Source organism: Botrytis cinerea, chromosome 17 (assembly GCF_000143535.2).
Source record: "Botrytis cinerea B05.10 chromosome 17, complete sequence".
In the NCBI taxonomy this organism is placed as follows: domain Eukaryota; kingdom Fungi; phylum Ascomycota; class Leotiomycetes; order Helotiales; family Sclerotiniaceae; genus Botrytis; species Botrytis cinerea.
Window position 1 is genome coordinate 89,911 of NC_037326.1, and position 60,948 is coordinate 150,858.

Consider the following 60,948-nt stretch of genomic DNA (forward strand, 5'->3'; position numbering starts at 1 on the left):
ATGAAGAAAACAATAGGAATCTTATAATTTCATACCTAGGTATTCGAAAAGCTTCAAAAATTTTTTGATATGAATATTATCAAAATGGTAGAACATATATTATTAGTGTTATGTTTGATAGGTATTGATCTTTTTATCCACTAAATCTATCATCTAGGTATATTTTCTTTTATATTGCCGTTGTTTCTAACAGTTTCGATTCGATATAGGTGATTTGAAATTAATGTATTGAGGTATAAATTTTATCTAATATAGAATAGAGAACTATAAAAACACAAAAGAATTATTATCAGAATGGTGTCAATTTGAGTTATAGGCAAGTAGCTTATGTATGCAGTATAGATGTAATATTTCAAAAATGATTTAGCTGCTTATTAGGTAGTTTTATTAATTGCTTAATTTGATCAAATTATTGATTTTATTAATACTTTGAAGAACTTTAGATGTATAATATGTTGGAGAGTAATTATTGAATTAGGATAGAAGGGAATTGAAGAAACTATAGTTTGAACTGAGTTAAAAAGAATTGGTTATGAATGTTATATTGCTTTTTGTAAACCATTAATTTGATAAAATAACTAACAATTTCGTTTTCAATTTGTATTAGAGTATATCAATTGGATTAATAAACAATTGAACATTATTATATAATCAAATGAAATATAGGTGATTATAGGATTTCATTGAAAAATGTATGTTATATATTGAAAAGATAAAACTTTGATTTTATATGTATATTAGAAAGATAATGTAAGAAAGTTGGGTACCTAGGTAGACATTCTAGGACTGCTTTCTAAAAAACCAAATAAAAGGCCTAGTTTATTCCGAAAGAAGGATTGGGGCTCTGGTAGGTAATGTTGAATCATATCAAGCTTGTATTATATCTAATTGAATGTAATTATATCTAGGATATATATTTATATAAGATAGCGTTTCTAAGTTTATGATAAATGTTATTTTTGTAAATCTCATTGAGAACAATATAGTCAAGATTAATTAGTTGATATCTAGCTCAGATTTTAATTCTATTGAGAATATATAAAATGAAAATGAAAGACTGGATATGGAATTATTATTCATATAATAAGATAACTTATGATCAGTTTAGAAAAACTATCAATGAGGTATAGAAAATTATATGAGAGGAATATTTAATAGAATTATTTAAAAGTATGGAACATACCTACCTAGGTACTTAGGTAGGTATTAGACAATTATTGATATTAATGGCATGTATATTAGATAATAATAAAATTTATGTTTTTGTTTATTTTCAAGAAATTCATTACAATATTTTTACCCCCTAGATTTTATTATATAAATTTCAGAAAATGTAATGTTCCTATTGATTCAAGGCTTTGTATGTGGGGAAAGGGTTGGTCGCTTTTTGATGTGTTTTATAATACCTACGCTGTCAACCTTTATATTTTAAGCATTTTTGATATTTCAAATGTTAAATTCATTGATCGAAAGTTATTTGTTGTAGAGATTCTAAAAATCTATTGAAATATTGATAATTGTATCATTGTATAATTGCTTGATTAGACTAAAATATAGATGCTTTAAAAGAATGAACTTTAACTATTCATTCCAATATATAAATAACAAAATAATACAAGTCTGTTGTATTATTAATAGTAAAAACGGAAAACAATACTTTCAATATTATTGGTTATTCAATATCACAAAAATGTTTTTTTTTTTAATATTTAAAGTAGATTTAAAGATTGTATTTGACTGGAGTTTTAAATTAACATACCTAGGTAAGTAAATTAAAATTGAAATTAAAAACGCTTCATGAAAATTGACGTTTGTAATAAATGATTATTCGATATATTATCTCAACGATCTTATAAATCTCAAATTAATTAAATTATAGAAATTAAATGGTTAATTTGAATTTATTTTATAAAGAATGTTATTTTATCAGTGTTTAATATTAATATATAGAACTTTTTGTGAAGTATGATTGAAATGAATATAATCTCTTTAATTTTAATATAAGAAATATTATCAGAAGAAGATTATATATTGTTCAATACGTTGGGAATGTCTTTGAATACAACATTATGAATTTATTAATACATCATATCAAACCCTTCCATGATTCTGTAGGTATCTTGATTGATTATTGTATTTGAATAATTGTTGGTAATCAACATTCTTATGATTTTATAAATTTACTATGTACTTTTTAAATACTGGCCATCAGGGAAAAAGAATTTTTCAGGTTGCACATTTGCAAAAGCTTTTTTTCTTATTTTTAAAATAACTATTCATTTCCATCGATAAATTAATGTTCACTGTACTAAAAATAATCTGAAAGGTGTTATTGAAACTTTGTAACTTTAAGATTTTATAGAATTATGAAAGTATTATAAGATTCATAATTGATTTGAAAAGCTTACCTACAAAACAAGTGAAAACATCAGGGGTTTTATTTGACAGCTGTTCATATAGATCTCAATATTTTCATTGATCAATTTTACATATTCTATAGATTTTATAGATTTTATAAATTCTATAGATTTTAATGATTTTAATGATTCTATAGATTTTAATGATTTTAATGATTCTCATGATTTTAGTCATTGAACTCCTCGAGGGAAATCACATAAATATAAAACAGTGCCCTCATTATACCCTTCTTCTGTACAATATTTAATAAGGATGTAATACTTGAGCTAAAGTTTTTTTGAATGTTATATATATTACTGAAATGACGAAAGTATTATTAAGATGTTATTTTTAATTCTTATAGTTATAAGAGTTTTAGTCTAAAACTTGATTAAAAGAAAAAGTTCATAAATTCAGAACATGTAAAGTTTGATAGTGATCAAGAAAATATTGCGATATTATGAACTTCAGAAGATATCTATATAATATCCTGAATATAATACTATAGTATAAAATCAGAGATTCAAATTTTCATTCTGAATATCGATATAAATCTAATAACCTTTGAAAATTAAAAAAGAATATTATTTTTGAATATCTAATCGATATATGTTCGAAAGGTTTCTTATTTCAGTTCAGGAAATATAAAATATATAACGAATTAGGTATACTCTGGGATTGAAAAGTAGAAAACAAATCAGAAAGCTTTAAACGTATCGAGTCGTAAAATAACAAATCGAATTATAAACACTTTTCAATTATCTTTATACCGAGGTAACTTTCAAAAAGCTTTTTATAAAGATTCTAAATTTTCAACGTTATTGAAAAATAGTTCCGATTAATCACAATTATACAAATGAAATATAGTATTGTGAATAATAATTTCTTTAATTTTGATAAAATAGATTGTATAATAGAAATTTTTAATATAATAATTGATAACTATTATTAATATTGAATAATAGAACAATGTTGAGTTAATATGATTGAATAATCACGAATAAATTATAATAATAATATATGAAAATAAAAAGAATAAAACTATTCTTCTATCTTTGATTATTTAGGTATTAGAAATAAACACTAAGTTATGTATATTATATAATATGTTAAATATGTATATAAGTATATATATTTGTATCTAGGTAATGTTTGAGAAATTAATCTTTGTAGTAGTATGTATGTGTTATATATATCATTTACAATATCCGCTTTATTATAGGATTCTATTATTAAGTTATTCAAACTTTATATATATATTTTTTTAAAAGCTTTATTAATTTCTGTGATAATACTAACATTTAAGATTCTTTATGGTATTTATGTTTTTAATAGAGTTGTGGCCATAGCTCATTACCTACACTCTTTATCAATTCGTAACAAAACCGCTGCAAAAATGATATTATATTATACAAAATTAAATATTAAATCATTTTTCCGATTATTATATTATAAATTCAAAATTTCGATAAATTATGATTTGACAGAAGATAGTTCAGGAAAAATGAATAAAATATTTTTAATTCTTTTTGTAATTGAAATATAAAATCTTAAAATTGAGATTTTCATAAAATTTTAATATGTAATGTTTTTATTATATAAAATACCTAGGTAATCAATATACTTAAAGTTTTGAAATGTTCAATTGAAATTTTTTTGCATTTCAATTAAAGAAATTCCAAAAAAGATTCATTCGTTTTTTCAAGTAAATTCAATAATTTTTGATTATTTTAAAAGGAAATTATGAAATCTATTTAATATCATATTAAGTTTTTAGAAGGTTCAAAAGTTGAATAAATAATAGGTTTTCGTACATTTTTGTAAAGGGTATAATGAGCTATGCGCCCAACTCTTATATGAGTACTTTTTTCTTTAATTCGATTTCCTTTCTTCATAATAAGTGGAATGATATATAGGATTTATCTTTGTAATTTTGTTGAAATATGGTGAAAATTATTCCAATTTATTTTTGTTTTTTTAATTTGATTTGTAAAATGCTTTTCATATGTTCTATTTCACATATTAACAAATCAATTTCGAATTCAATATTTTCAGATTGTAGTTTTATTATTCATTTACATTAAATTATTTAAATTTGATTGTATGAGAATAGAGTTTTAGTCCATATGTTATTTTATATGCTTTATTTGAAGTAGTCAATTTGGTCAATTGATATGGTCAATTTATATAATCTTTGATGAATTGGATGAATTGGATAAATTGAATGAATCTGATGAAATTGATAAAACTGGTGAAATAAATGAATTTGATGCTTTTTATTAATTCTATTGTTGTGGCTATTTGATGTAATTGATTGGTTGATTTGGTCGATTAAATTTAATACATTAAATTAATCTATCAAATTGATTACATGAATGAGTTGGATCAAATCAGTTGAATTTGTAACTAATTTCAATTTATTCTCTTTTGTTCTCTTTTTTTGTTATCTCAAACTTAAATCTAGGTTTTTTATGCATTATACAGTCTGAGCATGTTCATTATTTTGTGAGGGTGTTTGTTTTTTATCTAGATTTTAACTCTGAATGATATATATTCTTTTGAATTAATTATATCCTTTCGAATATAATGTTAGTGTATATCGATACCTAGGTATGTTTTATTTTCTTGTAAAATTTATTATTCTGAATCTCATTAATTCTATTTGTGATGGTGCAATATAAGTTGGGAATAAAGGGTTTGTTTTTAGAGTTTTATTTTTAGGGTTTTGATTAGCTTTTTTATTCAGGCGATTTCTTTTATTTTTCTGTTTGTTATTATGATTTTAGTTTCTATTGTATCTTAAGAGGCTGGTTTCTGTTTTGTTGATGATTATATTTTATAAGTGTTATATTTGAAATATATTTTTTACTGGTCGTAAATCTTCAAATTGAATTTGTATAGATTTAACATTTGTATGAAAGTATGTTTAGTTGACTTGGATAGATCATATTACCTAATTACAATATATACTAACTACTATCAGTAAAAATACTTTTTCATATTAAAAAACATTATTTCTGTATACAGTTTCGATTATAATTATTAATATAATATAATATCTTCCTTTTATCAATCGATTGATTTTTAATAATATATTGTTGAAAATAAGATTGATCATTTTTCAAATTTTTATCATTCAAGTTATATAGATAGACAATTGAAGTATCTCCAAAAGCATCAGTTTTATTAATGAAATGAACAAAGTTCAAATCATCTTTTTGATACTTCAATTCAATCATATAATTTCTATGATATAGATTTTCAAGGATTTTGAAATATAAAAACAAAATTTAAAATGATTTAAAGTATAAATTATGAAGAATTTTAGATTTGAAAAGATAATAAAATATTACCTTTTGATATGAAAATTCTTTTCGACTGATTATAATTAATTTGTACTTTAGTCGTTGAAATAAGTGTTTTATAAATATTAAGCGATTTTCTTTAAGTTGTTTTATATAATATTAGTAAGTTGGTTTATAGTATATGTGATATTTGGTTGTATACAATTTGAGAGATAGATGATGTTATTGATAATTCGAAGTTATAATGTTTTATTATTTTTATTGAGAAGTCTTTTTGGGGGGATTTTGAGTAGTTGTGTTTGGAGGTAAGGGTAAATCTTTTATATTGGTACGATTGATTTTAAATTTGTATAGAAGTGTTTTTCTGTAATATGATTGATGTATTTTGAATGATTGATTTCACTGATTCTGTTTCATTTGAATGTTTAGAAATATATTTCTTTTACTTAAATCTTTGAACGTTTATGCATTTCTGATTCTATATTTTATTAAGTTGATATTTGTGTGACCTTTTAATATTAACAGCTTATTTGTAATTAATTAAATTAAAATTCTTCTTTTTATAGAGAGGTTTGGATTTGTTATTGATTTTCTAATTTAATATTCGTAAAAAACTTTTTTATTATTGTCTACTAAATATAGAATATTTATTTGAATTTATAAAGTGACTTTTTCAGTTTGAGATATGGTTCATTTTTGAGTTTGATTTAAAAGAAGATTTCACTGAAATATATTAGTATTTCTATAAAGACTTTTGTACTTATTCGTTTATTATTTAAAAATACAATTCCGATATTCATATTATCAGTTTTTGGATCTTTTATAATAGTTTTGATTGGTAAAGTATATAATATTGAGTATTTTTCTATATTGATAAAGCTCTTTTGAAAATCAATTTTTATTCTTAAAATTACTTTTTGACAATTAATCTTGCTGTTTTTTGGCTAATCCATTGAATCGACTTTATTTGTTATATACGGCAAAGGACTCTCATGCCTCTCAAGTATCATTTAATTACTCTCATACCCTAAAATTCAGAAATATTTTACTCTCATGCCGCTTAGATTCTATACTTATCAAAATCATATTATAGAATCTACCTTATTATCGCTTATTACAAAATCTATACTTTTAACTATAGAATCTATTCTTCTATAATTCTAATTCTAAGATAGATTCTATAATAAAGTAATTTGTAATTTTTATATCTTTTTTAAATATAAAATCTAATCTCAAAAGGCTAGAATTCATTTTATTTAATTATAGAATCTATAATAGATTCTATTATAAAATCTAAAAATCATAAGAGTAATTTATTTTCCAATTTTAAAGCATAAGAGTAATTAAATGACATTTGAGGGGTATGGGAGTAATTTGCCGTTTTTTAGAATACCTATATTTGTTATTCAATAGCTTTCTATTTACAAGCATACCCCCCTTCATGATTTTAAAGCACTATCATTTCTCAGATTTTGTATTACATTTTCATTATTTTATTTATATTTGCAAATCTTTTTGTGTACTATCTTTGAATCTTAATAATTCTTGAAGTATCGAATGAGGATTATCAATTCAAAAGTTCTTAGAATGTGTGGAGGTAGTGTGTAATGTAAATTATATATTGAACAATCTAATTATTGAAGATCTTTTTTAGTTGTTTTTTTGCAACTTTTATTCAAAGTATCTCGAACTGGAATAGTTATAAGAACAGATCTAGCTTTTGGAATTTCTATACCTAGGTAACTACTTTTATTCTTTGCTTTGAAAGCTGTGATGTATAAATTTTTTGTATTGGTTTAATTATCTGTGATTATCATTACTATAATATTTACAATGTATAAATCCAAGTATATTGTTAATTTTGGATTTGAATTTCTTATTATTTTTAAATATATATTTCTTATATATCTTTTTGTATTTATCATATTCTTTCTTTTGTAATATTACTTTTGTTATGTAAAGGACAATTTTTTTTTTCAAATAGTTTTGGAAATGTTTTGTTTTCAAGGCTTTTAAAAAGATATTTGTATTTACTAAAATTAGAATCTACTATTTTAATTGTGGTTTTGATATAAAAGTTGAAAAAGCAACATGTTCTATTTTAATTTAATTTAATTATAATGTATTTTTCTTTAAGTATTCTGAACTCGAACTTCTTTATAATATAATCTAATTGTTGAAGGTTTCTTACTTATAAATTATAATCGAGTATTCTAAGCTTTTTTTTAAATCAAATTATCTAGTGTATATAGTTTTGTAAAAGGCTATTACTCTTAATAATATCCCAGCTTTTTTGAAAAGTAGTATTTCAATATATGATTTGTTTTTGAAATGTATAGTATACCGAGGTATTCAATGATAAACTTTCATATATTCAATTTGATATTTAGTTTATTCAATAATGATTTTGATCTAGTACTAATATTTTGAATCTTCTTTTCAGTAATTCTATCTGTTGAAAACCTTTTCAAAAAAAAGATTCGACTATTAATTCTTTCCTTTCAATATCTGTTTGAGATTTTATATTGAATTCTCTCTTATTATCGTTTACTTTAATAATAACAACTTTGCTATTGAAGATTCTTCCAATCTAATTAATCAATTCTGTTGATATAGATATAATAATATCTGTAATTTATTTTTTGTAAATTTGATTCAAATTATTTTTATTGTATTATTAACAATTGTAAGGAAATACTCATTTCCATTTCCAAAACATTCTTATATATCTGATAGGTAAGTTTATATTTTATCGACTTAGTTTTATACCTATGAATACAAATATTTATACACTGAATGAAATATTCAATCATTCTTTTTGCAAAACAAGGTCTGTTGATTTAACTAGTAGTTCTTTTCCTTTTTGTATATCTTAAAACATTTATGATTTTTTTGAATTTATCTATTTAATTATAATTGAGAAATTCTAATTATCAATATATAATTTCTACTTTATTATTATCCGTATTGATTTCTTCAATCTCGAAATCTATATTAATCATATAAACTTACTGAATAAGTAATTTCTAAATAATACAGTTAATTAGCATTGAATCATTTTGAAGTTATTTCGAATGGACTGCTTATTCAACAAAATACTGACTTTCTTTTTTTCAAAAATGATTTTTCAACCTGTTTCGATAAATACTTTGATAGAAATAAATTGAATATACCTAAATTCTTTAATATACCAAACATCTCTCAATATAAGATTGCCAATAATAGCTATATCAAATACTACACTCGTAATGTACCTTTCACTGTTTTGACATTTTGAAGTAAAGTTTAACAAACAATATCAACAGCATTCTCAATAGAGTCAATGAAATAATAGAATACTTCTGAATCAAAATCCAAATATCGTATTGAATTTTAATACACATCACAATGTAAAAATGAACAAAATTATTAAATTCATCTACTACAATAACTTAAATAAAACCATTATTACCGATCTTTTTATTTGAATCCCAAACTCTCTTAAATTTGTTAAATACAAAGCAATCTTTTAATCAATATCCTTTCTTTTCACATAATATATAAAACCAATTATTAATCTCATTAAATCTATCAGATTTCAATACAATTATAAGGTCTCTTACACTATATTCTCCACAATTTCTTCTATCTCTTCCTCAAACTTCTATATTACCTTACTACTGCCTTATATTACTACACACAATATCAACAACTACATTTAAAAAAATAATACCTCAAAAACCCTTTTCAACTTATTAAAAAACAATAAATACATTTAAAAAAATTAGATCCAAAATTATCATAAAATTACATTAAATTATTATATTTTTGTTTCAAATAATAAAATAAAAATTAAGAATAAACTTCATTATCAAAAATAAGCTTTTATGATATAAATATCTCATAGTAATTTTCAAAGAAATCGATTAAAAAAACTTATAAATGAACGATTTTCAAAACTCTAAAACATACTGGAAATCCGTAACATTATTAAAAGATCAATAATTTCATTCAAACACTTACAATATCAGCAACAGCGATCATAAAAATATTTCGGAACTGAATATTAAAATCAAACTCGAATTAATTATACGAAATACTATTCTCTTCATCTTTTTCTAATCAATAATATCAATTCGATTGTTCACTAATACTAATTCTACCCCTATACACATCTCAAATATCGTAAATATTATCATTACTACTTGAATAGATTTATAAGACTTTTTTCGATTATTGCCTTTAGATTTACCTAACTAACATCCCTATTTAGTTTAAATTGAATCACTCATAATCTAGCCCATCATATTTCGAAAATTAAAGAAAAGGAATTCTTCATATCGATTATTTATAAAGGGACTTTGAAAATAATAATAAAATTTATAATAACACAACACTCATAACCTATTCAAAACAAACAACAAGTTATACAAAGGTATTATATAATATATTAAATATATGTCCCATATATTCGAAAAGCTTGAAAGATTAAGTTTTATGGTAATATACACATGCCACAAATATGCTATACATGTGATTTCCAACACTAATAATTCAAATATAAATTCATTTTTTTGATTGATAAGCTCAAATTAACCTATCTATAAATTAGATTTTTAAACCTATATCTAATAAATAAATTTAAAACAATTGAAACATTTTAATACCTAAGTATATTAAAAGTTGAAGAAAAAACAAAAACTGAATATTAATATTGAATAAATAGGTATGAAGATTATAAATCAACTACTTTGTAAATACATATCATAAAAAGAACGATATCATATGTTTACATTCATTATTATAGTTCAATCATTTAATTCAATTATTTTAAATTATTTCTCTTGATAATCTGAAATAGTTGTACGATGATCAAATTAATAGATACATTGAAATGTATACCGAGATATGAAAAGAAAATTAAATATTGAGTTTCTTATGGCTTTTAGAACTATGTACAAAAAAGAAGATTTTTATTATAAAAAAAACCTATAAAATCAATATTCTAAGGAATAAACTTAATTAAATCCAATTTAAAAATTAAGAGTTCGAAATTAAATATTTAAAGCTGTACGTTTATTCCTCTCTTTTTGATTTAAATCAAAATCTTTTTTAAACTCTTTACAATTCGATCGAAACTTTTCTAAATCAATATTTATCAAATTTCTAATAGTTTATCAGAAGTCGAATTTACGTAAATTTTTATTCAAAACCATATTAGGTAACTTTAATTAGAGATACAGAAAGATTAATTTATAAGACTGGATTTTTGATATTAGAGATCTGAATATGTTGAAGAACGAATGAATTATGAAAAAAAAATTGATGTATCCAAAGAAATCTAATTATTTTAAAAAAAACTTATTAAATAGAAAACCTTTGATATGTTATTTCAATAGAAGATTAATGTTCAAATTCAATACAATAAATATCAAAAGAAAAACTAATACCTAGGTAGAAAAATATCTTCCAATCACTATTATAACAAACATGAAAAGATAGATCATAATATAAAAACCTGTCAAAATAATAAAATAGATTCTAGAGTATTATATATTTAACAATTTTGATTAATTAATTAAATCATTATTAAATAATATAGATTTGAGAAAATGAATTGAGATAAAAATATCCTATTCACTAGTATAACTCACTCACTAGTAAACCACATTAGATCTTTCGAATTAATTAGTGAAATAAATGTTTAATATATTATTATATCGTTTGGGTTGAAAATACTCTAAATATATTATTTTAATGTTTGTTCTTACGTAAAAACTCATTCTGATAATAGAAAATAATAAAAATTTAAAATTCTAATTGTTATTGACCTAGGTATATAATTAATATTTTTTTCTTAATAATTATAATACTAATCAACTCCTATCAACCCATCAGGGTATACTCGGAGTCTATTATCAACTATCATTAATTGAATCTTTATTGTTAAATTAATCATTCGATATTTTGATTCAATTTTAAATTTACATTTTGAAGAAATATATATATATATATATTTTAGTAAAAAAAGGGTTTTTCATGATATTTTGATTGAATAATCTTAATATTTAATATATAAATTATCTATTATAATACAAATCTTTATTTAATTTTTTATATTAGTTTCTAATTTTATGAATAATTCATTATACAATGTATTGCAAGCTATCTATCTGTGATATATTCTCTAATATTTATCTAGTATGTTTTAATTTGCTTTTATTCTATATAATATCCAAAAATATTTCCCAAATTTTTTTTTAGGTACAATTAGATATATTTTATAGAATTGAAATCAAAACTATAAAGAGATAAAGATCAATTAAAGAAATACTTTTTTTATTTTGAATTAATTTAATATTTTAATGATTCAATATATAAAAGTTGTATTATATAGAAATTAATACCTTTTATTCGACCCTTTCCAAATAGAAATCAATTATTTTTTGAAAATCTCGAGATAAATATCGATATTACACTAAAACTTTTTATGATCTTTATATCTTTATTTAAAAAATGAATTTGAATCGTTGACGACTTCCATATCTATTTGAAAAATCAAAAAAACCATTTTTAATTTTATTCCTTTTCTATTCTATAAAGCAACTATTTAATCAAGAGACTACTTTTCATTCTTTTACTATTTATTTTTCATAATCTTAAATATTAAACTGGCTTTTTAATAATACATTCTTTTACGAATTTGAATCACTTTTTAGCTTTTCAATTACCTAGGTAACTATATCATATTTCATCGAATTCCTTTTAAGAATAATCCTTTCGCAATTAAAGTATATATTTCAATAGTTTCCTCATAAATTGATTTGCATAAAAGTTGTATATATTTTAATTTGTATATAACTTCTTTCGAAACTTTTTAATTGTAGTTTTTCCATCGATATATTATAAATCTTTTAAAATATTATACCTAGGTATAGAATAGTTTTACAAAAAGTTTCAAGGTTGATCATAATATTAACAGAACTAACATTTTCAAAAGCTTTTCTTATAATTGTACCATAGTTATATGAGTTAGATATATTATACCTAGGTAATAATCAATTGACCTTGATAGAGTATACTATAGTAATACAATTAATAAATTAAAATGAGAGTATTGAAAAAGAACGCGTTTTTTTTTTAGAAAAAAGTGTGATTCGGCTGATAGCAGTTAGCATATACTTTTTATAATTTATAATAATTATAATTGAATGATTATATTATTTTATAAATAAATAATGATAAATGTTATTGTTCGAGTTGATGTGAGATGATAACTAGTATGATAATACTAGGTTGTATATGAATTCAAGACTACTTATTAATTCATTTAAAATCTCTTTTTACAGTTCTATATATATGATAATCTTTTATTTTAAATTAGTGACTAATTAAATGCTGGTTTTATAGTGATATCTGTAATGCAGTTCTTTTCTTTACGTTCTTGTTTCTGAACATTACTAATTTTTTAATAGTTATTCAATAGTCAATTATTACTATATCGATATATTTTCGAAGTTTTACTAAATTTTGTATTAATATAGTTTATTAGTACATATATTATATCAATATATATACTACTTCAGAACATGTATATATATATAATTAGTTTATATGTAACTACACACTTTCCTTATTTGTAATGAGATTTTTTGAAAATTCAATATAAAATATTCAGATGTATATATTATTTAAATATCTAGTTAAATTTGAAAAACATTGGTTTTGTAAAGTAGTTATTATAGAAATAGCTTCTTTGTAACAAAAACAGTAACGATTTTCCCTTTTTAGAATTCAATAGGAATATTTATACAAAAACTAAGTTTCTAACAATCCATTGTTCTATAATTATTTGACATTATTTTCTTTGCTTAAAAATAATAATCAGTTATTAAAATAAGAGTACCTAGGTAGGTATTAAAAAATGGTTTAATTTTGAAAAAATTTAAATTGTAATACAAAAGTATCAAAAGCTAATTCAAACTTTCAAAATCTTTCAGATCTTCAGAATCTAAAAACTCGAAAATGGCTTATTTCCATTATTCTATTAATATTGATTTATTTTCAACAAAGCAGTAATTTGTATTTGATAAAACAACTTTTCTCTTTCGAGGCTTTTGTTTTTGAAAACTGTTCATCTTTTAAAAGTATATAAAATTTATAAACTTAGATTTCGATAGTAATTTTTTAATATGTAATATTTAAAATCCTCAAAATTCAAAAAAATTCGAAAATCCTGGAATCCTTAAAATGATTTAAAATCCTAAAAAGGTAGAGTTTTATTAGTTTTTTTGATTCCTCGAAGTTTAAACGAAATCCTAATTACCTATACTTGAAATATGAAATACTAGAAATGATTTAAAATCTTCAAGAAACGGAGCTTCGTTAGGTTCCCACTAAACTTTCCAAATTTAAAACAAATTTTGAAAATCCTGAATTCCGAAAAATACTCAAAAGGCCTAAAATGCTAAAAATAATCTAAAATTCCAAAAATGATCTAAAATCCCAAGAAAACCTATCTAGTAATTTACACTTACCATAGACTAAATAACTACAATGAAGGTTAGGTATTTTGTTTTTTATTAAACACAAATTACTCAATATAATATTAGTTATTTGTAACAAACTTCGATTAGTAGATTTAATTAATTATATAATAATTGACTAAACTATTTTGATGTTTTAGAAATTTTGACATATCATATAAAAGGTTCAATTAAATTTTTCATTTTTGTTAATCTTTTTACCAACAATTATTCTTTGAATGATTTTGAAAATCTATTTTGAGAATACCTTAAAAAAATGACTTCCAAGGTTTATAAAGATCTTTAACTAGATTTTTAAATCATTATTGTTTTGACAATATAAAATAACAACAGGGCTGATCTTTCGTAGACATTATCTAAAATAAAGTTCGACTTTCTTTCAAAAAAAGAAACTTTTTTTTTTTAACCTTTTCTTAATCTATGTTTAATCCTTTTGTTCAAAAAGATATCAGAAATATATCGCAAAAATACCTCATAAGCTTTCTGAAGAATTCATACCATAGAAACACTTTCTTTTTAGCTTTCTTTCAATTCAATATTTATTGATAAAATGTAAACTCTTTTGATTCAAATAACATCGATTATATAGCAACAGCATATCTCAAGTATATTGAAGTCCAAATAAGTGTTAATCTTTTTTGAAACCTTTAAAGCTTCTTGAAGCTGTTTTTAAAAACTAATCAACGGTTTGTTTCAGAATAATTGAATAAAAAGAATTGTTGGGATCAATACAGAATAACAACTAATACAATGATAAGAAAATTTAAATTGAATTCGAAATCTTTCATTGATTCCTTTAAAATCTCTTTTTAAAATTATATCTATATAAAAATTCTTTTATTACTGAGTAATAGTCAGCTCGATACTGGTTTCATATCGATGCCTATAACAATTATCTTATATATGTCTAATAATATTATATGATGTATTCATGAATCAATTTGTATAATATAAAATATCTTGAAGTAAATAAAATAATTTAGGAATTGAATTGATAGGTAACTTTGTAAAATAAGATTTTAAATCAATTATTTTATCATAGGTATGTTTGACCTTTTCTTGATTGACGCTTTATAGATATATATATATAAAAGTAATTTCGTTGATTATTTGACAACGTTTTATCAGATTTAGTTAATTTGATGGTTTTACTGATATTTATATTAACTGATTGTTTGAATTTTGAATATTTAAGATATATTAATAGTAATTTAGTTTGAATTTTAATATGTTAATATCCAACTAAAGGTTTTCTTTGTAAACATTTATTTTTACATTATTTCAATAGAATGAATTAAAATATTTTGTAACATGAATCTAACATTACCTAGATAACAATATATCTAATCAAAAATTAAAAAAAATCTTTTGAATGAATCTATAATAAATTGTCTTTATATTCCCCAATGTGTAAATTGAAGTTCTTTCATTAACTTTACGAAAATCCTTTAAATTTATTTATAGATTAGTTAAATTCTAATGCTGTCCTTTTGGATCATGTATATAAATTTTAGAATAAAGAATCAAAATTGAATTTCGAATTATAGAGTTATTAGAAATTAATTTATGGAACATGAATTTAACTCTTTTAAATGTAAAATTGATTTGTTAAATATTGATTCTCGTAATTAAATTTTAAAAATACAAACTACAAAATTACTGAGTTTGATTTCAAGTTTTTCAAATCAAATTCAATTTTTGGAATTTTATAAATTATATATTTTCAAACTGTATTGGAATAATGATTTTGAATCTCAAGAATCTATTGTAATTTTATTAAAGTTTTCATAAAATCAAAAATAATAACCCTAATAGTACCTAGTGATAATATTAATTTGAATTGAAAAATAGTTTCTAAAAAAGTATTATATATTCTGATTTAGGTATTCAAACTAATATATTATTTATTTAAAAATTGAAAGTCGTAAAGGAAAAATTACAGTTCTCCGATAAGCATTTTTGAACTCTGAGTTCTACATTGTTAAAATTATTCTGAATTATATTATAGGTATTGAATTCTATCATAGTATAAAAAGTTCTTTTCTTCCAGATTCTGAAAAAAGAATTATATTGATTTGAATGATAAATCATTCCGAAAAATTCAAACATTTTTAAATAAAAAAATGAATTTTTGGGCCAATATTTTTTTAAATCATAAATCCCGAATATTCCGACAATTTCTTTTTTTAAATATTTGATAGACTTATTTCTTTTTTTTTTCAAATGTTTTTTTACGGATACATTTTAATAAAAGAACTATAAGTTTTTACAGAGGATTATATACGAACCTTAAATCTTTGTTTTTCTCAATTGAATATATGTAATTCAAATTCCACTTTTCAAAGTTTATAGTTTATAGTTAACATTTGTAAATATTAGTAAATAATGCATAAAACGTCGCTTTATTATATCAGAGCATATATGTTATATATAACAGCAAATTACTCTCATACCCCTCAAATATAATTTAATTACTCTTATACCCTAAAATTTGAAAAAAATTATTCTCATACTCTTTAGATTCTATAAGAGATTCTATAATCAAATGAATAAATTCTAACCTTCTGAAATTAGATTTTATATTTGAAAAATTTATAGAAATTACAAATTATTTTATTATAGAATTTATTCTAAGATTAGAATTATAGAAAGATTGATTTCATAATTAAAAGTATAAATTCTATAGTAAATAATAGAAGAATAGATTTTATAATAGGCGATAGTAGGATAGACTTTATAATAAAGTAATTTGTAATTTTTGTATTTTTTTCAAATACATAGAATCTAATTTAAAATAATTAGATTCTATAATGGAATTTAAGGGGTATGAGAATAAGTTATTTCTGAATTTTAGGGTATGAGAGTAATTTGCCGGATATATAATTAGATGTATAATCAAGATATTACATTGTGATTGAACTTTCAACATCGAAATAATATAGGTAAAATATTGTTGTTTAAGTTTCTTGATTTACATTTTGAAAATATTATATATTTGGAATTCTGCAGATGTATAATATTTGCTAATTTTTTTATATATTAATGTATAATATATTTAAATATAGAGTTGTTTTAAATTAATGAAGTTTCTTTTGATTTACAATATATAGATGAAAAAAACTCAAACTTATATTTATAGATTTATATTTTAAATTTCAAAATACAAAAAAACATGATACAAAAACTTAAGATTTATGGAAAATATTCTTAATTAGTTTTCGATTCAGGAAAATAAATAAAAAGAAAAAAAGCTTTTGTGAAAGCTTCATAATATTAAGTTCTCTAATTATAATAAATCGTCCAAATAATCCGTAACTAATCATAATATTTACATTTTTAATAAATGAATGTTTTATCTATCAATTCTTGTATTTTGATTTGATTTCATTTGATTTGAGAATTCTCTCTAGCCATATACTTTATAAATACAATCTTATAAATACTTTTTTCAAAAATTCAAAACAGTCGGAATTTGTAAGATACCTAATACGCTTTTCTTTAATTCTTTATAATTGAAAACAATATTGAATTTATGAACTATTTATGAAGATAATTGTTTTTAATGTTATTTAGATTTAGCAAAAATCAATATAATCAATGTGAATATCTAACAAATCTATTAAATGATATTCTGATTTCTGGTTCATTTTACAAGTATAGAAACTTTAGATTCAGTATTTGTATTATTATAAACCAAAAAGCTTTCAATTAATTAACAATATTTATTTAATTCGTTAATATTTTTAGATTTCAATTCAATTCTTTTTAAAAATTGTTTTTCTTGATGATTTTCTTTTATATCAAGATTGAGATTGTTGAACTTGTGAAATCAAATTTTACGATCAAATTATTTCTAAAATTTCAAAAACTATTAAGATAATTCTAATTGAAAATTATCAGCAATAGGTAGCTAATTGTTGTTTAAAATTTATTATATTCAAGATCAATATCTAAAATTATTAAAAAAGTATGAATCAAGGGTTATAGTTATAATGATGAATGAATTATATTTCAAATATACTTTTGTTATCTTTTAATAATTGAAACTTAACTTGATACCTAGGTAAGTTTCAAAATCTTAACAGCAAAATATAATCAGTAGCGTAATATTTTATTAAATCAATAAATTGTGAGGATTTCAAAATTAATAGATCTTTGAATTATTCAATTTGTAAAGTTATTTTATTAATTTGTCTATATATGAATTAATAGATCTATTAAAACAATCAATAAATATTCTATAAAGAATAAATCAAAATAATTCATAAACCATTTTTCAAAAGATTTTTCAATATTGTTAAGATTGACTCCAAGCTTATCGAAATAACAAAATGATACAAATAAGAAAGAGAATTTAGGAAAATATATTAATTGATATAAAAGCTGTACAAAAAAGCTATCCCATCGATTTAGATTTCGAAATTCTTATTAGTAATTAATATATTTGAATAATAGCTTTTATAGATTTTACTATACTTTATAATTTTATTGGAATATTTTTATCCTATTAAAAATAACATTTTATTACAAACCTTTGAAATCATAATCCCATTGATAATTAATTTTTTTAGATATTTATTACACATATTCAATGGAACAAGTTTGTGTTTATAATCATTTCTTTTAAGTTTCTATAACCCTTTTTTCTTATACTGTATCATTTATGAATATGAAATATAAATATATACATAAACTTAAATTTTAAATAATATTGAAGAACAAAAGAGTTTAATCAAGTACACCATTATTATTTATTAGGGAAAATTAAGAAAAAGCTTTTTGTACATAGTTATTCATGTATTAAGTATTGAAAAACAATTAAAAAAAAATCACAAAGATAACAATTCTTTCTATTTTCCCAAAAAATATGTTGTTTCTAATATAAATATACATAATAATTTATTTTCAAAAATTCTTGTCTTTTTGTTCATCAAATTTTTAATTCAATTCAACTTATAACATCAAGTACATTATTAATGATTCGATTATTAATATCCTTCTTTTTGAAACTTTAATATATAATTAAATTTGGGAGATTGGTAATCCATAATTGAAGTATTAGCTTCAAATAATTATATTTAAAAAGAGGGATGTTTATATAAGTCTTCGATCATTCTTAAATAGATTTAAAAGAGATTCTTTTTGATTCTTCATATATATAAGAATGGTACCTATTAAGAATAGGTTATACAAGTTCACCAGATTTCAACAAAGTTATATTCTATTTCTTTGATAATTCCAATCTATAAACTTGTAGATCTTTTGATTTCCTCATAAATAATATCTTTTTAAAAATGAAAATACGAATATTTTCAAGATTGTAGATATCAAAAAAAAAAATTTATTATAAAATTCTAAAACATTATTCAAGAAGATTAATTGAATTAATATTAGTATTTTAGGGTTTATTGATTTGTGATTTCATCTCTAATCTAATACAGAGATTATTCTTTTCGTAGATACAAATAATTTAATTTTATTAATTTTTATTTTCAAAATCAATTTTCATCCTATTAGTAATATTTTTTAAAAAGAAAAACTTTTAGAAAAGTACTTTTAATATTCACATTGATGTTACTATATAAATCATAACATTATAAAATCTTCCAGAGTTGAAAAATTATTCATTTTTTTAGTAATATGAAAAGCTTACTTTTTGAGTTTCTTCAAATTATATATATATTATCATGATATAGATAATAGCTGCTCATTAAAGTTATATCTAAAACAGTCGTTTTGTTACCTTTGTTTTATAATTTTAATGAATTTGTAGAAACAACCCAGGTGATTAAATACTACACATATTGTTTAATCATATATCTATATAACAAACAATTTTCGTATTTTACACATTTATAAAACCACTTCTGATTAATTATAAATAATATACAGAACTTTCTATTGATTGAAACTTAGTTCTTCCAATCGAGCTAAAAGGGGAGATTATTAGGACTAAGTCTTTCCAGCCAAGTCAAAAAAATATAAAGAAACTACTTCAATCTAATACACAGTGGTAAAAGAAAAAAAAATTCGATTCAAAAAGAAGTAGTTAAATTAAAGTAACTAAACGCTTTTAGATGCTCCTATTAGTATTAAAATTAATTAGTTGAATCAACAAAAAGTGAATAAATGGAAACACATTTAAAAATATATCTATGAATAAAGAAATGAATATCAGAGATATAATTGCTTTAAATATTTTTTAATATCAGAATATGAATTAAATTCAATATTAGAATTTAATTTAAAATCTAAACTAGAATCTGAATTCGAATTTTTGTAAGAATTTTCACAAAAATTTATAAACAGAAACTAAATAAAAAGCTAAACAAAGAACTAAATAGAAAATTACTATTCTACTATTTCACCATAAATCTGATAAATCTAACAAGAATAACAAGAATAACAAGAATAACAAGAATAACAAGAATAACAAGAATAACAAGAATAACAAGAATAACAAGAATAATAAGAATAATAAGAATAATAAGAATAATAAGAATAATAAGAATAATAACTCGAGCATAACAAGGATCGATAGCTTGAAGACTGCCCTTGTAAATATTAAGCTAAATTAGAATTAGAATTAGGGTTAGAATGAGTGTTAGAATTAGAATTTATACATTAGATCTTATATTCTAATAATACTAGCCATTAGGAAAAAGAATTTGAAGTCTACGAATTTGTAGGGTTTTAAAATTATTATAATAATTAAAAAGAAAAAATAAAGTTCTACGAATTTACAGTCTGAAAATTTCTTTTTCTAAACGGCTAATAATACAAATTTCAATTCTTTTATATATATAATCAAATACTTTACTGATAAAATAAACGATAATTGTGAGTTTTTATAATTTCGTTTTTCAGTAATATAAATAACATGTTAAATGATTTTATTAAATATACATATCGAAATCATATCTACAATAAAATTCAAATAAAATTCAAATAAAATTCAAATAAAGTTCAAATAAAACTCAAATAAAATTACTTGTTCAAAATTATTAATTTTTTATAAATAAAAGTAATAACATGATCGTTTTAGATGTGATTTTAATGAGTGGTCATTATCTTTACTCAGTAATTGTTATTATATTTCGAGAAGATAGATTAATCCCTTTTATATTAATACATTAAATACATTTAAATTGTAAATATCTTATACTTATTAGAAGATATAAAAGAAGTAAAAGCTTTATAATTGCATTTTTCATTATATCATAAATTAAAATTATTTTTAAAAGCTCTTATAGTTATAAGTATTTTTAACGACAAATTGAATTATCTATCAAATTGCTTAGAATTAACATTGAATTCTTTTTCTAAGATATTATAATATTAATAATAAGAGGAATATAAAAGATAAAAGTACAAAGATTCTTTGAATAATTAATTAAATAATTTATAATGTTATTAATTAATATTAATTTGAGAAGGATATAGAAGATATAGTATTTATATACTAAAACTTTTTAAATATTTATATTATGTTTTATTTAAAGAGTTAGTTATGTAGATCATTATAGACTTCATATAAGAATTATTAAAAGAGTTAGTCTCTTTTATATTCGTCTAAAGCTTGATACAGTAGTCATTGAATTGAAGTCATTTATCTATGTTCATATAGATTCTTTTAGGTAAGATTCATATGTTTGGTACTTTACAATTAATATTATGAATATTAGCACATGAATCGCAATACGATAAGTACCGTGCCCTACTTTAAGAGACACTATCGAAGTCCCATTCCTCAATATCATCGCTCAAATGGAAGACGAATTTTATAAAAAGAAACGTGCACCCCAAAAAGGCGGATCAAATGGTTGGCAAGACGTATTCTCCTTTAGATCGTATCATATACCATTAAACGGGGACCCTCTTGTGGCCCGAAGTTCTTCAAATTTGATTATAATTCTAAAACATACGAAACAATACTACATCGTCCGAGTTTTTCGTCAGAGCGTCCACAGCCCGATGTCAGCCAAGGCTTTAACGAAACCCTTGCTGCCATAATAGCAGCAAAGACGTTCCAGTCTAATCTAATACAAATGAATCACTGGGATCACCAATTGGCATTCATAAGTTTTGAATTTGGAATCTCTCGTCTGACAATCAAGCATATTCATGTAGTACGAGTGCTCGGGCACAGAAACTGAAAATACTGGCGTATGGCAATATAAATACAATGTTGTGATTGTCAATCAACAGTCTAGATTCTAAGTTCAGTCATGGGTCCATGTCAAAATCAAGAGATACTTACACCGAAACTGATATCTGTACTGACCCTATCAACATCTTTCCATATAAGGAACTCTGATATTTTGAAACTCGAGACTAGAGGGATAAATACATCTAAATAAATTGTAGAGCTGAATTTTCAAGGGGAATTTCCACACATATATCCACAACCTTCTTCTTTATAACCATAGTCTATCATATATATTCTTCGTTTCCGGGGAAAAAAAACCCAATTTATTCTTCAGGCTGTGTATCGATTCATCATTGCCGCCGGCCTGTACAAATGCGGTTCATCTATATTAGCATCATCATAAGCCAGGATATCTCTTCTACTTCACAATAGTGAACGCGGATAAAATATGCACGCTACATATCCTTGTAATTCCTGATCGCCTTGGATACGAGCGATGATCGAGAAATACAAGGCGGTGCTTCAAGGTTTTGTATCTATCTTCCAGCCTCGTGAGCTCCAGCTGTCAATAACCTATCAATAAGATGAAAATTCATCAGTCCTGTAATGTACGAGTTCTTCCGGAAGTGGTTATCCGAGACATTTGGTTCTTATCTCACATCCACACATTTACAAATACGAAGACATGATTTCAAACAGCGCGCCAAAACTGTCGGAACAACTTTTACCTGAAAACAGAGTTTATACACAGAACCAGGAACCAAGTCTACAGTACTGGTACAACTTGGACCAATTGCTCCTATCGATCTTACCATGAACCGAAACCCAGAACTGATTTCATTCCCAGCCTGGAAAGCCTAGAAAGCCTTCCGACTTAATCCAATCATGAGTTCATATTTTCAAGATGTTTCACGTCGCAACTACATACGTATTATATACGATGGTGAGCGAGATTTGCGCAATCAATATGCAAACTTCGAATCTGCCAGCAAGGTCCTATCAAGAGTAAAGATTTACTTTGAGACTTTAGAAAAATGTGGCTGAAAGCACTTACAGATCAAGTTCTAAATGGTTTGCGGCTCACATATAGCTTCTGGATCGATATGTGTAACAATTATTTGTAGGAGTATTATGTCAACTTTCAGAAAACTAGGTACTTTCGCAGGAAAACTATATCTTCGTACCTGTGATGGATACATTCACATCTGAAAATTCCGAAAAAGTCATACTCTTTTGGACAGCTTGAAGTTATTCCTTCTGATAATTCCTTTATACCAAGATTTATTAGAGTTATACGAAGTAAAGGCATTTTTAGAATGTAGAGATTTTATTGCATACTCGCAAAATAACCAACCTACATCTGAAACCACTTTATTACATCAGCTACACAGCAAGTACCAAATGAAACAATTAATCTGATGAAGGTATTCAGATGTGAGTGACTAACTTAAATTTGAGCGACTATTTAATATATGAGATAATATTATAACTTTATAAGATCTCCTTATAACTAATGACTTTCTTTATTTAATCAGTCTATAGAGTATATTCAAGTAAACATTCTGAATAACATTTATCGGATTAATATGAAATTTAGAGAACGAGCTTTTTCTCAGCCCTTCGTGGATAAAAATAATAACAGCCTCGCTAGTACTCTCTATAGGTAGTTATTTCTAATGATATTTAGGACTTACATTTATACTCGTATTGTATAGCTTTTAGAATCCTAAAAATAAATAAGATTTGTATTTTTATATTCTATTAAAATATGAAACTTGAAACTATTAAGAGATTGTAAGCTTTTTAAGGTGGTAAGTTCAGTACCCCACTTTTGGGCCACCCCACTTTTGGGCCACCCCTCTTTTGAGCCACTTTATAAAATATATATATATAACTTTTAAACTTCAATAATTTAATAACTATTTAATTATAATATAATCTTTTATAATATTAGTTTTATATATATTATTAGAATCCATTCTATCAATTTCATAATCACCGATTTCAATTTGAATCTGATATATAATTTTAATTTTAAAAAACTTCGAATTTGGATTAATATTAATCTTCCTTTTTTTTTAAATATAATATATTCTAATTTATATTTTAATTTTTTTATTTGATATTTAAACTTTATAATTTTATAATTTTTAATATTAAATACTTTTTAAATCTTTTGAAAAAATAATCGATAAATATAAAAATTTATTTCTTTTTCAGATTTTAATATTAATATATATTTTTATAAATTATTTGCTTTTTGTAGTATTTTTTATTAAATCAAAAATGAATTTATATTTTATTGAAATATGAAATTATTATTTAAAATTAAATTTAGATTTTAGATTTCTTTATTATTATTTTCAAATAATAATTTGAATAAAAGAGGTTTAATACAATTTTGAGATTATAAATTTAAAGTTTTTTATTTTAAAGTGATATTATTCAGAATTAAATTCTTTAATTTTGCTTTTTAATAATATATAAGAAAATTCCTTTTGTTTATAAATATAAAATCAGATAATGAATTTAATTTATTGAATTCATATTAATATTCATATTTTAAAAAAGAAAATATCGATAAATCAAAAGATTATAATATATATAATATATATAAAAAAAGGAATAAAAGGTATATATCGTTTTTGAAATATTTAAATATAAATTGAATAATTTTATAACTTCTATACCTATTCAAAATAAGCAATCTAGTTTTTTTTGAATTAAAAAAAATAATTTGAAAAATAAATATCTCTTTTAATTATATTAAATCTATTTCATTAATAATTTATTCATTTTTTATAATATAAAACTTCCGATTTCGATATATATTAAACTTAATAAAAAATTAATATTATTAAATACTTTTATTCTTATATATAATAAAAAATAATAATACTTTTTCTATAATAAAAATATATTCAATAAAAAAGATTCAACTTCTTATACCAAACTATTTCTTTTAAATAAAGTATTTCTCAATATTCCCAAATACTATATTATTCAAACCCTAATCTTTTATAATATCAACTTCATTTATATTCTATTTGTTTTTCAATTTAATATAAATAATAATTAACAAATTCAACTTTTCGAAAAACTTATTAATAATTTCAATAATAATATTTAAAATATATTGATTATCAATTCTGATTTGTTTTTTGATTTGAATTTCAAAATTTCTAAATAAAAAGTTATACATTTATTGTTTTCCAAATATAAGCTTATTTCTTTTCATTTCAAAAAAGATTTCATTAATTTCTTATATTTATTAATATATAAAACTAATATTCAAAATCTTTTGAATTAATATTTATTTAACTAATATTTTCTTCTATATCGAAATTATCTTTTATATATTCTAAATATTGTTTTTATAAGAAAAACAATCTTTTATATAATTTTGAAAAATAATACAAAATATTTTATAATTCAAATCAGCATTTTTAATAATTATATCTTTTATTATAATACTAAATATTATAATAGTATTATTTTTGATATAATTATTCTTTATAATATAATTAATAATATATCAAAATTTTGAATCAATTGATTTAATAATTATTGAATTATTAAAGATTAAAAAGAGATGATTGATTAGAATGATGAGATTTATAAGGTGGCCCAAAAGAGGGGTGGCCCAAAAGTGGGGTATTGAACTTAGTCTATACACAGACTTAGGTGAGGTACATTCAACCCTCAATAATAATAATAATAATAATAATAATAATAGTCTATGAATTTCGCTAGCCTCTGGCATCTAACTCGTATAGTAGCGCCGGAAATTCAATTAAGCTTTAAAACCTCAAAACCTCAAATAAATCTAAGAAATCTAAGAAATCTAATTCTAATCCTCTTTCTATTCTTTTTTCTAATTCTTTTCCTAATTCTCTTTCTAATTCTCTTTTTAAATTTTCATTTATAAGACTTGATTTTGAGAAAATAAATTTTAGCATTTATTTGATTAGTATACTTTATCGAAAAATATGAGAAATCATGTTAGTACTAAATCACTTATATTATTAGCCTCTTTTTAAAATTACATCAAAAATAGTCAATCTGCTATGTTTTCAATTAAATTAATTTTCCATTAAATACTTTTAAAACCAATTGAATTTCAACTCATTGTTTCACTACATATTAGAGAATCTATACATCCAAATTGTATTCATTAAAAAAAATTATTTATTATAATTTATATGATTGAAAAAATAAAAAACAAAACCTTCGATTTTCGTTTATTTTATTAATAAATTTCTTGATTTCCCTAAAAATTATTAAATATTAAATCTAAATTAATAACTTATATTAAATAATAAACTTAGAAAATAAATCCTTTCATTGTCATAAGATATCCATCGAAAACAATTAAAATAATTAAAAGATATTCATTAAAAAGTTTTATGGAATTGTAATAAATTAAAAGTGCTTTTGTTCAATTTTGGTGTATTTTCAATAATAGGTTGATAGAAATGTGCGGTGACTGTGAGAAAAAATAACTCTAATTAAACATTCCTATTTATATAAATAATCAAAGTTTATTAATATATGTTATTATTCTGTAAGGAAATTTATCGAAAATAATATTAATAATTAATCATACTAAAATATCAAATATAATAATAAATAGAATAATTAAATCTTTAGTAAAATAATATTCAAAACGTTTGTTAGAATCTTTGTTAGCTTGCTTAAATTTCACTTATTTTCTCAAAGTAGATTTATCTAAACATATTCATTACTAGAAAAGATTTCATCTTCGCGACTACTAAGGACTCGATATAATAATAACTTCGTTTAAATATCACAACAAAGGGGTTTGTTCTTGATAAGAAAAAAACGCGGAGGATCGGCGTATCCCATCTCGCCAATTTAAGAATTTCCAAGATGATGCGTAGAGCGGCATCAGGTAAAATGCCTTCAATTCCTCGTTAGAGCACTTGAATGAAATTAAATAACGCTCTGCTGACCCTTCGAGGAGTAAAGGCTTTTTGACTTCGGTTCAGTGAACGATTTGAAGTCAAGAAGATAATGATGGTATTATTGTAGTGATAATAACTATTGATCAGAGAAACAAATTTCGAGCGCAGCAAGCTATGAGGGGTTTGGAGGCTTGCCCCCAATAAACATCTCTCAAAATGCGGTGTGTCTTCATTGTTGACCTGCAGTCTTTGACACCCTGTAAGTATTTCGTCTATGTCTCGTTTTACGATATTAAATTAGAGTCAAACTCAGCCTTATACCAATTATACCATACAGCATTTAGCGGGCACATTGACCTCCAAATGCTGTCTTGTAGGAGCTTCATATCTAAGCACAACACTCTTTCGAATGTATTTAGCATGTCTTACTCACCGATGGCACCTTTTCACGCTTTACGACCGCCCTCTCGAATATTTATGAAAGAATCGACGCGTTTCTAGTTTGTAATATCAAAGTAGCAATTTATTCATCGTTAAACTAAACCACTTGAACGAACTGGCCTCAGAGTGTCGGTGTTTGTCTTAAAGCTTGAGTGCTACATTTTCTAGAACTTACTTAAGCGAACTCAAGTTTCATCATGTCTTTCTTTTGTTTGGAGAGTTGGATATAGATTGACATCCACATCCACATCCACATCCGCAACTTTCACTAAGATTGAAATCAACAATCATCATCAATAACTTCAATTTCATCAATTCCATCAATAACTTACCATAACTCACCATAACTCCAATTTTTTCCATAATGGACTACTCATCTATTCATGAATTTCGACCTTCATTCTCATCCCCAAATCTATCTTCATCCCCACCACGAGATCAATCTCCCCCCTCAACCCCACCATCAACGCCACCACCACGCAAACACAGACGCAAACACAAGCACAAAGCATCTTTTCTCAAAACTGTTTATAAGTGGTGTTTGAATCATTGCTGCATCAGAATCATATCAATGATACCCACATTACTGGGATTGATGGTATTCATCTTTTGGTTCCAAAGGCCTCTTCATCTATTAGTCGACACAACGGTACTGGTAAGTAAAGGTATTTTGTGCATTTCTACTCCTTTCGAATGTACAAGAGCGGGGGCTGGATGGCTGGGGTTTTCTTTGGCCAAAACAAAGAGCGGCGGTCATGGTAATGGGGATTGGAATCGGAATCGAGAGAATAACAAGGACAATGAGGAGTTCTATTACTACACGTTTTCACCTACACCAACACACAAACATCATGGGTATGAATCTCAATCTACATCTGCATACACGACCACCCAATCCACAAATTATTGCGAGAACATTCTCAATCTGGAACAGCAATTCTTCATAGTCAATTCTCCTGCTCTCTTTAGCACTTCGTCTTTCAATCCTTCATGCCCTCTTATTTTTTATCAAAATACCAAACTCGAAGATTTGGACATTAGATCTGAAGTCAATTCTTTTATCCATTTGCTTGATTCTACATTAAAGTATCTGCCTTCTTCCACCTCGACTTCTACCCACAGCTTTTCATCATTAAAGAAATTCCACAAGATTCTAATCGAACTGGGATTGATTTTTGGAGAGAGGGACAATACTGCTATATTATACTTCGACTCATATATCAACACGACTCAAAATCTCCAACATATAACTTCAGACAATATCCAAACCAGTATATCGGTATTAGCAACGGTGGACTCAGTGATGTGGAGATGGAAGGACAAGAAGTGCGAAGATAAAGGATGGTTGAACAGGAAAGCATGTAATGATATGGAAAGGGAGATGATAAAGGAGATGCAGATTATGCAGACTGGGTGGGCGAAATATTTTGCAGAGATGAGAGGGGGTGTTGACCGAATGATTGGGGGAGGAAGGAAATTAGAGGGACTGGTTGCAAGAGAAATGCAAAAGGGGAAGCAAATCTTGAATATGGAGAAAATGGTGAAAGGGGAGTTGAGTGGTGAGAGTATTCGAAAAGCAATTGGGGAAATGGTTTGGAGGGATTTGATGGGGAGACTTGATGGACTTTTTTCATGTAAGGAAGGAGCACTGGGAGGTGAGACGTTTTTGACTTCTGGGCAGAAGACAGTGCAATTTGCCACGAGGTTGAAGAAGCAAGTAGCGGAAATCAAGGAGTTGAGGGATAAATGGTATATTCTGCCTTTGGGTAAGGAGGCGGGATGTTTTTTCCCCGAGATTTGGGGGGGTATGGAGTGGAAGGGGGTTGGAGAGTGGATTGAGATGATAAGTGAGTGGTATAAGAGAAGGGAGAAGTTTATGGGGAACGTAGAGAGAAGATTGGGAAGTTTGTTGGGGGTATTTGATGTTGAGGGCGAAGGTGGGGCCATTTGGGATGATTGATATGCGATGCCATTGGCCTCTGGTTAATTCTGTCACATAAACTCCGTTGCTCTTGTGGAGGGAGATCAGGGCAAGGAGCGGCAATGGGGTTGATCCACGAGAACAGTAAATGCCAGGTTATAGAGTGGATAGATTGTACATAGAATAGACAAATTGATCATTTGGAGTTTTGATACTTTTGAGAGTTCTCTTTTGATTTGATATATTTATTGGTATATCATATGAATTAATCTTATAATATTGGTTAATATTTATTTATTTTCTAAACTCTTTTTCAATTGTTAATCTAATTTGAATTAATTAACAATCTCAATAATCTTCTACAAATATTATAAATATATTTTCTAATTTATTAGATTTATATGATTCCATTATTATTTATATAATTATGAATACTTGTTAGCTATATATATTATTTAATTAGATTTTAGTTTCTTGAATATCAGTATTTCTTTACTTCTAATTATGAGTTTTAACTAAACATTTAATCCTTATATTAATATAGTTTATCAACATACAAGTCATATCATTATATAAACCACTTCATTTTATATACAAAATTCGTTTATATATAACTATTTACTTTCTTCATTTAATAATATAATTTTATAAAATATAAAAATATAAAATTTAATCATATAATTATTATAAAAATCTAAATATTTATTAGAAATTCGAATTATTAAAGTAATTATTAAAGGGATAACTTTTTTGCAATGAAAATCATAACAATTTCCACTTTCTTTACAATATGATAAAAATATTGATATAAAAACTAGATTTCTAAAAAGCTAAACTTTTATTATTATATAATATTCTTCTCTTTTTCGAAAATAATAATTAGTTATTAAAATAAGAATATTGAAAAAGGCCTAATTTTAATGTATTTTCAAATGACTCACATAATAATATAAGTCATATGCTAATAAACTATATTATATCTTATAATTATTTTGTTTATGATATCTATTAAATAATTAATAGCAATTTATTTACTTCTTTGGTTTTTAATACAAACTATTAATTTTTCAAGTATTATAACTTATATTTTTATTATTTACAATCATTTAATTTATTTAATCATAATATATATAATATATCAAAAAAATTAAAATTAAAATCCTTTAATTTTGAGATTTTCAAAGATATTTTAATAATAATTTTATAAATAATGTAAAATTCATAGAAGAAAAGAGATGATAACATAGTAAAAGTTATGTTTATATATTTATGTCAATAATTCAAATCAAAATATTGAATTTATTATTATTGAAAAATCGAATAAATAATATAATGAAATAATATAATTTATATATGTATCTTTAGAAAAAGGGTTCGAAAGAATCAATGAGTTTTTTTATATTTTCTTATATTCTTATTACTATTTCAATTGTTATCTCATATTAATTCTATTATATAATCATATAAAACTAGTCGTTAGGGAAAAAGAATTTTTCAGACTGTGGATTCATAATAGCTTTTTTTCTTTTTTTCTTATTTTTGAGATGTATAAAATTTTAATTTTAATTCTTTAATCTTTATAGGGACCAGCTCTCAAACCCCCGATCCTCGCTACGCTCGAGATTTAATTAATTAATTAATTAATAATAATAATAATAATAATAATAATAATAATAATAATAATAATAATAACAATAATAATAATAATAATAATAATAATAATAATAATAATAATAATAATAATAATAATAATAATAATAATAGTTTATAAACTTTACTAATCTCTTACTTCTAACTTATATAAAGATATTAGAAATGTAATTAAACTTTAAAATCTTAAAATCTTATAATTCTCTTTTCTTTTCTAATTCTCTTTCTAATTCTTTTTCTTATTCTCTTTCTAATTCTTTTTCTAATTCTCTTTCTAATTGTGAGGGCGCACGTGCCTTCCAAGGCACGTGACCGGCTATACTAGCCACATTAGCTAGTTCTATTCGTATAAGTTGGAAGCTTCGCTTTCAACTTCCCTTTAGATTCTTATTAATAACTACAATTACTACGCATTATCTTTCCTTCAGTTTCCAGTCCCTCACACTAATTCTCTTCTCTTATTCTCTTCTTTTATTCTCTTTCTAATTCTCTTTCTAATTCTCTTCCTAACTCTCTTTTTAATTCTCTCTCTTATTCTCTTTCTAATTCTCTTTTTAATTCTCTCTCTTATTCTCTTTCTAATTCTCTTTCTAATTCTCTTTTTATAGATTCTAATTTAGATTCTAATTCAGATTCTAATATTGAAAAACGTCTAAGGCAACTGTATCTCAGGCATTCTATATTTGCTTACAAATATATCTTCAAATCTATCTTTATCGATTCTTTCAATTCAATCAATTGATTTTATCATTATTATAGATCTTATACTAAAACTAATTAGATTATTAGAAAGCTTTCAATTGCTTTAATCTAGTTACTTTTTTTTCAATCGAATTTTTTTTTTTAAAAGATTATATACTAAATTGAAGTTTCAAGTTTCCTTATTAACTGAAACAATTCTACTTTAATATTAGTATATTACTTATAATCAATCAGAAGGGGTTTTATAAATCTACAAATATGAAAATTACCTACTATATAAATGTATGATTATATAATACATCAGTACTTTTCCACTTCGTTTGCTTCTACGAATTCATAAAAGATTATAAAATAATAATATCATCTAAATCAAGCTTTTTATTATATAATAATCTGAAGAGTAAAACTTTTATAACTTTATCATAAAATTTGTTTTTAATGTATTAGATTATAAGAATATAAGTAGAGTTTCACTTTTAATCAATATTCTTTTTATTAGATATCTATTTAATTTTCTAATTCTTTTTATTTTGAGACTAATAATAAAAGTTTATAAGCTTTAAAATAATATTAATTCAAATTAAACTTTTTAATAATATCAAATCTCATAATATTTATATAAATATCAAATAATTTATAACTCTTAACATATCAATAGTATTTAATTTCAATTTTATAATAAATATTAATATGCTTTATACAGCTTATTTTATGAAAATAATAAAGTTTTTTAATTCTAATATTTGATTTAATTTATTTAATTTTAAACTGAATAGGAACTTACTAGCCGTCGGGGAAAAAAAAATTTCAGACTACGAATTCGTAGAAATTTCTTCTTTTATTTTTAATTATTATAATAATTTTAAAACTCTACGAATTCGTAGACTTCAAATTCTTTTTTCCCGACGACTAGTTTTATTATAATATAAGGTCTTATATATAAATTCTAATTCTAATTTTAATTTCAACATCTAATATAATATAATATATATAAGGGCCAGTCCTCAAATTCCCGGTCCTCGCTACGCTCGAGTTTTAATTCTATTATTATTAGTATTCTTATTATTCTAAGTTCTATAGATAATCCTATGACTAAAAGCGGTTCTAAAGAAAGTCTTAACTATATTAAGTCTAAAGTAGTTCTTTGTAATTCTAATACGCATTCAATAGAGATATCTAGCTTCATTAGATTAAAAAAGATTGCTATATAAACTATTGAATAAAGAATATATCAAATAAAAAAGTCTACTTAAAGATTAAGGATTTTACCTCTCCCCCCGAAGAAATAGTACCACTTTTAAAATATTACACTTGCCTAGTTCCCTAAGTTTTCTTTAGTTCATACAAATAACCTCGAGAATTTATTCTAGAGCTTGCTGTATACCTTATAGTCTATATCAGTATTCATAAAATCTCTGACATACATAATAACTTTAGTACAGAGGGTATTATGTATGTTCTGGTCTTGAGCAGCATCATGGAGAATTTCTCCAAATACAGGATCCTTTATATAGGTCTGACGCCAGTCTCCTAAGCACAGTATATTTCCTTTCTCTTTATCGATTAGGTCCTCAGAGAAGCTAGGAGCTGCACTTATTGCATGTTCAGTCCCCGCCTCACTAGGTTCAGCTTTCTTCTTCTTAACGACTTGTCTTCGTATGGGAGCCATAGGAGTAGGAGGTTGGATTACTGCAGCATGACTGCTATTATTTGTGACAGACTGCGGCTCTTCCTTTATGGGAGCTACCGAAGAGGGCTTCTTGACCAATCTACCTCTGTGCGCAGAGCTCATAGCTGAGGTGTAAAAAGGGGGAGAAATATGGCTATCTATGGTCGCTGCTTTGGCACTCGTTCTTACAGATTTCACTAGCATTAATATGGTTACTTGATGGGCAGACAGTGAGTTAGTGTGGCTCTCTACAGACTTATGTATGTTTGCGGATGCCTTCACTATCTAGGCAGAACTAATTTCCAGTGTCACTTGCACCTACTGAACTCATACGCTATTCAAAAATCATGAGCTTACACTAGTAGATATTGATAGTAATTTGAATCTTAGTTATCATATTCTAAGCCTATCTGTTTTAAATCTAGAATTCCTGAGAAAGTGTTTTTGCATATTCCTCGATTATAAAAGACCTAATTTTTTTTACAGCTAGTTTGTCTAACATTTATGCGATTACATGACGCCATATGTTCTAGCCGCTAGATTCATGTATGTGATTACTTTTATCTTTATAAGATCGTTAAAGCACTATTATTTCAATACAGAGTTTATGCCCACAGGCAATACTCCTATTGCAACATAATTGATATCCTTTTGACCCATGAGATAATTCTCTATTATCATTACTTGCAGGGCTTGCATTTGGAATTCAGTTTCTCGGAGACCTATGAGATTATGGTCCTGGTATGCAAACTTGTAAAAGACTGTTTCATTTATCATAAGAACCCCAGCCTCAATTACAACCCACGAATCTCAGAAACAATCTATAGAAGATACTATAGGAGTTTAATCATATTCGTATAAATCAAAGGCAATAGTAATAACACTTTGAAGGAGGTATGCACTTGCTCGTCGTAGGAAAAAACACACCCTACATCACAATGTATTTTCTGAGGGTATAGTTTTTCTCCTATTATTATTGTTTGTACAAGAAGGATACAAGAGATGTAGCACCCACAATATATAGGTTCTAATTATATAATTGTATTCTATTTAGAGAGCTAGCTATGTATAAGAGGTAATAGGCTTTATATAAACCTACTGAAAAAGCTAGTCTCTTCTTTATTCACTTAAGGCTTTATTACAGTAGCCTTACTACAGTAGTAATTGAATTGAAGTCATTCACTTTGTTCACACAATGACAGTTTTTATAGGCAGTAAGTAGGGCCAGAATATAATATAGTTGGCAAAGGGTATGGCATAGTAACAGCCTAAGTTGGAGTGTATATCTAGCTCCAGAAGAAGGCAACAACAAGCATCGAATACACTTTTGCTTGGTGCCATTATTGTTTTAAGAGCAACTACCAGCTGTGTAAATTTTAAGCTGATCCTATATTGTTATGTATCATTGCGTTAATTTTGTTCAGAGCCTCGACAGAAGGGGAGCTAAGAGTGCAGGGTCTGGAGTTTTCTTCTTTCTTACCTAAGATCAAGTGTATTGGCTTGGACACCATTTTTGCAGCGTATTAATCCACGCAGGTTCTGTTGACGGGTATAGAGGAGATTATCTTTCGTGAAAGTTAAAGGTGCCTAGGTACAAGTTTAGCTCTACTTCGTTAGCTTTCCTGGGGTAACCATATCCTATATTGAAACCAGCACAGGTAGTGGACCTGGACCAGGGGAATGCATAATGAGAGTGGGAGAACTTACCAGATGAAGGAACATATATAGAAGAATTGGATAAGGGGATGTACCAAGAGTCGGAGCCTATAGACGACATCACGTCTATAACATCCTTGTCTATAATACAACAATCCGGGGCAATAGAGTTAAGGTAAATCCCTAATAATTTAAGGCACAGGTCAAAGAGCTCTTCTCTAGACATAATATGGAGAAGAAAAGAATTGCCGTTTACAATAGACTCTACTTGATTAAGATTGTCTCTAGTTATAACACACATCACCATAGCTCCGCGCTGTGACACAGAGGTGGCTATGCTCCTGAGGGTAGGAAAGAAAGGAAGGGGGGAAAAGACTATGAAAGACTGTTGGAAGCACTCCGTAAAATGCAACAACAAACATGTACAAAAATACCTCGCCATGATAAAATAACTTTTTTCGGAACTAATATTCGAGGGGGCTGATGAAAAGAGAGCGTATTGACTGAGACAGTGGGGGTCGGATGAAGAGAGGGTGGGTAATATGGCAGCGTAGCCTAGTCGGTTGGCTGCACAATCTTTGGGTTCGTAAACACCTGCAGAGAATCTGGATTTTGCCATGGTTGGTGGTTGCTGCAACAATGTTGCTTAGGTCTTTGAAGAAATTACCATAGGGATAATAGTAGCTGTACAAGTGGGTCCTGTGATCACTACGTCGGACTCTGTCAGGTCTTTTGTTTCTTCATTGGAGATAAGTGCTACGTACATAGACATACCCACAACACAATAATCAGAGAACCCATCACCTAACATTTGAGGGACTATAGGTCTCACAGGCATTCTCACAGACTCTGCATACACTCTGTTGTAGATCTCTCTTATCTTTACAGGAAGGCTGTGAGCCACGTAGGGTTGCTTACAAGATCCGCCTGGGCTCCTGCAGCTTACATCTCTAATTTTGCAATCTGACACTATTTTCCTCATAAACCTGCTGAGTACGTGTGTGGCCGCACATAGATGTGGGACAGGAGACGGGAAACAAGGTAAACATTCTTTATTGTACGGGTCTGGCCTGCAATGTCTCCACGGAGACTGTGTGGGAGTTGGTATACGGCCTTAGAGATCGATCTGCTGATTATTATTATAGCTAGTTCTCGGCAGGGGGGAACAGGAAGCTCACAGCCCCAACTACTTACACGATATACGAGCAGGAGAAAGTGTTGTACATACAAATATCCTCTGGAACTCTAGTGAGGTCAACCCCTGGGGGTTCTATGGTAGACAGCTGTATTCTCGGGGATCAAGGCGAGAACTCCATAATAGAACATCAACCTCTCCCGTCTGGAGTTCACAATGAAATCGAATACAAGCTCTGTCCCTTCTTTTTGTGTGTGCTATATGTAGAGGAAGACAGACCCCCTCATAATCTCTTTGCTGGAGGACAGAGCACATAGGTAGTTGTGTACCCTTGGTCTCCTGCTACTGCTCGAGTTATGCCCACGCATCAAGACCTATAGTAGCCACTAAATTCGTGCGCGAGATAGAAGAGGACTTCTTTGCAAACGACGACGTGGTGTGGGATGTGTTCCCTGGAGAAGATATGCTCACGTGCTTCCTGAATTGCCCAGACAATTACGAGGACTCTATGATGGTATCGAGCAGATTCGCAGATATGGGGGGGTTCTTCATTTTGTCCATATGCACATGCAGGATATCTGACAGAGAGGCTATGCTCCCCAAAGTGGGTGACAAGCTCTGTAGACGAAACCATAAGTGGTGGAAAGTTGACTGTACCAGTACTTGTATCTGCAAAATGAACCAGACCAATAACAAGCTAGCCTCTGCAAGTAGAAGAGTGCCATGGGGTACTGTGAGGGAAGTTATGCGCATGGAGGACGGTCGCATATCCACAAAGTGCTAAGCTACTCACAGATCCTCACAGACGACAAGATATCTACCCTCCATGGCCAGAAGGGTATTGTCAAGATTGTACCTATGCACGAGCTCCCTGTCATAGTGATGCCCTATGGTAGCTAGCTTACTGCCGACATATATATGGCTGTAGGCTCAGTGATATCTCGTCAGACGAATAGGCAGATATATGAGGCAACTGAGGGTCTTAGAGCTCTATTAGATGGTAAGATGAGGACTGTAGAGAAAGTTGCAAACATAGACACAGATGAGTGTAGTTATATAATGGATCCCACAATAGGAGAAATTATAATATGAAGACCCCCCCGGAAAGGGTTATGTCCGGTGAAGGCCACAGTGGGGTGCACGCGCGTAATAAACCAGAGTCAGCTCACTCGGGAGAAACATCAGCTTATACACAAGACGGAGAGTAAGTACAGCACTGGAACGAAGTCAGGAAGAGTAGATGGAGGAGGTGTGGCTGTATCGGAAATGAATTTTTAGGTAATATTCTTGTTTGGATTGTACATATATATTTAGAAGTTGTTCAATTGAGGAGATATATATTTGGTTTCTATATACAGAAATTGTAATGTCATATAAATACTTTATAATTGTATAGAAAATGTATATGTACCTATTTTGATATTTAATGAAATTGTAATTCTTAATCAAGTATCTATAATATTAAATGGATCTTGTAATCGATGCATAATATAGTATATTTGATTTTAAAACTTATATGTGAGATATGTTTATAGTCAGATTAGAACATATCTTTTTTATATTCTCCCTCCTTCATTTAGTCAGAATAGGTACTATATCTGAGGCTGACATAGAAGAAGATACTAGGGGTATATCGTTAAGGTCTATCACGGGCTCTATATATTTGTGTGTGAACGAAATGAATAACTTCAATTCAATTACCACTGTAATATAGCAACTATAATAAAGCCCTAAGCGAATGCAAAAGAGACTAGTTTTTTTAGTAAGCCTTTATAAGGCTTACTACTTTCAATACGTAGCTAGCTCTTTCGACAGAATACAATTAGATATACAGGACCTACGATATTCGTGGGTACTACGTCTTCCGTATCCTTATTGTACCAACAATTTGTCGTCCAAGCCTTACTTTACTTTAACTACAGCATGTGCCAACTGCTGTCAGTCAAAACACCCTTTCACACCAAAAATCATTATTTCTATGTATAGTTTTTATTATCATTATTAATATAATATAATTTTTTCTTCTTATAAATTAATTTTATTTTAAGAAAATTTTAGTAAAAATGAGATCGATTATTTTTTAGATTTTTATTTATCAAGTTATATAAATAGAAAGTTAGAGTATTATTAAAATAATTTGATTTATTAATAAAATAAGCGAAAATCAAATAATTTTTCTTTGAGAGACTGCAATAGATTACACTACCACGTCCGAGTTAGTTGTTACCTTGTCTGAACTCTCAAAATGCTTGTGTATACATACCTTTCCGTCACAAATGGAGAAGTGTAGCTTTATTATGGAGCTTACAGGATATGAATGAGAACCCGAGACTTTCATGGGTTCAGTTCCTTCGCTTGTAGACAGGATACCTTCTTCTTCAAGCCTCAGCTCCATGGACTTGGTGTCATTAATCTTCCTTATGCTGTATTGCCGAGAGACATAGCCATTAGACCATCTATAGGGTATACCACAGTGAGGGAGTACTCTCTGGCATCCCATAGTATAGAAAAGAGTGGCCTGCAATGTATGTTTGAAAGGAAGAGGTACACGCGTGTGAGTTCTTCCATCCTGTCCTTTATCCATTCCACCTTGCGCGTGTGGGGAGACAAATTCATATCTCCGTCACAAAGTACATCTATCAATGTTGGATCAAACCCCAGTATTACATCGACGTCTACAACTGGTCCCAGGACTGACTTGGACACAGGGGTTACAATAGAATCTACGATCCAGCACACTATAGAGTAGTTTGTCAAGCACCGACAGTAAAACCACATGAACCCACACTTTACCATACACATCCTTTCTCCATCAAGCTTTGTGCTCAATGTGTGTTGATATTCCTGTACAGAGAATGCATCATATGCAGGTGAATTCATGTTTGACATGGAACCCAAATTTACACTGCTTATTTATGAGGGCAAGCCCCTGGGTACAAAGCCTCTTGTATGAGAGCATCTTCCTGGCGCCCTAATATGACCACACCGTAAGACTTTTGGTGATACTCAAAGTGTGAGTATGCATCCCATAGCTCTACCAAGGAAGAGGATATCTCGAGACTCTTGCTGTATGCATTAAGAGAAAGCCTCTAACCTTTCGTGTCAAGGACACACTTGCCCTCCCAAAGCCCTGTAGTGTAATATCCAAATATCCTAGATTCTGAATCTAATAAGAGTTCAGGCTATTACTCACTGAACACTAAGTGATTTCGAAACAAAATCCCTACAAAAATGTAGTTTTATTATGTAGAATCAAAAATCAAATGAATTCAAAATTATTATATTGTGAATTCAAAATTCAATTGTAAGATTTTGTAATAGATTCAAATTGGAAAAAAATGAGTGAAATATTTTTACTAATTTTAGTTGTCAAGATATATATATAGTCTTAAAGTTGGAACTTTCAAAATCTTTTAACATATAATGTCTTTATTATATAAAACAATCAATTTTTGGAAAATACTAGAGAATTTATTTTTGAAGTTTTTACTCCAAAAACAAAATTTCTTAAAAATATTTCATTCATTTTTTTTCAAAGAAGTTTATTAATTTTAATTATTAAGTCAAAATTAAATTTTTTTTCATATTCTATGAAATTCATAAAGAATCTAAAACCTAAACAAATAACGATTTTTGATATATTTTAACTTAGTATATAATAAGTAATAACCTCAACTCTTATATAAATAGTAAACATAGTCTACTTCCTACTTCTATATCAATAATATTCATTAGAAGACAATGTAAGAGTTAAGGCCCCGACTTATCGCATACCATCTTATATTATAATAAAATCCCTATAAAAAAGTCGTTCTCTTATATAAACTAATTTCTTTTATGATTTATTTAATAAATAAAAGAGTGATTCAAAAATTTCATATATAAAAGGAAATTATAATGTAGTTTAATATCGAATGGCCTATATCATCGAGTAGCTCATTTCAAATATATACAAAATTCGTTTGTACGTAATTGTGCACTTTCTTCATTTTTTAATATAATTTTATAAAATCTGAAAATATAAAATTTACTTATATAATTATTATTAAAATCCAATTTCTAATTAGAAATTAAAATTATTAAAATAATTATTAAAAGAATAAATTTTTTATAATGAAAATCATAACAATTTTCACTTTTTTTATAATATAATAGAAATATTTATATAAAAACTAGATTTCTAAAAAGCTGAATTTTTATTATTATTTAATATTCCTCTCTTTTTTGAAAATAATAATTAGTTATTAAAATTAGAATATTGAAAAAGGCCTAATTTTAGTGTATTTTGAAATGGGCTACTCGGTGATATGGGTTACTCCGTGTTAAACTATGTTATATAATATAATAAAAATAAAAAAGATTTTTTTAAATTATAATTTGAATAAAATTATAGATTTTCAAAATTTTATCACATGTAATACTTCTCCTATATAAAAGAAATCGATTTTTTCGAAAATTTTGAAAATCATTACTTTAAAATCCTACAACTCTTTTCAAAAAAATATTAAAATTAATCTATTCTTTTTTTCAAACAATTTCAATTATCATTTACTATCTCTATCAATTTGAATAATTCAATTCATATATTTATTAAAATTTCATATAGTCATTTTCAATTGATTATAGCTAGTATATTAATATTATAATAGTATTACTTCATTCTAAAGATACTAAAATAACTGATTCTATCTTTTAATTAAATATATAATCTTATAAAAATAAGTAATATAATTTCAAAGCGAGTAAAGTAATCAAATCGAAGTCATTAAAGGCTTTTAAGATATATGATCAATTTTAGAGTTAGTTATATAATAGTTATAGAGTTACTTGAATAAAGATTAAAAGAATTTAATAAAATATAATTTAATAAATATTTGTAAGCAGGTATAAGAATGTTTGAGGCTTCGCCGACTTATGCGTTCTAATTCTCGATTCTTCTAATAAATTAAAATTTAAATCAAAATTCAGATATGTATTAAATAAGAATACAAATAAGAATACAAATAAGAATACAAATAAGAATACAAATAAGAATACAAATAAGAATACAAATAAGAATACAAATAAGAATACAAATAAGAATACAAATAAGAATACAAATAAGAATATAAGCAATAATTAAAAATAACGACTATTAAATCATTCTACTCTTATATAAAAGTTATTACAAGATTTTTATTAGAAAACTAAAGACAATAGTAAGAAGAATAATTATATTATCGATACATCAAATGAAAGATTTATATTTATAATTTATACTATAATTTATATTTAATAAAGAATTTGTTTTAGAGGCCTAGAATACTTGACTAATCCTATAATATAGTATTATATAATGTAGTTTTAAATAAAATTTACTCTTTTAGATAGCTTTATTTTAAAGAAATGGAAATCAAATTTTAAAAATACATAATTACAATTTTATCGAAAGAATTCAAATAAGTTAAATAGACTAAAAAGCATTTTAAAATCTTTAAATATGATTGACAAATTAATTTAGAAGAAAAGATGTTTTCAAAATTAAAAAATGGATAATTTTCAATGTAAAAGAAAATACCTTTATATAATATATTTTATAGTTTATAATTATTAAATTCTTTATTACGTATATATTAATATAGAAAATAATTAATAAAAGTTTTTCGTAATATATCTAAATTATTTTATTTCGAAGTTCTATTTGAGTATTTTTAATATTTTTAAATTATTTGAATAGAAATTCTATTTATATATTACAATTTTTTTTACATATTCTAAAACGATATTCAGAACTTAAAATATATTATTCATATTAATCAGAATTTAATAAAACCAAAAAAGTAATTTTGAAGAATATTTAAATATAATTTAATATATTTCATACATATTTTATTAAAACAAAATACAAATCAACTAATATATATAATAAAAATGGAATTAAATTTAAATTTAAATTTATTTACAATATTTATATTAGAATTAATACTCATCAAAAATGAAATTAAAAAACCATAATTTACAAGTAAAAACAAATAATAATATTTAAGTGTATTAATCTAATTAAAAAGACTTTGTTATTTACAATTATTTTTATAACTTAAAATCTTTAAATTAATATCAAACAAATTCAAATAAATGAATAAATAAAAATCTTTTAATATTAAATTTAATTAGAGCAAATTCAATTTTTCTTTCTAAAAAATCATCTAATATATTAATATTTAACCCTTTTTGATAGTTTTTCTATTTTATAAAAAAATCAAAATTCTAATATGATTCTGATTAATAATCATTTTTTATATTATTAATCTATTAATATATCAAAGAAATGATTTAATTTATAGAATTTAAAAATATTAAAATAACTGTATTTAGAAAAAAGAAATTAAATTATAAAATTACTTTATTTTTAATATAATCTTTTAAAAAAATATATATATAAAAAGCTATAAGAATGGTTTTATAAATATTCAATTGAAAAAAAAAAAAAAAAAGAATTAGAAAAAAGTTTCAGTAATATAAAATTAAAATTAAAGAATTATATAGTTTATAGAGTAAATTACATATAAAATGATTAAAAAGATATTCAAGTTCTTTATATATTATATTGTGTTATTTTACTTTTGTCTCTTTACATTTTTTTATTTCTTTCATTTCTTTTATATTTCATTTATTTAATTTTGTTTTATTTATTTATGAAACTCTTTAGTATCTATATTCTATATTCTATATTCTATATTCTATATTCTATTTTCTATTTTCTATTTTCTATTTTCTATTTTCTATTTTCTATTTTCTATTTTCTATTTCTATTTTCTATTTTCTATTTTCTATTTTCTATTTTCTATTTTCTATTTTCTATTTTCTATTTTCTATTTTCTATATTTTATATTCTATATTATATATTCTATATTTTATTTTCTATATTACATTTTCTATATTTTATTTTCTATATTATATATTATATTATATATTTTATATTTTATATTTTATATTTTATATTTTATATTTTATATTTTATATTTTATATTTTATTTTATATTTTATATTTTATATTTTATATTTTATATTTTATATTTTATATTTTATATTTTATATTTTATATTTTATATTTTATATTTTATATTTTATATTTTATATTTTATATTTTATATTTTATATTTTATATTTTTATATTTTATATTTTATATTTTATATCATTAATTGTAAATTATATATTATTTTTATATTTATATTACCTAATATTTACTTCTATTGTTAATAAATATTTCCTTTGGTTTTTTATTGTTCATTTTAATCCCTATATTTTGTTACGGAATGTCAATATAGGACCAATATCGGGCCGATCATTTATTCGATATAGAATTTTCACATTATATATAGCTTCACTTTAAAAAGGATTAAAAGGAATTAATAAAAAGTCTTATATTCTTTTAAATCCTATTATATATTAATCATTATTTTGTATTAACTTTAACAATTCTTTTTATTTAACCTTTTTAGAGTAAACTGTTAATTAGTTTTCGGGAATAGTTTTAAAAAAGCTTCGAAAGCTTTAAAACTCTTTTAAATTGTAATATGTCTATAATATATTATTAGTATATGAGCAATAATATTTAAATTATTGAAATAACCTTTATTTTTATAAGATTGAATTAAAAGAATATTAAAAAAGAAAGTTTTTATAAATCGAACTCTTCAAAAATGCTTATAAAGTATTCTTACAATATATTTTCGATATTCTTTTGAAATAAAATAAAAGAATAAAAGTTAGAAAAGGAAGGGAAAATATTGAAAAGAAGAATCTCTCTTTTGAAAAGCGAACTTTATTCTAGATAATACTTGCAAGATGCTAGCAATGCATTTAAATTTTATTATTGAGATAATAATATTTCTATATAATGCCTCAGGCCTTTTATATAAAAAAAAACCTAACTAATTATTATATAACCAATTAGAATCTATTAGTGAAAGCTAATTACAAACAATTGATATTATATCGAATAGCTTATATTTAATAAAAAATAAAAACAATATTTATATTAAAGTTATTCATTTAGAAATACAAATAGATTATTTTATAGGATTTCAGATCTTTCAAGTATTCTCTATATTTTATAAGATTTCAGAATTTCTTTTAGATTTTGAGGATTCAGTAGAAAGTTAATAAAGCTCCGCATTTTATAGGATTTTATAAAATTCTTTATATTTTATAAGATTTTATAGGATTTTCTGTATTTTATAAGATTTTATAGAATTCTTTATATTTTATAGAATTTTATAAAATTTTATATATTTTATATATTTTATAGGATTTCAGAATTTCTTTTAGATTTTGAGAACTCAACAAAAAGCTAATAGAGTTTTACATTTTATAGGATTTTATGAGATTTTCAGGATTTCTATATCCAATTAATTTAATATTAATAAAATATTATCAATTCTTAATTTTTTCAGATTTTCAAATTTTCAAAACTTTCAAGCCTTTAAATTTTCAAGTTTTTATAATTTTCGAAAGTAAAAGCTGAAAAGGAAAAGGTAGTTTTATTAAATATAAATTACTACTTTATCGAAAGCGAATTAATATTAATAGAATAAAAAAAAGGAAATAATTATTTTCCGAATTTTCGAATTTTGAAGATTTTAAAGATTTTAAAGGGTTTAGTTCTTAATATTCTTATGTTACAATATAATTCTTAGAATTATAAAAAGCTGAATTTTATAAAATAAGAATGTAAATATTATAATAAGCTTATTGTTATAAAAGTTAATAAAACTTTAATAGTATATTAATATAGTAAAGGGAATTTATTGAATAAGTTTTAAAACTTTTGAATTCTTTATAATACTTATGACTTTTGGAAATGAAAGTTTTAAAAGAAAGAGTTCTATTATAGAATATCAATATAGGACTGATATCGGGCCAATCATTTATTCGATATAGAGTTTTCACATTATATATAGCTTCACTCTAAAAAGAATTGAAAGGAATCAATGAAAAGTCTTATATTCTTTTGGATTCTATTATACACTAGTCGTCACCTTGCATTGACTCTAACATATTTTATATTCAATAATTTAACTCTAACATTTTTATATTTTTATATTCTTATTTCTATTTTTCAAATTCTTACTTTTTCTTATCTTTTAAATATTATTTTCTAATTATCATTCTTTAATTTCCATTTTCTAACTCTTATTCTCTAATTCTTATACGATTAATTAGAAAAGGTTTTATAAATCTATAAACATAAAAATGATCTATTATATAGATATATAATGATTCAATCTCGAAGATTTTCTTCAACTCTTTGTATTTGATTCTTTCTCTTTAATTCAAAGAACTATTCTCTTTATTTTAGATTTTCTATTACTTCATTTTTATTCTTATCTTTATTCATCTTTTCAACTGTAAATGACTATCTCTAATAGCTATATAGTTGATTCGCTATATTCTTTAAATTCTAATAATATTTATATAGATATTAATACAGCTTCCGATAAATAATAATAGTTAATAATAGAGACAGGTAATCTCTAAAACTAAGTCTTTTTATATTTCAATTCTTTATTAATATTAGTATAAAAAAACTTCATTACTTATAAGAGTTTAGGCCCCGGCTTATCGCACACTAAGCGAAAACACAGTAAAAACCTTCATTTATTCAACTTTTTAACTATATGAAATTAAGATATGAGAGTAAATTATTTCTGTATTTTAGAGTATGAAAGTAATTAAATGACATTTGAGGGGTATGAGAGTAATTTGCTATATATATAAATAGTTTAAATACTCTAGTAGACTATTACATGATAATCTTAATAAAATTTGCGCGAATGAATTTTTCGATTAAACTCAACAGCTTTTGTAAATAATTATAAATCATTATTTTAATATATCTCTTTCAAAACTCAATGTCCTTATAAATAACTAATTTAATTATATAATAATAAATGATTTATAATATTAAAAGATTTCTGAATAGAATTATTTCTAATTATATTACAAAATAGAGATATCGATATCTTGATTTCAATTGAATATTAATATTTTTTATTTTATTTTGAATAAGATGAGTTTTAGTGAGAAAAGGGCCATTCGCGTAAAGTTAATACTTAGTACTATATATAGATAGATTCTCTTTTAGTAAGAATCATATTGAAACTAAGTTCTATATGTTTTGATTTATAAATCCATTCAGACTAGTTACTTAATTTAAATCTAATATAAAATTTTATTCAAGTTTATTGTTTTTTTAAAATGATAACTTTTTCGAAATCAATAACTTCTTATTTGATTAACTCATATTCATTTATTTTTATTAATGAAATCATGATAAACGTTTCGTCTATTATGAGAGCGAAATGCACGTGACTTTGAGATCACGTGCCATCAACATTTAGTATCTATAGCTTCTCTTCTATAGATCTAAAATAATTATCAAATTTTCTATCTTTCAAATTGATTTCTGAAATTTGAATAACTCATTCAACCACTTCCCTCACCTTGTTATTATAATATAATGATTCATCTTATTTTATTATATATAGTTACTTGCTTTAATACTAATATATGCAAAAGCTTTTCTTGTATGACCATTATCACCTTCTATTCTTTTACATTTTACAGAAATATTGATTTCTTCGTTTTGAATATATCAAAAATCGCTTCCTTTAGAAATCAATATCGATTTGATTATCTATAGCTATTAATAGATAGATTTATAATACAATACTTACTCTCTTGAAATTAGTCGCGGTGAGTATGATCTGATTTAGTTAGTATATAAAAGATGGAAATTTAGAAAACGCTTGTCGAAGACTAAAGTATCAATAATAGCAAAGTATCTTTAAATAATTCATTTAAAGTAAGTCAAGCCATCATTAAATACATCGTGAGACCCCATAGACATGTATCTAATAATATAAACTTGTCAGCTGGCAGTTTCTGCAATCTGAAGTTCAGTAACTCACCATCAAGTCGCTCAAAAGGATCAGTCTTCATGATGGCTTCGTAGAGCCGCAAACATAGTATATTCATTCGTTTTATCATAACCGGGTTGTACAATTGTGGACAAATCTGCTAGCGAAGCTCCATCATTTCCAATCTCAGTAAAGCTGCCTGTTTAGCTCACAAGATCAGAACTATGCGACCAGATATTGATCATGTTAATGTATGTACGAAACACAACTTGTGATATTACCATCGACCTCTCTGATGTAAACGAAGCATCGCGTCTATAATTATCCTTTAAACCACCATCTAGGTTTTAGCTTATGCCCTACATTGTAATGATCGCTCATTTAACCTGATTTTATTTGACTCGAACCTCGTCATGTGACAGTGCACGCCAAAGCTCGCCATTAGCGATCAATGGCGATCAATACAACTATGTCATGTGGTGCACTTGCAGATCTGGGTCCCAGGTCACCGTCAAGGGAAAAAGCGACTCCTTCTCCATCCTTATTCCTACGAATCGGAAATGGAAAGAAAGAATACCGAACGTTCGACAATTTTGCCGCCAAAACTTCCCCAATATATTCTTTGGTTTTTCGAACTGTCTCTTGAAGACCGTCCAGCAATCCCTCCTCTTCAGGATCAACCTGCACTTCTGTTCGAATACCACCCGGAGTCTTGTCATAGTATTCCATTGAAAGAGGCTGGCATTTCTGTCACATAATAAATCTACGAAGCCATCGATTTGTATCGTTCTCATGTGGCAAGTGCAATCCGATTTTCTTGTACCATTAGAGACTGTTTTTACTGTTTTCCTTGAACTAGCAATACAATATAGTATTTGTTGTTTTATTCCATGACTTTGCGTTGCCTATTTGTGTAACAAAATCCCTACTCCACTCTCTCTACCTGCCAAAAACCCTACAAATCTCTCCATTTGAGTTTCATCCTCCCTTTCGTCATTAAGAGGTGCGAGTACGAGAATGGAGTTAGCTTGGTGTTCCTTTGATTTTGGGGTACTTGACTAGTAATTGACGGATAACGTGGTATTTTGTATTGTGTATTTTGATGGAAGGGGAGAACAGAAATGGGAATAGAATAGTAATATTAATGTGTATAAATTTATTTGAATAATATCATTTATTCTTGAATAAAAGCTGTACTATCTCCTGATGACTTTATTGATTCCCAGTGATTCAAGCGCCGCAATCAGGTGATAAAGTCATATCATGTCCTAAGAAATCTTGTAATATAAATTGCTACCTTCTCATCTACGTCTTTCTCATGGATGTATTTTAAAGTACAAACTACAACTAATCACTTCCAACACAACCCAATTGAAGCCAAGAAAGGCCGAAAATTCACCCAAAACTCTAACGTATCTCGTTCAAGTACCCGCTACTCTCCCTTGTTTATAGGAGGATTAGAATACTTCAAAATCCTTTCGGCTTCAGTCTCCAATACTTGAATATTGAAGATTGGCCTTGCTAATACTCCAGCACGGATGCTGTTTCATGTTTCATCTTCCAATCCTCATCAATACCAATGCCTTCACTTCAGAGAAAACTCTCACTATATATCGAAATTTTTGAGTCGAGGGTCTATCAAATCTCAAGACGATGACATCCAAGGGAAAACTACCGAGGCTTGCTTAGAACATCGCAATGCATCTGCTGTTTACTAAACAGTTGCAAATTGTTCTCCGACACATTACTTGTACTTAGCAAGTCAGTGATATGATTTGAGGCATCAACAACTTTAATACTACTGGCATTATTTTGACGCTTATTACTTAATATACTTTCCAACAATCGTCTCTTCATCTATATACATCTTATCCGGCCAAGTAGCCTAACTTTTTACCTCTACAGATGGCTTATAAGTAATTTGGTCCAAGAAATTTATTACCACAGCTGTTCGCGCAAAGTGGAAATGCGAAACCATTGAAACCTCCCCTCTAACTACAGATTTTCAAGCAGTAACCATCATCTACCGCCACTACGTCTGCACTCCAAAAACGCTAGGTAATAGAGTGGAGTGTACACGAAATGTAATTTTAAATTATAAAGTGCTATAAATAAGAGAAAGTACTGAGCCAAGAATGGCGAGATAGTAGGATAAAGTAGTATAAATCTATCTGACCAAAATGCGGGGATATGAGATGTGATTGTTGTTATGAATAAGAAATAGTAATGCCTAGTATCATATTCAGATTATCTAGTTGTCTAAACTTTTGCTTTTTGTCTTCAAGATCACTTTAAACCCATCATGAGAGTGAAGAAAATATTGCAGGGAGTCAAAGTAATAACTGAGCACTCGAAAAGAGTGTGATGCGGCTCCCAAATTATTAGGTACGAAAGTTCAAAACACAAATAATGCGAACTTTCTACCTGTAACAGCTGCCTCGCAGCATTGAAACATTGAATACTGCTTAAGTCGTGGCAAGGTAAAAGTAGTAAATTACAATAGATGCTAGTGCAAAGAGGAACTGGGAAGACCTTGAAGCAGTTCATCTTCGTATTCCCAAACTAATCATATAGGGCGCTCTCTGTCTCTCGCCAACTCGCCTTATTTCTCTTCATTGAGCTTGTTGAGAGGAAGGAATAGACTAAATCATAATTTTCTAATTAAAATAGCTTCATCCAGATAAGTCACAATATCAGCACCAGAAATTTGGAAGTTATAGCTGCTAATTGACTAGAGTCGAAGATGGATAAGAGTTGTGAGACCATACTTATGATCTCATCAGGTTTGATTATTCCGTACAAGGAAATGAGAGATATGTAATGATGACATCTCATTGAGTGATTTGTTGTAAGATTACCAAGAGCATATATGTATTGTCATGTGCCGGCGGTATTGCCATTTATATTTATTCATTTACTAATGTCGCAACACGTCGATAAGATTGTCATCATATCATAATCATAAGAAAGAAAGTCTATTTATTTTGTAACTCATACTTGTGTCTGTCCCTCTATCTATCTGTTTATTCAATTTAAGTTCATCATATGGCATAGCCCATAACCCAAAACCCATAAACCAAAGCCCAAAAAAGAAATCCATTTATTCATTTATCATCATGTCCGACTTTTTTTCGCTCTCATTCCGTCACTCACTCTCGAGAGTATCGTCACCCCGCTGGCACTGTCCCTGTCACTCATATCGTCATTTTCTTGAGTATCGTAAATCTCACTCTCGATATCGCTGGCACTCTCCATCTCTTGAGACTTCGTTTCCTCTTCATCACTGTAATTGATATTGCGTCGGTGCTGTTTGGATTCACCATTGGGTTTGATTCCATCATCCTCTCCAGTCTTCTCTGCATCAGTCTTTCTCATCAAATCTCTATCCCTCTTCCACGTTCCCATTATACAATCTCCTTCCTTCTGCGTCACCTCTCTCTTCTGCGTCACCTCTCTCTTCTGTGTCATTTCTCTCTTCTTCATTTCATTCTTTTTCTTCGTTTCATTCCTTTTCTTCGTTTCATTCTTTTTCTTCGTTTCATTCCTTTTCTTCATTTCTCTTCTTTCCGGTAGCCATGCCATTACTCTCTGTATCTGGAACTTCCCTTTATCCTTCAATTCCATGATTACCCACATTCTTTTTCCCAGTACCCATGCCCCCCAAATCAATAGTCCAAGAATGACTATCCCAGGAGACATCAAAAACAACGAAGAATCCAAAGAAAACAACTCTTCTCCGAGAGTTTCCCACCGAGTATCCGATCTCCTCATCGACCATTTATCTTTTCCTTCACCGATTAATGTATCACCATCATTCTTCCCTCCCCTTACTCGAACATCAACTTCAAACATGTTACACCCCTCCCAAAATTGCCATTTCTTTTCCACCAACCCCGTCTCCACTCGTCCACCCAATCTTCTCCTCTCGGCCATCATCCAAACCCAATCACTGAATTTCTCCGGAAAAAGATTATCCACTACAAAATGTATAGCATTAACCCATCCCATCGTGGACGTACTCCTTCTCATCCTCTCGTCTTCAGAGATAAGTTCGTAAGTCGAAAACCAAGGTTTGCGCTGCTCTTCCAATTCTTGATACGAATATGCCATCAAATCCCGAGGACTAAGGTTCCCAATTCCTTCCTCTCGTAATGGGTAAGGTAATGGCGATCCATCATCTTCCCATGCAATCCGTCTTCGATTCAATTCATCCCTCAGTATCGTAGTCCACATCCTCCTCGACATCAACTCCCAACATTTCCAATCACCGAGCTTTTTGGCTCCAATGGTCCAGTTTCGACATGCTATATCGATAGGCGAATTGCCGTACGTTTCTAACCAGGGTCCTGTGGTGATTTCCTCATGCTCCTCCTCCTCCTCCTCTATTCCTCCACCTCTCCCATGTTGTCTCTTTTTGTCCTTATCCCTGCCGTCGCTATTCTCGTCATGTAAGTAATAATTGAAAGACGTATAATGCTTTCTCCGATCTGATGATCCCAACACTTTCCATGCCAATCGCACAAGTTCGTATGCACGTCTCGCAGCCGCAAGTCGTGTTTCCATATCCCGATCATCAATATCCCGACCGCCATTTTCGGGCTTCCGATTTGTCAATTTTCGGTAGTAGGCTGAGAGTTTATCGGGATGTAAGGCTAAGACATGCATTCGGTACGCATGTACGATTTGGGCATGGCTGGCTGTTGGCGCAATGTGTAGGTTTAGATAGTGGGGTGCGTTGCGGGCGGTGGTGGCAAGATTATTGGTGCATGGGATGGAGGTGTTGATTGGGTGTTCGGTGGTGAGGCGAAAATCGGTGGGTGATGAATAATGAAAGGAGGTGGATATTCGAGGAATATTAGCTATGATAAGGATGAGGTTGAGGATGCTGATGAGGATAAAAATGAGAATAAACTTTGAATTCATTATAGAGTGAAGTGATAAAAATGCTGGATTGAATGACGCTTCGTTGGTTCTCTGAAGACTACTATTGTGATGACAGACTAGTTGATGGCTCGATGTGGTGCAAGCAGCGGAATTGATATGATGAACGGTCGGCTTGATGAACCTATGAAGCGATAGATTGATCTAACGACGCTACGCTGGCTCTATGAGGGCCACTGTCGTGAAGTATTTCTCGCTCCACTCTGGGGAACGAAGGCGTTGAGAAAGTGGTGAGAAGTCGATGATAGTATTTTGGTGCTTCCTGGGAACCACTGTCGTGATGGCAGATTAGATGAATGGTTTTAAGTATTTCATTGATTCGATATGGTATCGTTGCAAAGTTCATTCATTCGTTTGATCTGTCTTTAAAGGATAAGGAATCAGGAAAAGACAATTTCTCTCATTTGTTCTAGAAGAATTTATATGGATATAGAACAAAGAAAACACGAAACAATTGTTTCACATTGTCTTTCATCTTCATTTTTTTATCTTTTCATTCATCCGTTCATTCATCATCTCTAGTTCTATTAATACATCACCGTCAATTCATATCAACAACGACAATCACGGCGCGAAAGTGAAAACGAAAACGACAACGATAATGACAACAACAACGACAACAACAACAACAACAACGACAACGACAACGATAACGACAAAGACAACGACAACAACAACGACATGCCTCGCCGACCTCATCGCCATCCTCAGAAACATTCTCTATTCATCAGATGGTTCATCAAACTCCTGAGACTCTTAGATTCAAATTTTCATATTTTGATTGCTATTCTTGCAAGCGTTCTTCTCTACTTCATCCTGTCAAAATTACATACAATCTTTGATCATGCCCTTTACTATTACCATCATCCAGTTTCCTGTACTTGGGCTCTATTTGAGAGTGCAATCTTTCATCTTGGTCATCCATTGAAATTCCTCTCTTTGGTTTGGTTATTTATTTTCTCCTCCTCTAATGCTTTTTCTTCCCCTCCTTTGACGGTTACAATGAACATGACGAATACAATGAATTATACTCTGCAACACCATACTCTAGAGTTTCCATATTCATATGATGGAAATCGAAAAAGTTGTCATTCTGATTCTCTTTTTAATTCCAATTCCAATTCCAATTCCGTTTTTGGTTCGGGTCTAGATCTTCCGGAGCTTTTGGGTGAGATCTTCACCAATTCTCTGGTTCCTACGACTTCAAGCTCGATCAAAACTCCAGGAGATCTCAAGAATGCAATCATAGAACTCAGAAAATTATCTATCAATCAGACAACAACCCTTCCTCTTACAACAAGTCTTACCCCATTCATCGATTCCGTCATCGTCTTCGAAAAGTCTCTTTCCGCCCTTCAAGCTAGTGAATTGGCTTATCGTGAACTTTGGCTCCATACCATCTCGACTCTTTCAAATTCTTGGTCTGCTACTCTATCTAAAATCACCACTTCAATCATTACTTTCGAAAATTCACTTAAATCTTATCAATCGATTCATTTTAAATTCCCTTACATCGATCCAATTACCGCATATCATCACAGCGCCACCGCAAGAGATATGCTGGGCGAAATCCAATTGGCGCATTGTGAGCAGATTGTTCGGACGAAAGATACGGTTATGGTATTTCGTAAATCAGGGTTTCGAGTGAAGAGAAACTTGTATCGGTTGAGATCATCCATGGTGAGAATGAAGAAGTGGATTGAGATTCTCCAGGAAGATATGGACAAATTAAAGGTTGATAAAGAGAGATCGGAAAAGGAACAACTTCTAAAACAGCAGACTGTCATTCACAGCATATTCAGTTATTTCAGAGGGCGAAATTATACGGGTATAATTAATGAAAAAAACCGTGAAGATGGAATATCACCTTTGGAAACGATCAAGAAAGAATTGAAGACTTTGGAAGGCCAAATGGAGGAGGAATTATTGCGAATGGACAAGCTTATGAAAGCTTGGGAGGCATTAAAAGGGAGAGAGAAAATGAGTTGTTGGTTTCCTGGCATTTTGACGGGGTGGGGGGAACGTGATGGTGGTGAAAGTCAAGGGATGTTGGGTGGACGAATTGGGGAGTTCAATCTTGGTTGGCCAATTGAATATGATGAGTGGAGTCGAGATTGGATCTTACAGGTTTGGAGGTGGTGTAATGAGAGAGGGAGATTTGTTAAGGGGGTTGAGGAGAGGAGGGACATTTACTTGGAGGGGATTCAGGGAAGGGAGTAAATGGGAGACAAAGGACGGGGGGCGGATGACGCGCAGTGCTGGCAATGACTGGGGTGGGGATTACAAAACAGCCTTTCGTGATTGAACAGTTTGGGTTAGTAATTGGTTAGAAACTCTTATGGGGATATGGATGGAAGATCGTTAGACAGGTATTTTGGCCAATATGGTTGAGACTTCGCTTTCAAAACCCTAAATTAAGTATCAAGTTCCCGAAATGAAGACTCAACTTGACACAATACCTTTAAGAATTCTTCGCAAGGCCTCGTGATGATGTTATGAGTCTGTGATACTATTATATTCTCAGCGGATAGCTATTGGTGAAGATCTTTGTCGCCCCCGTATTAGACGGTCTGAGGCAGTGAGTTTAAGAAGACTTGCAGCTCCCCAGCCATTGCGAAAGCTGGGAACGAGACACGAGAGATAAGATATGAATGAAAAAGAGTAAGTGATGAGAGGTGAGTGGGTGCAAGAGATGAATAGAAGAGAAAAGCAAAAAAAAGAAAGAGAATTAGAAATATTTGTGTGGAATATTTAGAAGAGATAGCCAAAGATAATAGGTGTAGAGAATGAACAGTAACGGATAAGAAATAGGGATGGGGATGAGTGACTAGGAACGAGAGAATTAGCTTTACAAGAAATCATAAAGGGATATACTTGACTTGTAGTAAAGACACAATTTCTGTTTTCGCTCACTCAACGTCAATTGACTAATTTTCGGCTAATTGACCTTACAGTCAACCACTCCAAGTGGTTCGTAGTATCAACTTCAATATACAGCAACTTCAATACAATCGATTTTTTCAATAATCAATATTAATTTAGTTATGTAATTAGTTTCGTATTTGAATATGTCATAATTACCTCGACATAAATATTAATTTCTTTAAATTACATTATTTAAAGTTTTTAATAATTGAATATTAAAGTCATATTATTAATCTTAAAATCAAAGTTTATACAACATTAGAATTGTTATATAATAATTGTATAAACATCTACTTTTCTTAATTCAAAAACGCAATTCAATTATTCAAAATATCAATTTTATAATAATTATGAATGGAGGATATCTAAATAATAAATTTTGATATAAATCAAAAAGATAATTAAAGATTAGAATTCAATGTAAGATTTATTATTGAGAAAATCGATCATATCAAAATTAATACTATTAAGGGCTCGTTCAGATCGTTTTTTTAATTTGTTAATTAATAATTTAGCTTAAATTTTATAAATCTATAAAATATAAAATAATAAACATTAACAAATGTTATTAAATAATAATAAAAATTATACTACAGAATTAACAAGGCTTAGTAAGATTGTTATACAAATTCTAAAATTTATAGATTTACATTTGATAGTTTTTTATAGTTTAATATAAGTATTCAGTAAATCACTTTTTTTTTTAATTTTATTATTAATATAAATTGTTGAGTAATATTTGTATTTAGTAAATGTTCATTTAGATTTATATTGTTAATAAATATAGCTTTATATTATCTAAAAAATGGATCCGAGCCGGCCCTAACTATCTTAAGGTGATTGTTAGAATTTTTTTAATAGCTCATAAGTAGATAGTATAGGAATATAGTATAATTTATTAAGAAGAGCTTATCTGTGAGGCCTAATGCCTAATATCGTTTGAATGTTTTTGAATGAGATCCTATTAGGGTTGAGATTCATTTTTGATAGTAATATCCAGCTACTCTAATAAAACCGCTATATATACTCCCTAAGAAGATACTATCCACAAACCTATTGAAAGGGGTGATAAGTAGTAAATCAAAAGCCAGTCTGACCAATGAGCGATCTTGAAGGAAGTTAACGCACTGACCTTCAACCGATGAATGATCTTACTAGGAAGTAGGATTAGAACGAGGAAAATTAAATAGTTCTGATCCTTCTCTTATATACAGTAAACCTATAAAGATTAATACTCAATAAAGAGAGCTAGTCCTCAAGGGAATAGGAGTGCTGTGAGTCGTAGTATTATTTCTATTTAAAAACATCTTTATATATAGTACTAATTTATACATTTATTCTACTTCTTTTAATTTAATTATTATATTAAATCTAGAGCTCTACATATAGAGAGATTCTTATTGAATGAGTTTTATTATAAATTCAAATAATAATAAGATACGTTTAAACAAGTAATGAGAATATATAACGATTAAATATTAGATTCCTCCCTGCGGTGATAGAATCAGTAGTTAGCGAAGCGGCCGCTTCGTTAGTACAAGAAAATATTCAATAATTTTATAATATATTGAAAATAGTGTTTTCCAAATACTGATTAAATTAATTTTATTTTTATATATAATAAGAGAATTTTATTTTTAAGGGGTTTAACTAGCCGTCGGGGAAAAAGAATTTTTCAGTCTGTGGATTCATAGTAGCTTTTTTTTTCCTTCTTATTTTTAATATATAAAATTTTAATTTTAATACTTTGATCTTTATAAAGGCCAGCCCCCAAACCATCAATTATCATTACACTTAAGATTTAATTACAAATAATAAAAATCTGTTTACATAAGAAATTTTAATTTTTGTTTCAAATATAATTCTTTATAAAATATAATAAAAGATATAAAATAGAATATAAAAGCATTTGTAAATCAATTATATTAAATATAATAAAACTAATTATAAGAAGAAGCTTTAATATAAATTAAAGCTTTTATTAATATTATAATATCAATTATATATTCTATGATTGTCTTTATATTTTAAATACAAATTATTAATGTACCTTATTTCCTATAAATAACACTTCACTTTCTTATAACTCTTATATCGTTATAATATAATATAAGTCTTTATCTATATCATAATAACTAATATTAATTGAAATCAATTCCCTCTATTTTAATACTTATATAAATCATACTTTTAATAGTTTTCTTTTAATAATATAAATAATAATCTACTTAAATAACCTAACAATTTATTAATCAAAAATATTAAGATTTTAATCTAATAACTTATTAATTAGATTTGTAATAAGATATTTATATTAATATATAAATTTATAATTAGAATTCAAAAAATAATATAAATAATATATTTGAAAAATATATAATAAATTTTAATAAAACAAGTCTTTAGCAATTAATTTATATATTTTTAAAAAGTTGTATATTGAATTGAAATTCTATAATTATTTAGCTTTTTTATCAATCGAAACAATCTTACCCTAGTATTAATATATCACTTATAATCAATTAGAAGGGGTTTTAGAAATCTACAAATATAAAAATAACATACTAGCCATCGGGGAAAAAGAATTTTTCAGATTGCGGATTCATAATAGCTTTTTTTCTTCTTTTCTTGTTTTTGAGATATATAAAATTTTAATTTTAATTCTTTAATCTTTATGAGGGCTAGTCCTCAACCCTTCGATTCTTATTATACTCGAGATCTAATTAATTAATTACTAATATTATTATTATTATTATTAACTTCGATAACCTCTCTCCTCTAGCTTGTATAAAGGCGCCGGAGACGCAATTAAGCTTTAAAACCTCAAACCCTCAAAACCTTATAAATCTTATGATTTTCTTCTCTTATTCTCTTCCTAATTTCTCTTCTTATTCTCTTTTCTTATTCTCTTTCTAATTCTCTTTCTAGTTCTCGCTTATATAACCTAGCAGCTTATTAATCAAGAATACTGAGATCTTAGTTTGATAGTTTCATCGGTTGGAACAATCATACCCTAGTATTGATACATTACTTATAATCAATTAAAAGGGGTTTTATAAATCTGCAAATATGAAAATGACTTACTATAGAGATATATGATTATATAATATATATATGGAGTATATTTCTACTTCGTTTGCTTCTACGAATCCACTATAGAGATATATGATTATATAATATATGAAGTAGATTTCTACTTGGTTTGCTTTTACGAATTCATTATATTATAAAATTACAAGTATCATATAGTTTTAATTTTTATATTCATATTAAATTCAATTATTAATTGAATTCAATGAAAATAAACTATTGATTATTTTAAACTAAAATTTAAGAATTTCATTAAATCCTTTTGGAATAAAATTTTCTAATAATTTATAAAGAAATTATACATCTAATTAATACTTTAAAAAAGCTTTTTTCAATGCATTATAAAATTATTGAATATTTTCTTGTATTGACGAAGCGGTCATTTCGTCAACCACAGATTCTACCACCACAAAGTATTGGGGTACGACTAACCCGCAAACCAAGTATACCTTTCACTCCTTTCCTACACTAAAAGGTTACCTTTTGGCCGCTGATACATATGCCTTCTATATGACTTAGTACCAACTTCAATACTGTCATTTGAACGAAACAACTCCTAATCCTTGCTACCAATCGCCTATAAAATAATGGCCTTTAAGTAATCTTGAAATTTTGCATCTATAGCCGATGTGGCATAAGTAACGTTTATAAAACATCCAATGTATTAATTCCTCTAGTATATCTATACCAACAGAACTGCAATGCAGAAGGCGTTTCTCCGCGCCTCTTATAACAGCCATGAGATTCCTAGAGTGGCATCAACTCCGATCTTCTCAAATCAATAGTCTTAGAACTTGCCACTAGAAGCATCTCTGTCAAGCAAGAAAAGAAAAAGGGGTTTTGGGAGTCCATTGACATCGTCATATCTTCAGAGAACCCATAACATGTCCCAGGATTAAGAAGTCTTGAAATCACATAATTGCAGATTCGAAGCTGTGAATAGAAAAACGAGAGGGGAGAGGTTTTCAAAGAGTTTTATTTTATTAATCAAAATCATCATCTTTGTGTAATCAATAATCCTTTTTTATGTAGTATACAGTCTCCTGTGCACATTATGCTAGATATTAATAGCTTCTCTGCAATCTAAAGGCATGGTTTCACAGCTGACACCAATACGGGAATCAGTGTACCAATTTGGATCGCCCTTTGTATTAATTAATCAAAAAAGCATGAACACCAACTTGATCTTTTGTAAGTTATTGGAAATATTTAAAGGCGGGACAGTACTTACTCCCTGTAGTGGCAGAATCCGCGATTGACGAAGTGGCCGCTTTGTTAGTCCTAGAAAATATTCAATATTTTTATAATACATTGAAAAAAGTGTTTTTAAAGTATTGATTAGGGGACTTTTTCTTTTGTAAATGATTAAAAATTTTTATTCCAAAGGTATTTAATGAAATTCTTGAATTCTAGCTTGAATTCTAATTTAAAATAATCAATACTTTATTTATATTGAATTCGATTAATAGTTGAAATAAATATAAGTATATAGATTAAAGCTAAGTAGATAATATATATAAACAATATATTCTATATAGTATGATATAATGATAAAGCTTTTGATTGAAGAATAAATTGAAAGTGAAATGAGTGATTATCCCCTTTAAGCTTTTAGCTAATACCTCTCCCTTTCCTCCTAACTCTTATACTCAATTCTTCCCTTTTTTTAGCTCTTATATTCGTTCCCCTCTTTTCATTTAACTCTTATACTCGCTTCCCTTTTATTTACCTTTCCAATATTTATCGAATTCTGAAATCTCTAAAGCCTTTTAGGGCTTTTATTTTCTTTTTTTCTATTAAAAGTCAATACTAAACGAATCTCATTCTGTATTGATTCTATTTGTTATTAATGAATAGGCTATGTCGTTATTAATGAATTGAATATATTATAAATGTAATGTATGAATGAAAAATTTGTATGGGGATTTATATTGAATTTCTTTTCGTTGAAAATATTAACTTTGCCACTACAGGGACTATCTCGAAACCTGCATAACTCCTGAAATACGATCGGCAACTGTGTGAACGAAGTGAATGACTTTAATTCAATTACCACTGTAATACAGCTATTGTAATAAAGCCCTAAGCGAATGCAAAAGAGACTAGCTCTTTCAATAAGTCTATATAAGACTTACTACTTTCAACACGTAGCTAGCTCTTTAGATAGAATACTATTAGACATTTAGTACCTACGCAATTCGTGGGTGCTAAGTCTTCCGTATCCTTCTCATACCAACAGTAACATTCAAATCCAACCTCTTTGTAGAAGCCTTGCACTTAATCCTCCAGAATGGCGCAGAATAGGAAAGCATGAACTAGTATCTGAGCGACATTATCCTAGTTGTATCCACAAATGGAATCGCACAGATCCTCAATTCTCGAGTGAGTATACGTCACTCATTTCCATTTTAGACGTACCAAAAACAAATCGAAGATATACAAAATTCAATACCACTAGTCTTCGGGATTGCAATCGATACAACTACCCGAGAAGCTCGGATCCCAAGAAATAAACTCGGTCGAGCCAGAAATTTTACAGGAGAAGCGTTAGTTTCCAAAACGATTATTTGAGTCGACATCCAGAGCCGTACAGACCTCTTCATCTTCTCTCTCAG

General features: G+C 26.9%; 3 protein-coding genes across 3 annotated transcripts; 2 read left to right on the plus strand and 1 right to left on the minus strand.

Moving 5' to 3' along the window:
• Window positions 1-27,964: 27,964 nt before the first annotated feature.
• BCIN_17g00090 (hypothetical protein) lies at window positions 27,965-29,817 on the plus strand. The gene has a single exon (XM_024698259.1). It carries the CDS (start codon window positions 28,107-28,109, stop codon window positions 29,700-29,702), a length of 1,596 nt encoding a protein of 531 aa, XP_024554076.1. The 5' UTR covers window positions 27,965-28,106; the 3' UTR covers window positions 29,703-29,817.
• Window positions 29,818-50,375: 20,558 nt separating this feature from the next.
• On the minus strand, window positions 50,376-52,631 carry BCIN_17g00110 (hypothetical protein). The gene has a single exon (XM_024698260.1). It carries the CDS (start codon window positions 52,298-52,300, stop codon window positions 50,492-50,494), a length of 1,809 nt encoding a protein of 602 aa, XP_024554077.1. The 5' UTR covers window positions 52,301-52,631; the 3' UTR covers window positions 50,376-50,491.
• Window positions 52,632-52,730: 99 nt separating this feature from the next.
• Window positions 52,731-54,771, plus strand: BCIN_17g00120 (hypothetical protein). Its single transcript, XM_001546042.2, has one exon. It carries the CDS (start codon window positions 53,000-53,002, stop codon window positions 54,536-54,538), a length of 1,539 nt encoding a protein of 512 aa, XP_001546092.2. The 5' UTR covers window positions 52,731-52,999; the 3' UTR covers window positions 54,539-54,771.
• The last annotated feature ends 6,177 nt before the right edge of the window (window positions 54,772-60,948 follow it).

Bases quoted from the DNA above. Each gene is read 5' to 3' on its own strand.
- BCIN_17g00090 (XM_024698259.1), top strand. From the start codon at position 28,107: ATGGACTACTCATCTATTCATGAATTTCGACCTTCATTCTCATCCCCA.
- BCIN_17g00110 (XM_024698260.1), bottom strand. From the start codon at position 52,300: ATGAATTCAAAGTTTATTCTCATTTTTATCCTCATCAGCATCCTCAAC.
- BCIN_17g00120 (XM_001546042.2), top strand. From the start codon at position 53,000: ATGCCTCGCCGACCTCATCGCCATCCTCAGAAACATTCTCTATTCATC.